This window comes from Salmo trutta, chromosome 37 (assembly GCF_901001165.1).
Source record: "Salmo trutta chromosome 37, fSalTru1.1, whole genome shotgun sequence".
Lineage (NCBI taxonomy): Eukaryota > Metazoa > Chordata > Actinopteri > Salmoniformes > Salmonidae > Salmo > Salmo trutta.
In genome coordinates this window covers 25,388,236-25,460,163 of record NC_042993.1, presented here as the reverse complement: position 1 = coordinate 25,460,163, position 71,928 = coordinate 25,388,236, and the positions used below count along the sequence as shown (strand labels likewise).

General features: G+C 43.9%; 3 protein-coding genes across 8 annotated transcripts; all 3 read right to left on the bottom strand.

The window, feature by feature from the left end:
• Positions 1-11,026: 11,026 nt before the first annotated feature.
• LOC115177062 (myelin-associated glycoprotein) lies at positions 11,027-28,881 on the bottom strand. 4 transcript variants are annotated; one of them, XM_029737531.1, is made up of 13 exons: positions 28,748-28,881; positions 22,478-22,619; positions 21,284-21,429; positions 20,938-21,013; positions 19,979-20,347; positions 19,409-19,705; positions 18,695-18,952; positions 16,430-16,690; positions 15,985-16,287; positions 15,596-15,695; positions 14,822-14,924; positions 14,393-14,446; positions 11,027-13,675 (listed from the first exon to the last, which is right to left on the bottom strand). In XM_029737531.1, the coding sequence occupies exons 4-13, from the start codon at positions 20,981-20,983 to the stop codon at positions 13,598-13,600; spliced, it is 1,869 nt and encodes a 622-aa protein (XP_029593391.1). In that variant the 5' UTR covers positions 20,984-21,013; positions 21,284-21,429; positions 22,478-22,619; positions 28,748-28,881; the 3' UTR covers positions 11,027-13,597. The 4 variants fall into 4 exon arrangements, with proteins under 4 accessions (XP_029593391.1, XP_029593392.1, XP_029593394.1 ...); XM_029737532.1 differs by lacking the exon at positions 14,393-14,446; XM_029737534.1 differs by lacking the exon at positions 14,822-14,924.
• Positions 28,882-43,939: 15,058 nt separating this feature from the next.
• Positions 43,940-52,912, bottom strand: LOC115177061 (lipolysis-stimulated lipoprotein receptor). Its single transcript, XM_029737529.1, has 10 exons — positions 52,662-52,912; positions 51,194-51,523; positions 50,880-50,999; positions 49,034-49,180; positions 48,220-48,423; positions 47,959-48,018; positions 47,502-47,630; positions 46,773-47,109; positions 46,167-46,641; positions 43,940-44,911 (listed from the first exon to the last, which is right to left on the bottom strand). The coding sequence occupies exons 1-10, from the start codon at positions 52,699-52,701 to the stop codon at positions 44,876-44,878; spliced, it is 1,878 nt and encodes a 625-aa protein (XP_029593389.1). The 5' UTR covers positions 52,702-52,912; the 3' UTR covers positions 43,940-44,875.
• Positions 52,913-63,307: 10,395 nt separating this feature from the next.
• Positions 63,308-68,150, bottom strand: LOC115177063 (uncharacterized). 3 transcript variants are annotated; one of them, XM_029737538.1, is made up of 9 exons: positions 68,086-68,150; positions 67,228-67,275; positions 66,650-66,733; positions 66,464-66,535; positions 66,221-66,256; positions 66,058-66,114; positions 64,385-64,454; positions 64,092-64,150; positions 63,308-64,011 (listed from the first exon to the last, which is right to left on the bottom strand). In XM_029737538.1, the coding sequence occupies exons 1-9, from the start codon at positions 68,105-68,107 to the stop codon at positions 63,944-63,946; spliced, it is 516 nt and encodes a 171-aa protein (XP_029593398.1). In that variant the 5' UTR covers positions 68,108-68,150; the 3' UTR covers positions 63,308-63,943. The 3 variants fall into 3 exon arrangements, with proteins under 3 accessions (XP_029593398.1, XP_029593396.1, XP_029593397.1); XM_029737536.1 differs by having other exon boundaries at positions 66,464-66,733; XM_029737537.1 differs by having other exon boundaries at positions 64,099-64,150; positions 66,464-66,733.
• Between the last annotated feature and the right edge of the window lie 3,778 nt (positions 68,151-71,928).

The window sequence follows — 71,928 nt, the reverse complement described above, 5'->3', positions numbered from 1 at the left end:
TTCTTTGTCAGATCAGTCTCCAGTAGAGACACTCTCTGTTTAAAACCCTCCTGAGCTTTAGAGGGAGTTTCAGAGTGGAAAATGATGTTTCTATCCTGATCACATCTGTCATTTGTAAGGCACTTGAACCATATTGCAGTGGTAGGCTTGATGTTATCAGGGTGAGTGAAAGTACATGAAAGAACAGCATATAGTCCCTTCTCTGCTGTTATTTCTGCTGGACTGAAGATGATGTTCCAGGGTGATGCTGTTGGTGGTGCTGCCAGTTCTGATGGAGGGAAATGAATACAGTCATGAGTAATACAGAAAGCACTTCACAATATTAACAATACTTTAATGATGAAAGGAATCCTACTTTCACATGTTGCTCTCTCTGTCAGAGAGAAGAGTAGAGCTGCCCAGATGAGGACCCACATCCTGCCTCCACTGCCTCAATGAATAAACCACAACACCAGGGTCTGTCCTCTTTCACCTCTTTCTCTGGTCCTCTTGTCTGTGTCCACAGGTCTGGAGCACAGAAAGATAATAACATGATAGAAAGTGTTATGATATAATCTACACATCCCATTACCAGCTGTGTTAGGAGAATACATAGTCATTCATAACATCTGACATGAACGTTTCATGACACGTTTAGGATTGTTTCAACCTTCCTAGCACCTTTTTTTTAACTGTAATTTAATGCACAGAGAGAATATGTCAAACTCCTATTAATGCTTTATTTTACCATAATTGTCTGGAATTTATTTAGAAACCACATGGTAACAGCGTAGTTACATAATTAGAAGACCTGGATATTCATTGTAACAAATATGAGAAAGTACCAATACTGTAACGATCGTCTGGAAGAGGGGACCACGATGCTGCGTGGTAAGTGGTCATAATTATATTTAATGAAACACTTTAAAACAAACAAGAAAATGAAAGCCAACAGTTCTGCCGGTTGAACAACACAAGACAGAAAACAACTACCCACAAAACCCCAAAGAAAAACAGGCTGCCTAAGTATGACTCCCAGTCAGCGACAACGGTGTACAGCTGTCCCTGATTGAGGCCAAAACAAAGAAATACAAAGCATAGAAAAAAGGACATAGAATGCCCACCCTAGTCACACCCTGGCCTAACCAAAATAGAGAATAAAATCCTCTCTATGGCCAGGGCATGACAGTACCCCCCCAAAGGTGTGGACTCCGGCCGCAAAACCTAAACCTCTAGGGAAGGGTCCGGGTGGGCATCTATCCGCGGTGGCGGCTCAGGGGCGGGACGCAGAAAATATTTGCTTATAATTCCGCCGCATTATTTTCTGTTATTTTATAGTATGAAGAATACAACTGAACAAAGCTGAATAAAATATAAATATTTCTCCAAACGATTTGAGGGAGTGTGCGCGGCGGCTATTCTATGTTGAGCGGTTAACCACCGCTGGCTCACCCCACTTTGGTGGCGCCTCTAGAGCGGGGTCCCTCGCCGCGGGCCCCGGACTGGAGGGCAACTCTGGCAGAGCCAGACAGGCGGGCGGCTCTGGCTGCGCCGGACAGGTGGGCGGCTCTGGCTGTGCCGGACAGGCGGGCGGCTCTGGCACAGGACTCACCAGGCTGGGGAGACTTGCAGGAGGCCTGGTTCTGGGAGCAGGCACAGGACTCACCAGGCTGGGGAGACTTGCAGGAAGCTTGGCTCTGGGCACAGGCACAGGACTCACCAGGCTGGGGAGACATGCAGGAGGCCTGGCTCTGGGAGCAGGCACAGGCTTCACCAGGCTGGGGAGACATGTTGGAAGCCTGGCTCTGGGCGCAGACACAGGACTCACCAGGCTGGGGAGACATGCAGGAGGCCTGGTTCTGGGTGCAGGCACAGGACTCACCAGGCTGGGGAGACATGCAGGAGGCCTGGCACTGGGAGCAGGCACAGGCTTCACCAGGCTGGGGAGACATGCAGGAAGCCTGGCTCTGGGCGCAGGCACAGGACTCACCAGGCTGGGGAGACATGCAGGAGGCCTGGTTCTGGGCGCAGGCACAGGATAGACCGAGTCCTGGAGACGCACTGGAGGTCTGGAGCGCACGGCCTGCACAACCCGTCCTGGCTCGATGCCCACTCTCACCCGGCAGATGTTAGAAGCTGGGATGTAGCGCACCGGTCACTCAACGCGTACTGGGGACACCGTGTGCTGACCAGTACCACGCTGCCTCCTGTAAGCACAGGAAGTTGGCTCAGAATTCCTTCCTGACTCAACTTCTCGTGTGCCCCCCCCCCAAAAAAATGTTGTGGCTGCCTCTCGTGCCTGCTGCACTCCCTTGCCTCATACCACCGCCTCTCAGCTTTCGCTGCCTCCAGTTCCTCTTTCAGGCGGCGATATTCCCCAGCTTGTCTCCATGGTCCCTTTCCGTCCAGAATTTCCTCCCAAGTCCACGAATCCTGAACCCTCTGCTACTTGTTCCCACGCTGCTTGGGCCTCTTATGGTGGGTAGATCTGTAACGGTCTTCGTCGTCCTCGGATGAAGGGGAAGAGAAATCAGACCAAAATGCAGCGAGATAAGTGTTCGTCATTTTAATGTACAACTGAACACTAAAGCAACAAGCAAAACAAAAGAACAACCGAACAGTTCCGTCAGGTGCAAAACACTAAACAGAAAATATCAACCCACAAAACCCAAAGGAAAAACAAGCTGCCTAAGTATGACTCTCAAACAGCAACAACAATATACAGCTGTTCCTGATTGAGAGCCATACCCGGCCGAAACAAAGAAATCCCAAACATAGAAACACGGACATAGAATGCCCACCCAAATCACACCCTGACCAAACCAAAATAGAGACATAAAAAGGCTCTCTCAGGTCAGGGCGTGACATATATTCATGTACTTACTACCTCAATTGGGCCGACCAACCAGTGCTCCCACACATTGGCTAACCAGGCTATCTGCACTGTGTCCCACCCACCACCCGCCAACCCCTATTTTACACTACACTACTCTCTGTTCATCATATATGCATAGTCACTTTAACCATATCTACATGTACATACTACCTCAATCAGCCTGACTACCTAACCAGCCTGACTAAGTAGCCTCGCTACTTTCATAGCCTCGCTACTGTATATAGCCTGTCTTTTTACTGTTGTTTTATTGCTTTACCTACTTATTGTCCACCTAATACATTTTTTGCACTATTGGTTAGAGCCTGTAAGTAAGCATTTCACTGTAAGGTCTACACCGTTGTATTCAGCCCACATGACAAATAAACTTTGATTTGATTTGTTGGAAAGGTGGCATTCTATGATGGTAACATGGTGAAAGTCACTTAGCTCTTCAGTACGGGCCATTCTACTGCCAATGTTTGTCTATGGAGATTGCATGGCTATGTGCTCAATTTTATACATCTTTCAGCAATGGGTGTGGCTGAAATAGCCACTAATTTCAGTTGGTGTCCATGTACTTTTGTATATATAGTGTATCACTTTTCTCAAATTACAATGTTCACGTTTGTCTTCCTAGGCATTACTAGTCTAGCTCCGCACAAGCAGACATCAATAGCGCACAGAGATGATCATATTATCACATTCACACGAAATATTAGAATATTACTTATGATTCTGTATTAATATCAGTGATGTAGTGGTAAAAAAATGGTGGATAATGGGTTAACTATAAATTCCAGTGGGCAATTGAGATAAGACGAACAACAACTGATATAAACGAAAACGTATGACATTTAAATGTAGGCCTATAGGGACGATAGGCCATGTGGAGATGTTCATATTGAAACATATCTTATTTTTTGAAGTTCCTAACTTGTTTGATAAGATTAGTACAGATTTTCTCATCTCTCTCTCTCTCTCTCTCTCTCTCTCTCTTTTTCTCTCTTTTTGTTTCTCTTTCTCTCTCTTTTTCTCTCTCTCTCTCTCTCTTTCTCTGCATAGCAGCCTGCCTCAACCTCACCACTGAGTGCAACATCACTGTCTGTCTCAGTAGTCTACTCTCTGTAAAGCAAAGTTAGTATGGGAACAAAACCCATTTTATTTTCTCCTGCTGAGGTAGGATGTGTTTTCCGTTAGCTTCTTGCTTCATCCTTCTAGCTGGATAAGCAATACCAGCCAGAGAGCCCTTCAACATTACTGCAATAGAAGTCCCTGCTGGCAACTAGCCACCTGACTGATTCAAATCAAATTTAAAATCAAATTTTATTAGTCACATGCGCCGAGTACAGACCTTACAGTGAAATGGTTACTTACGAGCTCCTAACCAACAATGCAGTTAAAAAATAAAATAAGGATAAGGATAAGAAATAAAAGTAACAAATAATTAAAGAGCAGCAGTAAAATAACAATAGAGATACTATATATATGGGAGGAACCGGTACAGAGTCACTGTGTGGGGGCACCAGTTAGTTGAGGTAATATGTACATGTGGGTAGAGTTATTAAAGTGACTATGAATAGATGATACCAGTAGAGAGTAGCAGCAGTGTAAAAGAGGGGGGGGGGGGGGGGCAATGCAAATAGTCTGGGTGGCCATTTGATGAGGTGTTCAGGAGTCTTATGGCTTGGGTGTGGAAGCTGTTTAGAAGCCTCTTGGAACTAGACTTGGCGCTCCGGTACCGCTTGCTGTGCGGTAGCAGAGAGAACAGTCTATGACTAGGGTGGCTGGAGTCTTTGACAATTTCAGGGCCTTCCTCTGACACCGCCTGGTATAGAGGTCCTGGATGGCAGGGAGCTTGGCCCCAGTGATGTACTGGGCCGTTCGCACTACGCTCTGTAGTGCGTTGCGGTCGGAGGCCGAGCAGTTGCCATACCAGGCAGTGATGCAACCAGTCAGGATGCTCTCAATGGTGCAGCTGTAGAACCTTTTGAGGATCTGAGGACCCATGCCAAATCTTTTCAGTTTCCTGAGGAGGAATAGGTTTTGTCATGCCCTCTTCACGACTGTCTTGGTGTGCTTGGACCATGTTAGTTTGTTGGTGATGTGGACACAAAGGAACTTGAAGCTTTCAACCTGCTCCACTGCAGCCCGGTCGATGAGAATGGGGGCGTGCTTGGTCCTCTTTTTCCTGTAGTCCACAATCATCTCCTTTGTCTTGATCACGTTGAGGGAGAGGTTGTTGTCCTGGCACCACACGGTCAGGTCTCTGACCTCCTCCCTGTAGGTTGTCTTGTCGTTGTCGGTGATCAGGCCTACCACTGTTGTGTCATCGGCAAACTTATTGATGGTGTTGGAGTCATGCCTGGCCGTGTAGTCATGAGTGAACAGGGAGTATAGGAGGGGACTGAGCACACACCCCTGAGGGGCCCCTGTGTTGAGGATCAGTGTGGCGGATGTATTGTTACCTACCCTTACCACCTGGGGGCAGCCCATCAGGAAGTCCAGGATCCAGTTGCAGAGGGAGGTGTTTAGTCCCAGGGTCCTTAGCTTAGTGATGAGCTATGAGGGCACTATGGTGTTGAACGCTGAGCTGTAGTCAATGAATAGCATTCTCACATAGGTGTTCCTTTTGTCCAGGTGTGAAATGGGAGTGTGGAGTGCAATAGAGATTGCATCATCTGTGGATCTGTTGGGGCGGTATGCAAATTGGAGTGGGTCTAGGGTTTCTGGGATAATGGTGTTGATGTGAACCATGACCAGCCTTTCAAAGCACTTCCTGGCCACAGAAATGAGTGCTACGGGTCAGTAGTCATTTAGGCAGGTTACCTTAGTGTTCTTGGGCACAGGCACTGTGATGGTCTGCTTAAAACTTGTTGGTATTACAGACTCGGACAGGGAGAGGTTGAAAATGTCAGTAAAGACACTTGCCTGTTGGTCCGCGCATGCTTTGAGTACTCGTCATGTTAATCCGTCTGGCCCAGCGGCTTTGTGAATGTTAACCTGTTTAAAGGGTTTGTTCACATCGGCTACCGAAAACGTTATCACACAGTCATCCAGAACAGCTGGTGCTCTCGTGCATGCTTCAGTGTTGCTTGCCTCAAAGCAAGCATAAAAGGCATTTATCTCGTCTGGTAGGTTCGCGTTACTGGGCAGCTCGTGTCTGGGTTTCCATTTGTAGTCCGTAATAGTTTTTAAGCCCGGCCACATCCGACGCACTAATTGATGAAGCCGATGACTGAGGTGGTGTATTCCTCAATGCCATTGGATGAATCCCGGAACATATTCTAGTCTGTGCAAGCAAAACAGTCCTGTAATGCAGCATCCGCGTCATCTGATCACTTCCGTATTGAGCAAGTCACTGGTACTTCCTGCTTTAGTTTTTGCTTGTAAGCTGGATTCAGGAGGATATAATTATGGTCATATTTACCAAATGGAGGGCGGGGGAGAGCTTTGTATGCATCTCTGTGTGTGGAGTAAAGGTGGAAAAGTGGTTTTGGATTTTTTTCCCCCTGGTTGCACATGTGACATGCTGGTAAAAATTTGGTTAAACTGATTTAAGTTTGCCTGCCAATAGTTCGAGACTTCCTTAGATATCATGCACCAGTTGTTGTTTACAAAAATACACAGTCTACCGCCCCTTGTCTTACCAGACGCCGCTGTTCTATCCTGTCGGTACAGCGTATAACCAGCCAGCTGTATGTTGATAGTGTCGTTGTTCAGCCACGACTCCGTGAAGCTTAAGATAATACAGTTTTGAATGTCCCGTTGGTAGCTTAATCTTGTGCGTAGGTCCTCAATTTAGCATAACATGACAGCAAGCTGTAGTCTGTGCATAAGTACAGTATAATGATATATGACTTGACAAAATAGTCAAGTAACATGTTTTGGAATGAGATTTTTATAAAATTAAGCTTTGACTGATCAAATGTAAATGTACTACTATAAAACATTTGTATAGAGACTAGTGAGACAGGGACAGAGTTCTCCATCTTAGTGACCCAAGATGTTACAGTAGAGGCTGGACGGTGTATTCCGATATCATGTAAATTCACGTACCAAGGCAATATTACTGAATATGTACGAAGAATCTGGTTCAAAGGAGATCCACTTACATCTCTATTTGAAAAAGATGCAGAGGTGAGCGGTGTTGATTGGCTGTTCCTGAGAGGTCCTGAAAGGTCTTGCAGCTTTTTCTAGAAGACCTGCAAGAAGGAGAAAGCGAGTATAGATTCAAGTTAACATGGGGAAATAATCAAATGTTTTTCCTGAGAGGGTGAGAGTCTCAGTGTCTGGTACATAAGAAACTACGTCAACAAATATACTACTTTCATTCTGTTAAATCACGCTGCAGATTATAATGAGTACTACAGTATTTTGTAACAGGTCTTTCTTTACCTTAAGTGAGAATAAATGTAGCGTACACACTCTGACTTCTAATATTGTTGAATTGCAGAATATTATGTAACTTTTTCAGAACTACCAAACCATAATACCATGTTCTTCACATAACAGCATAATCTGCATGAAAATGCTAGACAAATGAATGGTCAAAGTGATCAAACTTTGCCAAATTCTGTTTAGCTCTAACCCAGAAGAAGCCCACTGTGGAGACACCCCCTCTCAAAGAGAGAGAGAGGGCCACACTGACCTGCAAAGTCTATTCACTCAAACGAAATGACCTCTGCCCGCAAAGACTAGAGTAAGATTTTGTTGGAATAGACTGGAGAGGGACAGAGAGCCGAGGCATGTATTTGAGGATAATGGATCTATCAACAGCAGAGAATCGATTCAGTGTGAATGCATTGTCTTTCACTCCTAAATCTGAACATCACAACATTAACCTCACATGTATGGGCTTCTACAGGAAGGCCAACATTACTGTGGAGAAAACAGTGACTTAACAGTCAAATGTAAGTGCATTCACTTTTCAGAGCATTCCCTCATTATCAAAATACAGTACAGTACTAACTTATTCTTAAAGAGTCTCTGTTATGTAAAAAAGCCATATCTCATGAAGTTGAATGTAAAAACGATTTATTTGTCTTCCCTAGACCGTCCCAAGTTCCTGAATGGCTCTGAGTGTGTGGTCCAGTCAGGGGGTTCCCTTGCCAGTGATTGCTTGGCCAGTGTTAGGGGTCTATATTAGTTACAGTGTCATCGTCTCCAGTAGTGCCCAAACCATGAACAGCACCATCACCATGTCTGCCTCAGAATACAAGAACAGCAGCGTGGAGTGTGTCAGCAGAAATGTAGTTGGCCAGACCGAGATGGAGTTATCCATACTACACCAAGCTGAAGGGAGCCTGACACGTAAGTTCTGCAGTTTAACATCCTATGTATGTATGTATAGGACTAGTGTTACATTTTAATATTTGAGTGAAAAAGAATCCCCAATTCAAGTCTGCTCAAATTCAGCTCAAATCACAGACATCGAGAACAACATTGTCATAGTACGAAAGTTGTGTCAAGTGCAAAATTCACCATTAATCTCATTATAATCTGGCAATGTGATTTAATTTAAAACTTTTCTTCAACAATGTGTGTTATAAAGAGGCAACTATTTATTAAATATTGTTTATACTCAGTTTATGCACAGTTTACTGAACTATAGTTTCATAATCACCTCCTTATAAAGCACATTGTTGAAGAAAATTGTAAAATGAAATCACACCACGATATTATTATTGTCATGCCCTGTTCTGTTTCCTCTGTCCTTGTGATTGTCTCCAGCCCCTCCAGGTGTCGCCCATCTTTCCCATTATCGCCTGGGTACTTATACCTGTGTTCTCTGTTTGTCTGTTGCCAATTTGTCTTGTTTGTCAAGTCAACCAGTGTTTTTGTCTCAGCTCCTGCTTTTCCCAAGTCTCTCTTTTTCTTACCCTCCTGGTTTTGACCCTTGCCTATCCTGACTCTGAGCCCGCCTGCCTGACCACTCTGCCTGCCCCCCTGTACCTTTGCCTCTACTCTGGATTACCGACCTCTGCCTGCCTTGACCTGTCGTTTGCCTGCCCCTGTTGCTGTAATAAACATTGTTACTTCAACACAGTCTGCATGTGGGTCTTACCTGAAAGCATGACAGTACGAACTGGCCATGACTGACCCAGCAAACTTGGACCAGCTCTGCAACGCCATCTCCTTCAAAAGAGCCACCATTGGTAGGCACGAGGAGTTGCTTCGCGGTCTGATGGAAGTGTTCCAGGCTGTGGTCAAACATCATGACCTAGCATTGGATGCATTGCGGGAGCAATTCCGTGGGTTGCCTACTAGGCAGCCTACCATGATGATAACCTCCCAGCCCCAGCTGGTAGCAGCGCCGTCACCCCGGTTTCCTGGGATCCCTGCTTACCTCCCCTGGAGTGCTACGATGGAGATTCCAGAACCTGCCGGGCCTTTCTCTCCCAGTGCTCCCTCGTTTTCGAGCTGCAGCCTTCTTCATTCCCCTCGGACCGCACGAGGATAGCGTATATCATTATTCTGATGTCCAGGAGGGCACTCGCCTGGGCCACGCCGGTGTGGGAGCAACAATCTGTCGTCTGCCTCAGTCTGAAGGGATTCATGGCGGAGGTGAAACAAGTTTTCGAGGCCCTGACCCTGACTGCTGTCCTGTACATTTGCCTCTACTCTGGATTATCGACCTCTGCCTGACCTGAACCTGAGCCTGCCTGCAGTCCTGTACCTTCGTCCCACTACTCTGGATTATCGACCCCTGCCTGCCTTGACCTGTCGTTTGCCTGCCCCTGTTGCTGTAATAAACATTGTTACTTCAACACAGTCTACATTTGGGTCTTACCTGAAGCGTGACAATTAAGTTCATTGTATTTTTTTGTACTTCTTTTCCACTTTGAAAATGTCACCCAAAGTGTGAAAAGACAATTGATCAAGAAAAAGTATATCAGTAAACACATTTCCATCCAAAGTTTTTTGCTAGTAAAACCATACCGTATTAAAAAAATCATGACATCTGTGATGAAAACAGGAAGTTTTGGTACAATTTTATAAAAGGTAAAACTACAATCCCACAGTTTCACACATGGGGACGTATGGCATAAGGTTGGGGTGGCAGCGTAGCCTAGTGGTTAGAGCGTTGGACTAGTAACCGCAAGGTTGCAAGATCGAATCCCCGGGCTGACAAGGGACATATCTGTCGTTCTGCTCCTGAACAAGGCAGTTAACCCACTGTTCCTAGGCTGTCATTGAAAATAAGAATTTGTTCTTAACTGACTTGCCTAGGTAAATAAAGATAAAATTCTTATCCTTGTTATATTTAGCTTTTTTTAATCAATAAATTATGCAATGTAGGACTGTCTGAGCAAGGTAAATGATACTCAAGGAAAACCTTTTAGCTCTGTTATGTTAACTGAAATGTGCAACTAGAGACCGTAGCCTACCAGTTAGAGAGACGAGCCAGCAACCGGAGGCTTACCAGTTTCAATTCCGGGTCCGATGGGAAAAGTCTGGTGGGAAGTGAGCTGGCAACAGGAGGGTTTCTGGTATAAAATCCTACATGCCATTGCCTGCCGTTGTGCCCTTGAACAACCCTCCACAACAACAGCTTCCCGGGCACCAAGTCACAGGTTACTGTTTTTTGTAATGAATCTCATTCTGGAGGCAGCTCTGCAGAGTGTTCAATAGCTGACACAGCCACAAAGTTAAACCTAATTAACCCTTGCCTTAACCACACAGCTAAACCTAATGCCTAACCTTATTACATTTTCCATTGCTTTACGTTTTTTTTGTGTGTGGAAGCACAGAAACCATTTTTATGTGAATAAATTCAAACTTTTTTCTGAGTAATGTCTCTGGTTTTATGCAACAACAAAAAAAGCTCAATTTTAACCAAATTACGTTGTATTTTATGTAAAAGCACATAAGGAAGCTACAAGTTGTTGTTATCTTCCTCATGTTGAACTATGTTAATAAAGATGTTATGTAGATAATCTAGGTAACATATTTATGCACAGTATCAAGTTAAATGGTTTAAAGAAAAGCTTTGTGTGATGTAGCTACTGCAAACAATGAGGGGTGGGTTGGGAGGAATAACTGTTACATCCTGTATCAATAAAGTCATACTAATACATGGAGATATAGAATGTATTTGGGGTGTATTTTCCTTACTGTTTTGGGTATGAGAGAACAGATAACACACTATATAGATAAACTGAGCTGGTCACGTTCTCTGTTGTTTACTTTATTTATTTGTTGTTTGGAACCAAAGAAAGATGGCTTTGCTTGAGGCGGGACAGACTTGTAAAATAAAGAGAATGATCAAACATCATCGTAGAGCTCATATTGTCATTAAGTAATAACAGTGCTAATTTGCAGAAAGATTGCAGAATTCTGATCGGAATTATTGTGTCAAAGATATAAAAAAAATCATCACAATAACAATAATGAATACCACAAAGTAAAGGAAGTACAAATCTGCTTTCCAACACACTATGTGACAAACAAATTAGGTAAAACATGAACAGCGCTTCTCCATTTTGTTTCCAGGTTTAGAAAGAAATAAACCCCCATGAGGCGTTCAAGAGAACTGACGACAGTAAGTGTTACTAAACGGATGTCCATATTGGCCTGTCTCAATGTTGGGTAACACATCTTGAGCGCTCTGACATTCGGTCTAGTGACTAAACCATGTCAGAACAATACCATAAAATATGTTATTAACAGTCATGACAGCTGACATAAGCTTGACAGCTGACTTGACACTGTCATGGCACAAATCTTTGCTTCAGTCAGCTTATTGGCTTAGGATTCAGCTAGCCAACTCATTTACATAAATAACCATTTGTGTCATGACAGTGTAAAGGGTTGTCAGTATTTTGACATCAGTTTTCATGACCGAAAATGACATGTGTTATGTTATGACCGCATTACGTCACCCTTATGACAGAGAAGTCAGTTAAAGTGTTACCAAACCTGTATCCGACTTGCCTGTGTAAATCATTGTTGTAATACTGAGCATGTACTGTACATACCGTAGTATATTTACACATAGGGCTGACAGCATAATAGTCATGCAGGGTATTTATTTACATAATGTATACTGGTATCCTTTTACCCATTATTATATGCAGTTTATTAATATTGTATTAAGTCATTGTTATCTAGTGATGTCATTAGTGAGCTTGGAGATTACATTTACATGAGTTGATCAAGTATTTTTGAATAGCACAACCAACTGGTATATCAGCTTCAATGTTGTGCCACTCAAACGCCTCATCTGATACAACACTATAGGATTAGGCATCGATTTCACAATTCACAACCATTGAAGAATACATTTTGTGAGATGCAGTCTCAGGTAAAGTGATCATTTGAAACAGCCACAGTGATCAGTGTTCGCTGATCTTTCAGCACTGTTTGCACACACACACATTGTCTCAACGAGATACATTTTGACCTGTCCACTGTAAGCGCTGTGCGAGTGCTACAGTGGAGTCATGTATGCCAGATTGATCCAAAAATATATTCTAACCCATTGGTTCCCATTTAAGGATAAGTTAACACTTACCCTTAGCAAAACAGAGAAATCATCCCAAAATAATAGTAATTATATCATGGGCAACGGCATAAACAGAACATTCTGTGTTAGCCCAGCACAGTTCCCCAAGAGCAAACCACAACTCAACCAGTGCTTATAATGCATAAGAACTAAAAAATCAGGCCACTTCTTGGACGAACAGAAGAGTATCCATCTTCTCTCTTTATATAAAATCAAATAAATATTCATTTCTCATCATCATCAAAAGCCACTGAGTCACAGCACACATCACTATTGAACTATATGTGGGAACAGTATGTGAGATGAAGATGACTGGCTTCAATTGGATATGTATCAGGCCTGACGTTTGTTGAACACTGGTCAGTGTTGACAACCACTGGATCAGGAAGAGAGAAGAGATCCCTAATTTTCTCCAGATCCAGGGTCAGAAATAGAGATAAGAAAATAAAAAGCACAAAATACACCCCTTTCCCAGACACTTCGACTGGCAGCGGACACAGTGGAGAAGGACTATAATGGACAGATCTAGATAGTTAGCCTGGTATCCAAGCTGATTGCGTTGCCTTTCACTGGAAAACTGGTGAGCGCAGCGTTCAATCTGGTTTAACCAGGCTAGCTATAAGTATGATATAGGGTGACATACAGAAGGGGAGCCTCAGAAAATGTGTTACTGTGTCCCAAGCTTGATAGCAATGGCAACAATTAATGGTATAGAGATGGAAATAGCAACATTGAATCTAGATGATACAGTACAGCAACTAACACATTGCACCTGTTGTGAGGGAATTTTGTGAATATGACCAGTAGGGTAAGAGCTGGGAGACCGACAGCTGCTGATAACACAAAGATCTTTTTACATTGTCCACTGGGCCGTGTTTCGACCCTGCAAGTAGCTACCAGCAGTCCTGGGTGGCGAGGTGTGACAGGGGCTCCCCCTGGAGGCTTGGGGGTCGACTAACGGGGACGTCATTTGAGATGAGTCAGGGACGGGGGGAGACGATGGGGGATCTTGGTGTGATGGTGAAGGGTGGTGATGGTGTCCACGGGGGAGGGGGGAAGATGTTTGAAGAGGGGGTGAATGACGTGAGGAAGGGGGCGACAACATGGCTGCCACTGTGTCCCGCGGTGACGATGGGTCAGGGAAGGATCGCGATTCATTTGGCCTTGATCTCGGTGTAGTCGCTGCCGTCATCCCCCCTCCCTGAGGTTCCCCCATCCCTGGAGCGCCCCCCCAGAAACTACAGGGCGGCGTAGTTCAGCTTTTGCCTCTCCAGGTCTGCCATAGAGCCCACAGGTTGATAATCCCCGTCTTCTCCCTGTTGAAGGTATGGAAAGAGAGAAGGCCCATTCAGACTCACAGGTTATACCAGCGCAGTGCCACCAATGCCATTGACACCTCAGAACATATTGCGTATTAAGGGATAACATGACAGACATTGAGAGAGGAGAATGGCGGGTTAGAAGTTATTGGTGAGCAGAGGCATAAGACAAGGAGATTGAGGCAGTTTAGCATTTCCTGTTAGTATCGAGGCAGCCGTGCAACAACAGTCGTGGAAATGAACGGAGATACAGCACATGGAAGCGGATCTCAGACAGCAGACGACTGTGGGTCAGATCTGGTTGTTTGGTGACACATACAGTATAGCTCAGTTCTGGCAACACAACGCGTCATATGGCCCAGATCTGGTCCGAATGTAGGAGATGCGAACTGGGGGAGGGTTGGCACTTTGCTTATGGGCCATCTCTGGCTTGAGTTATGTGGCCCTAACAACTTCCCATAGTTACGGGGCTACTTTAGGTTTGAATGTGGGCCACATCCACCTTGCCAGGCAAGGTCTGACATTTCACGATACAGATCCACTTCAGGACCGTAACACCAAGTGGTTAACTCGGCCAAACGGTAAATCTTAATATTTTAGATTAGGGCCGAATTTGGGCCATCATATAATTTTGCTGTCTGGGATGTGTGAGGGATGCTGTCTACCACTGAGACTTGGAGTTGGGATTGGGGCGGGGTTGTTTAGGAACCTTACCGTGCTCTCCTCTAGAATGGAGTTAAACTTTGAGCCCAGAAGCTCTGTCTTAAGCTGTGCAAGAGTTAGGAAAGAGAAAAAGAGACAGAAGAACGCAGAGAAGCGATGAAGCAGAAAACAGTGGTTTGGAAAGGCTATGGTCGCAGCTACCCCAGTGGTACTGTGATTGATAACTATAGTGGGACTGGGATTCTCAGGCTAGGCCAGTAGTAGACTGGGGAAGTTTACATTTTCTCTTTAACATGAGAATTCTTATGAGTTTTATGAGTATCTCCACGGAATGAACCTTACTGTACATCAAAAATGGGACATGATTTGAACGAGTATAGTACCAGTATCAGCAACGGGAAAGCTATCATGTTCCCGTCTAAGACAGATCTGAGAATGTTCAGTATCTCCATTATAGTCATCATCATCAACATGTCTCACCACTTTCTTCCTCAAACATTGTTTGTCCTTCTTGACTGTGTTGTAGTACAAGGCTGGGTTCTCCAGTTTAGAGACCAGGTCCTGCCCAGGGTTGCCATTCTCTCTGGGGGGTGGAGTCACAAGATCAGACTCGGTCTCATGGCCACTAACTAACTCAGGGTGACACTCCAAGCCTGGGCATCCATTTTAAAACAAGGGCCTGTTTCCCAACATAGTTAATAATCTACAGGCCTATGGTTCATGGTTGTGGTCGACGTTCATGGTTGTGGTTATTGTTTCATGGGTTTAGTTGCGGTTGAGCCGACACGTTCTCTTAGAGCGACTTCCTGTAAAAGCTTTTGTCTGAATGTGATGTATTGCTATAATGCTGAAGCACCTTAGTTAAGTAGGCTACCGTAGCTGTATTTTTAGCATAGCAAGTCAAGGGTACAAAGCAGTATCAAAGCAGGGAATAGAGCCTGCAAACTATAGGCTACGGTTAGTCTGGCTTGCTAACCCCACTCCACTAGGCAGCCATTTTGGATCTCTGTCTCAGAGGATTTCAGAAAGGGAACTAGTGATGGCAAATTAATTGAACTCGCTCTGGCGTTAGCATAACTTATGACCATGATTCTCACGTCCGTCCATCGATCAATCATTCACTCATGAATACACAGAGGTGTTTTAGAATGGATGGCTAGGCTGAAGTGTTTCCTTATCGTCAATTCAAACAGGAAATGACTACCTGTAACTCGCATCGACCCCTGTCACAGTTAGTGAAGGGTGGATACTCACTTCTTGTTGTTATGGCCCACATATCTCACTGCTGCGATGATGAAGGCGATGACAGCCACTCCACCGATGGTGCCAACGATAACTGCCATCATGTACTTCTCTAACGTCAGACAAGAACATCATATTGAAGACAGTGTAGAAACAGAAAATACTGTTTTACTAGGTCATGGTACTATAACTTATTTACTTCAAGATAATGCCATTTCCATATCAAGCCAATGGGGTAGCCAGTTTGTGGTCATACTTATACAGTCAATCCACATATCATATAAAGGTACTACACGTCTCATTTCAGTTCAATCTCTCATGTATGCTAGGCTATACAATTTTTAGCATTTTAATGGTATGCAGTTCTGTGTACAACCATGAACCTGAACATGTGTACTCACTCTCCTGCTGTAACTCCAAATGAAAGCTCTCCGACCCGTATATGTTGCTAATGCTGCAGTGCACATTGACAGCGCCGTTGCCCAGGTGCTCGCCTTTCTCCCGTAGCTTGATCATGCCCGTGGACGTGTGGCCGTCCGTGTGCGTGTAGTAGTTGTAGCGGCCGTCCGTGTCGTTGATGGTGATGTTCTTGTCGGGGAGGTAGAACTCGATGGTGGGCTCAGGATTACCAGTAGCCATGCAAACACACTGGACTCCCTCCCTCACCACTGTGCACTTGGACTCGTCCAGAAGGACAGGGGCGTCTGAAGAGAGGGTGGAGGTAGGGGTATGACTGACATGTAGAGTGGGATGGGATGGTGTAGCGTAGTGTAATGTAGTGTGGTACAATACGGTATGATATGATACAATATGTTATGATACAACATGACATGATGACCCACTCACATTCCACAGTGATGTTGAGGGAGCTGCTGGCTCGTCCGTGTTCGTTCTCTGCCAGGCAGCGGTACTGTCCGTCTCCCTGAGGGGTGAGCTCCAGAAGCTCCAGCACAGACACCTCCTCGGCCGTGATGGTGCCCACCAGCTCTCCGTCCTTCAGCCAGGTGAGGGTGGGCGCGGGATTGCCTTGTGTGCTACATTGCAGGGAGATGGAGGAACCTTCCAAAATGGTCAGGGAGCCATTTACCACTGGCTCACTGGGAGGGTCTGCAGGGAGTATAGAGAGGTGATGAAAGGTAGAGTTAAATGAGGAGAAAGAAAGGAGTTGAACAAAGGAGTCAGTTAAAGAGGATGAAATGTTGTACTGTGTATCAACAAGAGCAGGAAGCTATGGGCCAGATTTATCACATAACTAATACATTGTTACATATATTGCGCACTACTACTTCACAGGAGAGACATATGAACGTAATTATTATTTTTTTATTCATAAAAAAAAGTTTTGGGGTAGAAATGCCTTTTGGATCATGTGAACTTTCATGTGCCTTAATAACAAACGTGTATGCCATCTGTAAATATGAATACAATTGTTAAATTACGAGCCTAGTTGGTTTAGCCACGGAAAAAGAGGGAAACTTCCCACTAGCCATGATTGGCTGAGATAATGGATGGGCTGGACAGGCTGAGATAATGGATGGGCTGAACAGGCTGAGATAATGGATGGGCTGAAGAGGCTGAGATGGGCTGAACAGGCTGAGATAATGGATGGGCTGAACAGGCTGAGATAATGGATGGGCTGAACAGGCTGAGATAATGGATGGGCTGGACATGCCGAGAGATGAGTTCGGATTGGTCTGCCATGTAGCTTGCTTCTGTCTATAATGAGTTGCTCAGTATGTCTAGGTCATCCTTTCTAATGCAGATATTTTTGAAAGATAGTTCTCCGCTTTCTGGAGGACTGAGTTTTGAAATCAGTGGAATTCCCGGTGGAAGCAGAGCATGATTGCTAAGGAGATGGAGAAAATGTAAGCATTTTATAGCAAATGTGGAGGGAGTCGAAAAGAAAACACGGAAGTCTGCTGTATAAAACACCTGTCTCCGGATTACATCTTCAGAAATAAGGGCAACCATGTCATCCGTGACAGAGAGGGAGAAGCGTTCATCCATGTACTGTATACGGGTAAGAGAGTATAGCTAGCTATATTTTCAGATATTATACATTTCTAATTTTGTCAGAAAGTTGTTTTCATTGCAAGTTAAAGCGTACTGTTAGCTAGCTAGCTAACGTTAGCAAGGCTGGCTGACTGGCTCGGTAGCTAACATTACGTGTATGATCTGTGTAGTAATATTATTCGTATCTCAGAGACATTTGCTAGTTTAGGTACCTGTAGATTCATGCAGGGTACTAATTCTATGAGTTGGGATAATGGTTCATTGTTTAGCTAGATATCTACATGTCTAAACAAAAGACTCCACTATGCAAGTAGCCATTTCACTGTACAGTTTACACCTTCTGTATCCTGTGCATGTGACAAATAAACTTTGATTTTATTTGATATAGTGTGTGTTTACCAGAGACTGTAATGTGCAGAACAGCATGACCTGCCCCAAAGTCAAATTAGGATATAACGTTAGGCCAACGAGACAGTGTCCAAATAAAAAAATTCAACCATAAGCTATTTTCTGTAATTAGCGAACCATTAACTTGTAAATAATGATCTTGTTGTGAGTTTATTTTCCTGTAATAATTAATTGACAGCTGTATACATACATGTTGATAGAAGTAGTATAAACCAGCCTTTAGTCTTAAAATCTTTGGTTGTTTAGTACATGACCATACTCACTGTTTAGCACATTGCCTCACATGTGAATCCTTACAGAGATGGGAGAGGCTATGTCTTAAGAGGGTGTGAACAATGCTGAATGGGTGTAGACAAAGAAGAGCTCTCCAGTAGGTCTACCAAAACATTAAAGTGCCATTTTCTTAAAAGTGGGGTAACAAGTTTATCAACTTTCAAAGCAGAATTACTTTCACATTGTTCCTCAACTGTAATGTTTGATATACCATTTTCTAGTCTCTACTTGTATCCACTGTAAAAAACACTGTTTCAAATTTTACTAAATAAGACCGAATCGAGCCGGTCGGTCACATATGTCACTGCAAGTGACAGAAACTAAAATGTCAGCTTGGTTGACATACTGTATAACTACAATGATTAAATGTAACTATTTTTGATTATTCCACAAACACCATGTTGCACAATGACTTACACAAGACGGCCAGGTACATGGATGTGTTCATGACGCCGTAGCCATTATCCCCCACGCAGGTGTAGATGCCCTCCTGAGAGGGGTTTAAGTCCTCCAGGGAGAGCGAGGCGTTGGAGGCTGTGTCCCACAGCAGCTCCTGGTCCCCAAACAGCCAGGAGATCCTGGGAGGAGGGTTACTGTCCACCTCGCAGTGCAGCGTTACCGAGCTGCCCTCCATCACCTCCGCGGACACGTTCACCCACACCGAGCGAGGGGCATCTGGGGTGAGAGGAAGGGGAAGGTGGGGTTAGACTTGTAAAAGTGACAAGTGTATAACCTGGTTAAACCAGACCCAACACTGTGCTCATCATTATTACAAAGAAAAACAAAGGTGAAACGTAGAAAAACAGGTTTGGATGCCAGGCTAACATACCCAGTGCGTACCATGTCACAATCATGCAATACATTGCTAAATCAAGTTGTTATCCTTCTACTGTAGATGGAGAATAATGGGTGACTGTAGATATTGACAATGGTTCTGCAATGTGTATATCAGAAATATGTGTAACACTGCTACTTTTACATTTGGCGTAGTCGGCAGGATTAGTTTTTCCATATTTATATAATCCCCCACATTACATAATGTCCCCTCTGTTGTGTCCAAATGACACGACTCTCACAGAGTTTGAGGATTCAAGCTACAGGTTCAGTGACAACAGTCAGTTGGTCACTTACACTTGACGTCCAGAGAGATGAGTCTCTCGTAGACCAGGGTGGTGTTGGGGTAGTAGACCCTGCAGCCCAGCAGCTGACCGTTGTGCATGGGCCTGGGGGTGAAGGTGAGCGTGCTGGACAGCACGGCTGTGTTGCTCTCTTCCACGTAGTCTGAGGTATACTCGGGTTCAGGCAGGTAGTCTGTGTACATCCATTGGATCTCTGGGCTATTCTCTGGACAGTTGTCTGGAGCATAGCATGTCAGCTCCAGATTCTCGTCAGCGACTATCTCCTCAGGGATGTCAATGTTCGGCTGGTCTGGGGGACAGAGAGGACATAAGTAAACGAGTGAAAATTCACCAATTCACAATATTTACCTATTCTCATTAAAACTACAATAATTATAATCACAGCTAGTGCAATCCTAGCCTTGTCCCAGATCTATTTGTGCTTGCCATCTCCTACTGTCAGTGTCCACAGTAGTTGACAAGATAGCACAACAGACATGGTACCAGGCCAGGGCAATGCAGCCCATAAATGTGACACATTCAAATGTAAACATGGCCGCTCAGGGTCTCTCAGCAGGCTTACCCAGCACCTTGAGCTCAGAGAAGTCTGGGTAGGTGTAGATGTTGGCACCGCCCAGGTCGGCACGGAAGTAGTACCTCCCCGAGTGCTCTGTACCGATATTACTGATGAGAAGAGTGCAGTTCCTCTGGTGCAGGTCCCCGATGAGCTTGGTACGCCCTTGGTAACTTTCATGTACGATTTCTGTGCGCGTTTTGAACACCACAGGTGGGAAGAGCTGGGGGTAGGGCTGGCCAAAGTACCAGATGCCGTGGATGCCGCGGTACGGCCGGACACCGGACGGGTACATGAATGTGCAGGGGATGACCACGCAGGAGTTGGTCATGGCCGAGATGTCCCTGGGTATCCATACGTTCCACTGGCCACTGACATCTGAGGGAGGGAAGGAGGGATATGGGACTAAGATTGGAAATGGGAATATTGAGAGCGAAACTGTATACTGTATCAATGAACAATCAATCTATAATACATCTACAGTTTCAAATGGAATCACTGAGAAAAGATGAACAGAGAGAGACAAAGAGAGAGAGAACAGAGGATGATATCATGATGTTATCCCTGCTTGAGATGGTAAGAGCAGAGACCCTATGTGGAGGAAGCATATGTCTCACTCTCACCACTGGCACCACTGTTTAAGTGAGAGGGACAAGGTTGAGCCAAGATGGACGCCAGCCAGCCATCACAAAGCACTGGAACAGTAGGCTGATTCCCTGCTGCCATGTGTGCCAGTTGGACCCTGTGACAACTCTGTACCCTTTTGTTTTAGTGTTGTTTGCTGTAAGTTTAACATACTCTAAAATGTCAACTGTCAATCAGTTTTACATTGCAATTGCATATCTAGATTACTGGATTTCTAGTATTACATCTGTAGTCTTCAAGGGAATTTACAGTCTGAGTTATTGTGATGTAATCGAGTAGTTATTCACACTGACAAGAGGGAATGAGAAACATACAAGTTTTACCTTTGATGATTAGCAACAGCGGCAGAAGCAGCTCCCAACACCACATGGTGTCTATTTAACCCTGAACCAGAGGCCTCTGCAACAGAAATCGGACCTCAATTACACATCCACAACTTCCCACTTTACCATTCTGTTCTGGACCAATGGAGCCCAATGCTATGTGATATATATTTAATATAATATTATAGTGACACATAAGTATGTGGTGACACATAACTGCAATGGTTAAATGTCTTTTTTTTTGTTTACATATTCTAATGAGCCTATGTTGCTTTTATCTCAGGTAACAATGACATATGTCAATATGATTGTGTGTAAAAAGACTGTAGACATTACTGACTATTACCTTGAATTGCTCAATGGGCGAAAAGTAGCCAAGACAAAAAATATCTGATTCCTCAGCTCGGTGGTCGCAGTAGTAGTAGTAGTAATGTTCCCTAGAGGGTGCCCAATCACACCCAGACACCTCAACAGCCCTCTCCCTTAACTTCTCTGTAAAAATAAAAAAACACACAACAAGTGACATCAGCATCAGGCGATGACATCAGCCTTAGATGGAAAGCAGGCTCTTCACTGGCACTGGCACATAGACATGGTGACGCACACTCTCGCTCTCAGACGGCACCTGTTCGGCAGCGCCGTAGTGGGAGTGCTAGTAGAGTCACTCATTAGGCTATTCATACGTAAGTCTCAGGTCTTCGACAGACAGTCACTGTTGGGCCCTGTTCAGAACCATGACTCACTACCCTAGTGCCTAGGCCCTTATCCACTACATTACATCATGGCGTCAACCATCATCATTTGGTCCGTTGGTTGTTTGGACCATTTACTCTGTATCTACCAGTCTGTGTCTCCCCCTATATGTCATCCATGATGCTATGGACGCAACGACTTGTCTTTAGCCCCCCTCCGAGCAGCTGGTGGCTGCAGATGGTGGGCCTAAGAGTGGATTGTGTTGGAGAGCTCCATGATTAACACATCGCTACGTCCCCAGATAGTCTGTAGGCTGATAAGCTGTGTTCCTACGGAAAATAAGGGCAAATTCTGTTGGTTTTAGGCAGTTTGGCAACAACAGCGAGAGGTTATTCTGGGCTGAGGCACACAAACATCCCATTCTCAAACATGCGATTATACGCACACATACAGCATGCTCGTGCCGTGCGTATTTTCAAACTGTGTCATAACACTTATACACACAGACATACACATTTGAAATCCAAAGTAAAAAGTACGGTCCACATACAGATCACTTATAAAGTTGACTTGGACCCCTTTAAATCAAACCATGAGGCTCTAGGTCATGGCAATCATAGCCAATGTCAGTAAAACATAACTAAAACATTGCATCAAGCTGTACCATCTGCATTAGAAAAAAACCCAAGAGAAGGGACTGTGTCTGAGCTGAGAGTCAATGCATCAGCAATGGCAGGGTGAACAGAATAGCCTGGAGAGCAGGGCACTGACACCACCAGCAACAACAACGAGAGCCATTGATTGGCAGACAAACGGCCAGCACAGAAACCAGCCACAGACCACTTGCCTCATACCAGCTTCAGCACCAGGCTCCGGCTCCCTCTCGGTTCCTTCCCTCGATTCTGTCGGTTCTACGTTCTCCCCGGGCGTGTGGTTCCCTTGTGCGTCTCCACAGGTTGTAAAATCCTGTCTGCCGGGTTCTATGGATTCTAGGACAGGGGATGGGGAGAGAAAGAGGGACAGAGGCAGAGAGAGAGAGGGAAAGAGGGGAAGAGAGCGACTGTGTGAGCTGCAGGCTGTGGTGAATGTGTGTGGTGGGTAGTTTTGAATATGAATTCAAACATTTCTCTGCCTTCTCCTAGACCCACTCCACGCATTCCTCTCCTCTACCTCCCTCTCTGCTATGGGCTGTCTGTCTCAGACCATGGACCAGGCCTTTGACTCTCACAACCAGGTCAAAGTAACACTGCTAGCATTAGGGTAACTTCCCCGCTAGAACCTACTGTATCCACAAAGAGCCAGTGACCTCAGGGTGAAGTTGAGTCATAATATCACTATAACTAGTGACTATGACTAGAGGAGCATGGCTGGGTGTATACCCATACAGATGAGAATATTCTCCATTGGGATCATACATCCCCTCAGCTAGAGGCTTTAGTTGTTGTACGGTGCCCTCGTTGACTACCGTTTGCAGCCAAAATGAGTAAATATGAAGAAAAAAACTACGCCAAAAGATGCAAACCTGGGATTTTGATCTAGAAATGAACAACAATGGTTCTTATTTTATTACAAAAAATAAGTATATTGGTGTTGTAAAATGTTTTGGGCATTCCCTTGGACGCACTACACACACCAAATATTTTCCCACATAAGGTATGTTTGTGGATGTGGGATGACAACAGGGTCCAGCCAGAAACTAGGAGGACCCCCTACTTTATATATCAACGCAACAAAGAATACTTCTATTTCATAGTGGAGCGTTGTTACAGTTTAAGTGGCGTGAGTCACTGTCTCCAAAAGCCATTAAGCCATAGGCCAAATGATGACATCCACCAAGCCATGGATGTTTTCAAGGGAATCCCGACATAAACACACTTGAGGATGGGCAGAGTAGGCCTGGGTGGGGGGAGGTTGGTAGAGTCAGAGTGAATACCTCATTCACAGACTGGAGCCTGTACAAACGAATGTGCAGCATGCCACAGACCCCTACACACACGCGCAGCACACGGCGTGCCAACACACTTCTCACTGTGGCCCTTACGGCGACACGACAGCTATGTGACCTTCCTCCCCACCCCCTCCTCTCCCCATCCTCCTCCACTCGCTGTTGTTCCATTGGGACAAAGCAGTGTTTCCCTGCGCCATGGTCATTTTGTGTGTGTGCCTGTGTGTGTGTGTGTGTGTGTGTGTGTGTGTGTGTGTGTGTCCACATGGGAAGGGTTCCTCCTAAGCCATGTCAAACATTTACAGAGCTGAGAGTGTATGCATGCTCATCTGCTAATCTGACCACTATCGCACTGTCATCGTTAGCACTGTTGGCACAGCAACACTTCCAAACTGCTATACTTTAGTTAATGGTATAGAGACAAAAATAACACGTTGATGAAATCATTTTATAAAGTTGTTTCTTACTCATGATTGTTGGTTTCTGTGTGTTATACAGTAATAACAACATTACACCGCTACAGATCACAGTTCTGTATTGTGGTACATACTGTAGTTGAAATGTACAGCATAAGCAATGACCTTAGTGTGGACTTTCACTCTTGAAACATTCACATTGTAAAAATGACTGCAACACAAATTCCCCTTTAGGAGTCTATGGGAGAATCTCGATTGGCTTTGCTCGCCTCCTGCATCCTCTCCTCTGTCCAGGGAATCTGGAAACAAATGTCCTTGTATGAAATGAGACTCTCCTCCACTCGAGCGTCAGCAGGCAAATGACGTTTCTAGGGGTGGAATCCCCAAATAAATGTGTAAAGTGATCAAAACAAAAGTAGCTAGTTGTGCAAGCCATTTTAAAAGGTAAAAGAATAAGTGGTGTATCGTTCTTAAATGTGTGCATGGTTTCCTCATTCGAGAAAACAACAGCTGATTCAAAGGGGGTGTGGCGGATGTCAAAACTCTTCCGCGCTAGCCGGAAGGGTCATCGAGTAGAGGAGGACACTCAACTAACGAATTGATGCTGTCCTCAACCTCTCGACCACTTATTGGTTTCCGGGTCACAGAGGAGAGGAGAACGGGGGAGTCGAGGAGAGGGCGTACTTTTGCTCAATTGAGAATCTCCCTAGGCGTACACTCAATCACTCCTCCTGTTCTTCATAACGTTTCACATAGCCTGTGGGGGCTGGATTATCCCAGCGCCAACACAGTAGTAAATAGACAGAATAATCACAGGCATCCTTATCCCTATAATTTCATTCTATCAATTATTATTCAAAGAGAAAATCACAGTGTACACTGCGCACATGCCCTAGTGTAGGCTATTTCCATGACGTATAGTGCAACAATGAGACTATCGACACAGAATCAGTAGGGCAGAAACAGGCCATGACACCTTGCCATATTACCATGATTCATATTCCAAATGATCAACCAATAATAAATGGCCCCACTGTCCTCAAGAGAAAGAGCCAGCTTAGCCAAGATAATTTATATCCTTAATATCATATACTTTATGTATGTAAGTGCTCGCTGGTGGCTCATAGGAATAAAGGAAACACTGTACGCGGAACACTGCCCATTGTGAGGAAGAAACTGGAGGAATTTTCTAGAACAGGCCTGCTCACAGCTTGCGTTGCTGTTTGCCTGTGACGAGCGCTGGTCCACAAGCTCTGGCCCCCACTAAAATACTCCATGGAGCAGATGGTCTTAAAGCACACCCCTCCCCCCTCCCACACACACAGCACTCGGAGCTGCCTGTGAGAAGCCCACCCCTCCACCATCACTCCATATGATACAGTCTGTGTGAGGTAGAGCATTGCTTATAAGGCCACAATTACAAACTTAAAATTATGACAAAATGTAGGTGCGACATGTTGTGTCGTGCCAAGGTAGGGGTGGTCTAGATAGCCCTATTTGGTAAAAGACCAAGTCCATATTTTGGCAAGAACAGCTCAAATTAGCAAAGAGGTCAGTCATTCTGGAAAATTTCAAGAACTTAAAAAGTTTCTTCAAGTGCAGTTGCAAAAACCATCAAGCGCTATGTTGAAACTGGCTCTCATGAGGACCACCACAGGAAAGAAAGACCCAGACTTACCTCTGCTGCAGAGGATAACTTCATTAGAGTTACCAGCCTCAGAAATTGCAGCCCAAATAAATGCTTCACAGAGTTCAAGTACCAGACACATCTCAACATCAACTGTTCAGAGGAGACTGCGTGAATCAGGCCTTCATGGTCGAATTGCTGTAAAGAAACCCCTACTAAAGGACACCAACAAGAAGAAGAGACTTGCTTGGGACAAGAAACACTTGCAATGGACATTAGAAAATCTGTCTTTTGGTCTGAGTCCAAATTTGAGATTTTTGGTTCCAACCGCCGTGTCTTTGTGAGACGCAAAGTAGGTGAACGGATGATCTCCGCATGTGTGGTTTCCACTGTGAAGCATGGAGGAGGTGGTGTGGGGGTGCTTTGCTGGTGACACTTTCTGTGATTTCTTTAGAATTCAAGGCATACTTAACCAGCATGGCTACCACAGCATTCTGCAGCGATAAGCCATCCCATCTGGTTTGAGCTTAGTGGGGCTATCATTTGTTTTTCAACAGGACAATGACCCAAAACATACCTCCAGGCTGTGTAAGGGCTATTTGACCACGGAGAGTGATGGAGTGCTGCATCAGATGACCTGGCCTCCACAATTACCCGACCTCAACCCACTGGAGATGGTTTGGGATGAGTTGGACCGCAGAGTGAAGGAAAAGCAGCCAACAAGTGCTCAGCACTTGTGGGAACTCCTTCAAGACTGTTGGAAAATCATTCCTCATGAAGCTGGTTGAGAGAATGCCAAGAGTGTGCAAAGCTGTCATCAAGGCAAACGGTGGATACTTTGAAGAAGAATCTCACATTTTTTGGTTACTACATGATTGCATATGTGTTATTTCATAGTGTTGATGTTTTCACTATTATTCTATAATTCTGAAAATAGTAAAAAAATAGACAAAACCCTTGAATTAGTAAGTGTGTCCAAACATTTGACTGGTACTGTATGTGTGCATCCAGGCATTTATTTTCTGAATGCATTTGTGTGTGTATGCACTTGCATGCATTCAAGAGTGTATTTGTGTGTGTCTATACTAATGTGTGTATCCTCTACCTGGCAGCCGTGTGTCTCTGGCCCAGTATCCAGTACAGTGCCTCCCAATGCAGTCCCAGCACAGTGGGCAGATGGTGAGCCACAGGCCTCCTCTCTCTCTCTCTTCCATCCTGCCCAGTAGGGGGCGGCAAACAGAGCAGTCACCTGCATAGCCCTAAAGGCAGGAGGCCAAGACCTACTACGGAAAGATATGTATCGCCATTTTCAATCCTCCCCCAAAGCTTCTCAATGTCCGAATCCCTTGCCTTCGCATAACCTTCTACATTGGCATTATTTCCTTTTGTACCACATATAGATTGAAGGAGTGTGTTGGTTTATTCCTCCCTATAAAGTATTTTCGCATCAGTGGTCACAAAGGAGAAGAGCCAGAGAAAGGAACCTATTTATTAAGACTACTTAGCCACAATGGTTCACATGAAGAAATACATCTCTTAATATAGTCTCCGTAAAAAGCTTTTGTGTTCAGCACACAGGGCCATTATGGCACAATAAGCTCAAAACAGTCCGTCCGAAATTGGATTTGGAATCTTCATTTACTGTAGTATCTGCTTTCAGAATTCTAAGTAATTGTGGTGAGACACTGGCAAAAGCTCTGGTAAAAGCAGGAACTGTTCATTTCTCTGTGGTACTCGGAGGAAAATCTGTCCTGTGATTATTGCATGGCTTTCACTAGCCCCCACTCACGCAAATACAAACACACACACACACACACACACACACACACACACACACACACACACACACACACACACACACACACACACACACACACACACACACACACACACACACACACACACTACTCAATCACTAGATCACTCACTTGCTCATTTGCCACTTCACTTACCCACTCACATTAGAAACAGATGTTGAAAGAGGTATTTTATATTTCTGTTTACTGCATATGAAAATCAAGAAGAGAAGCATTCTCGTTTTACTCGATGTCTTACCAATTTCACGTCATGCCGCTGAGTATTAAATGAAAAACAACTGAAATCCAATACATTTGCTATATCACTGTATTATTGAGGACACATTGAACCCTTATACAGACACTGCTCCTCATACCTTCAATATTACTGTAGAACAGCAAGAGTCGTTCAGGTGTAACAAATCATCCAAAGTCAACACCTAGACCAGTGGTTCCCAAATGTTTATGAACAGTGGTACACCTTGATGGGATAAACATTTCTGCAGAACACCTAACATTTCCCTATTAATGTATTTAGTGGTAATGACATCCATCTAATCTGATCCATACTACAAATCTTCTATTTTCTGTGACAAATGTTTTTTATAGATGAAATAGGGTTTATTTGAACTATTTTCATCGTTTTGCATAGTTCCTTACTCATTATGATTCATTTGAGCGTAGGCTACCCCTTTAAGAGCATCCAGGAATCCACGCCCCAAAAAAATAACAAATGTGCTCAGGTAGTTTTGAACGGTTTGAGCCAGACAGGAGCGGTTTTCTGCATTGTAAAGGTTCATCCACGGACACAAAGCCTTGGTCGGTTTGTTTCTATGGCAGAGGCTGTGGTACAGCTTAGCCTAATCAGACTTGCCTGTGCTAATGGTTCTTGTAGGCAAAGTAAAATTATTCAAATGACTTTGCTCTTGATGCCAGTCTGAGCACATTGGACTTGAAAAACAACGGTACAGATGTAACCATGTGCCAATGTCAATATGTTATTAATGTATTGTCAATGTATTATCTGAGCGCACTGGTGCCCCCAAGTGAAAATTCCATGTGCATTCCACAGGTCAGGTCACCTCTATAAGTAAGGGATCAAACAAATTCAGCAGAGCGGTTGAAAACCACTGACCTAGACATCTCTAACAAAATGTACGACACACAGAAGCACTGAGCAACCAAGTCAATAGCCACCATTAATCGAAGTAAATTATCAATCTTGGCCATAAAACCAACTAACTCCATGGACCAACTGACTCCAACTATCTCCATGGACCAATTAACTCCAACTAACTCCATGAAAAGGATATTGTCCAGAGCTTTTACTCACCTGTGCAGTCAGGTGAGTGTTGCAGCCGTTTCTCTCCCTCTCTTGGGCTTCTAGCCTCAGTGCCAACAAGCCTGTCCCCAACAACAAGCACATGTACTACTATACGCTAACCGTCACGCCACCACTCGCGCTGCCATGAAGAGACCTCTCGCCCCTCTCTGTACCATGCCCCATCGGGGGGGGGGGGGGGACTGCCCACCCTCCTCCTCTCCCATATGGAAATCAGTCTCCTCAGTGTACCAGCATTGTTCCGTGCCTTTGCCTCGAGGCCCAGCCATTCATAAATGCACACCCTGCACCGCCCTGGCCACAATGACTTCCACTGTTCCCACTCATCCCAACAGACGTGGGTGAGGCTTTGAGCTCCAAGACCCTTTCCATCCAACATGGCCATTAGTTTAACATTGGATGGGTCCGAGCATATTCGTTTGTTTTGGATTGATGGAGTGCCACGTCCTTGTTTGAGGTCACTACTATGCCGAAGGGGGATGGAAGAGGGGATGTGGAGAAGGAGGACAAACAGGGTAAAGCGATGGGAATTAAAATAACAATGTCATTGTATGGAAATGTTAGTTGTTTTGTGGTAGAAGACCTCTCAGAGGCTAATACAGTATATGCCACTCATGTCCATATGTAATCTATAGACCTATTTGAACTATAGTTACAGTATTTGTAGCTGCCACCTAACCTGACCAAAAGAGGGCTTGACCGATACATTTTCCACCACAATCTTCTAAACGGCTGGATATTGAGAATAATGAAAGTCACTAAACTTGACCATACTGAACTGGTCTTTGAGGGCACAAAGAGGAGCATGTGACCTCATATTGCATCAGTTCCTGTGTGACCAGCTCATAAACTCCCTTACAGGTCTCAAGCGGCCCTATCCTTCCCTCCAGCCCAATTTTCTATGACCTTGTCCAAGATTGAAGGTTAACAACTCAAATGTACTATATAAGAAGGAAGGGCAATATATTTACCAAACAAAAATATAAACGCAACACGTAAAGTGTTGGTCCCATGTTTCATGAGCTGAAATAAAAGATTTGCCAAGACATTCCATCCACCTGACAGGTGTAGCATATCAAGAATCTGATTAAACAGCATGATCATTACACAGGTGCACCTTGTGCTGGTGATAATAAAAGGCCACTCTAAAATGTGCGGTTTTGTCAGACAACACAATGCCACAGATGTCTCAAGTTTTGGGGGAGAGTGCAATTGGCATGCTGACTGCAAGAATGTCCACTAGAGCTGTTGCCAGAGAATTTGCCAGATCCACCTCCAACATCGTTTTAGAGAATTTGGTAATATGTCCAACCAGCCTCACAATCTCAGACCACGTGTAACCTCGCAGGATTGTCTGAGACCAGCCAACCGGACAACTGATGAAACACAGGTCCTGGCTCCCCAGTGGGTGGGCCTACCATGGCTGCGCCTCTGCTAGTCCTGTGAAATGTATTTATTTATTTATTTCAATTGACTGATTTCCTTATATGAACTGTAACTCAGTTAAAAAAAAAATGGAAATTGTTGTATGTTCACATTCATATTTTTGTTCAGTATATTTACAAACATTTATTTCATGATACAAACAATTATAACAATAACAATATGAAGAAATTGGACAAATCTATTGGGGCAAGTTCAGGTGGCACAGTCTCTACCTGAAAATGTTTGCTTCCATTTGGAGCCCTCTGAACATGACCCATTGACTACAGTGACTGTAACTGCAGTATGAGAACATTCACACGTGTTTTTAGGGCCAGAGGAAAAGTCTAAATGTGGTTAAATGCTGAAAACCAATGATATGCACATGGCATATGTCCATATCCTGATAATAATACTGAAATATTATTATGATATTGCGACATAAACTGAGTGTATACAGCATTAGGCACACCTTCCTAATATTGAGTTGCACACAGTTTTGCCTTCAGAACAGCCTCAATTTGTCGGAGAATGGACTCTACAAGGTGTCGAAAGCATTCCACAGACCATTTTTGATACACACAAACTGCTGAGCATGACCAACCCAGCAGCGTTACAGTTCTTGACACAAACCGGTGCACCCGGCACCCTACTACCATACCCCATTCAAAAGCACTTATGTTTTTTTGTCTTGGCCATTCACACTCTAAACGGCACACATACACAACTCAGTTGTCTCAAGGCTTAAAAATCCTTCTTTAAGGTTAACCTGTCTCCTCCCCTTCATCTATACTGGTTAAAGTGGATTTAACAATTGACATCAATAAGGGATCATATATTTCTCCTGGATTCACCTGGTCAGTCTATGTCATGGAAAGAGCAGGTGTTCCTAATGTTTTTCAGACTCAGTACATGTTACGCCCCTGAAAAAGGGGAGAAATAATCAAATCAAAATCAAATCAAATTTATTTATATAGCCCTTCGTACATCAGCTGATATCTCAAAGTGCTGTACAGAAACCCAGCCTAAAACCCCAAACAGCAAGCAATGCATGTGAAAGAAGCACGAGTGTGATACGGAATTGTTTCCTCACTGAGAACTTTTACTGCAATAAGGAAAAGACTGCGATTTCCCCGCGAACTTGGGTGGAGACCAGAGCAATCGATCTCAGGCTCATAGATTAAGAGCATTTAGTAGATCACAGATTAACACTTTTCCCCTTCAATTAGGCACCACAAAATAAAGTAATCAATATAACGTTTACACATTCCTTTTACAATTCTTACCCTTTGTACGCTTGATGGATTTGAACTTTTTAACACAATTATATGAATGTTATCAATCTCTATCAACTAATACAGAATGCATGATCTTTTTAACCTTAGATGTTTTAAGATCCTCACATACTATGAACTTACTAATGTTAGGGTTTGACCAACTATTTGTGTGCATATCCTATATAACAATCTGTTTGCATAACCTATATAATATAACACAGATGCTATAATGATAAGTTTATTAACTATAAGATAATTGAATACTGCTATATGTTAGAGGAAGTGGCTCATGTGGACAGAATGCTGATGCTGTAGAAACAGGGTTTTGCAAGAGCTTTTCTGTAGAATTTCTGTAGAAGATAATTGTGTAGTTTAGAGTAATTATCGAGGTTAGCTAGCCAGCTATTTTCGTCGCCGCGCCACCGTTCTCCTACCTAGTCAACAACTGCTAGCTAGCTAGTCAACTTCTACCGACTAGCAGCACTGTAGAAACTAATAATACATTACAACGGAACGATTTGATTAGTGTAGTGTTAGCTAGCTACATAGTTGTCTTTGCTGTCTTTGTATCTAAGATAATTGTGTAGTTTAGAGTAATTATCGAGGTTAGCTAGCCAGCTATTTTCGTCGCCGCGCCGCGCCACCGTTCTCCTACCTAGTCAACAACTGCTAGCTAGCTAGTCAACTTCTACCGACTAGCAGCACTGTAGAAACTAATAATACATCACAACGGAACGATTTGATTATTGTAGTGTTAGCTAGCTACATAGTTGTCTTCGCTGTCTTTGTATCTAAGATAATTGTGTAGTTTAGAGTGATTATCGAGGTTACCTAGCCAGCTACACTTTCAAACAAAGTCAACAACGCAGCCACAGCTAGCTAGCCTACTTCACCAGCCAGCAGTACTGTATCATTTTAATAATTTTAGTCAATAAGATTTTTGCAACGTAAGCTTAACTTTCTGAACATTCGAGACGTGTAGTCCACTTGTCATTCCAATCTCCTTTGCATTAGCGTAGCCTCTTCTGTAGCTTGTCAACTATGTGTCTGTCTATCCCTGTTCTCTCCTCTCTGCACAGGCCATACAAATGCTTCACACCGCGTGGCCGCTGCCACTCTAACCTGGTGGTCCCAGCGCGCACGACCCACGTGGAGTTCCAGGTCTCCGGCAGCCTCTGGAACTGCCGATCTGCGGCCAACAAGGCAGAGTTCATCTCAACCTATGCTTCCCTCCAGTCCCTCGACTTCTTGGCACTGACGGAAACATGGATTACCACAGATAGAACTGCTACTCCTACTGCTCTCTCCTCGTCTGCCCACGTGTTCTCGCACACCCCGAGAGCTTCTGGTCAGCGGGGTGGTGGCACTGGGATCCTCATCTCTCCCAAGTGGACATTCTCTCTTTCTCCCCTGACCCATCTGTCTATCGCCTCCTTTGAATTCCATGCTGTCACAGTTACCAGCCCTTTCAAGCTTAACATCCTTATCATTTATCGCCCTCCAGGTTCCCCTGGAGAGTTCATCAATGAGCTTGTCGCCTTGATAAGTTCCTTTCCTGAGGATGGCTCACCTCTCACAGTTCTGGGTGACTTTAACCTCCCCACGTCTACCTTTGACTCATTCCTCTCTGCCTCCTTCTTTCCACTCCTCTCCTCTTTTGACCTCACCCTCTCACCTTCCCCCCCTACTCACAAGGCAGGCAATACGCTTGACCTCATCTTTACTAGATGCTGTTCTTCCACTAATCTCATTGCAACTCCCCTCCAAGTCTCCGACCACTACCTTGTATCCTTTTCCCTCTCGCTCTCATCCAACACTTCTCACTCTGCCCCTACTCGGATGGTATCGCGTCGTCCCAACCTTCGCTCTCTCTCCCCCGCTACTCTCTCCTCTTCCATCCTATCATCTCTTCCCTCTGCTCAAACCTTCTCCAACCTATCTCCTGATTCTGCCTCCTCAACCCTCCTCTCCTCCCTTTCTGCATCCTTTGACTCTCTATGTCCCCTATCCTCCAGGCCGGCTCGGTCCTCCCCTCCTGCTCCGTGGCTCGACGACTCATTGCGAGCTCACAGAACAGGGCTCCTGGCAGCCGAGCGGAAATGGAGGAAAACTCGCCTCCCTGCGGACCTGGCATCCTTTCACTCCCTCCTCTCTACATTTTCCTCTTCTGGCTCTGCTGCTAAAGCCACTTTCTACCACTCTAAATTCCAAGCATCTGCCTCTAACCCTAGGAAGCTCTTTGCCACCTTCTCCTCCCTCCTGAATCCTCCCCCCCTCCCTCTCTGCGGATGACTTCGTCAACCATTTTGAAAAGAAGGTCGACGACATCCGATCCTCGTTTGCTAAGTCAAACGACACCGCTGGTCCTGCTCACACTGCCCTACCCTGTGCTTTGACCTCTTTCTCCCCTCTCTCTCCAGATGAAATCTCGCGTCTTGTGACGGCTGGCCGCCCAACAACCTGCCCGCTTGACCCTATCCCCTCCTCTCTTCTCCAGACCATTTCCGGAGACCTTCTCCCTTACCTCACCTCGCTCATCAACTCATCCTTGACCGCTGGCTACGTCCCTTCCGTCTTCAAGAGAGCGAGAGTTGCACCCCTTCTGAAAAAACCTACACTTGATCCCTCCGATGTCAACAACTACAGACCAGTATCCCTTCTTTCTTTTCTCTCCAAAACTCTTGAACGTGCCGTCCTTGGCCAGCTCTCCTGCTATCTCTCTCAGAATGACCTTCTTGATCCAAATCAGTCAAGTTTCAAGACTAGTCATTCAACTGAGACTGCTCTTCTCTGTGTCACGGAGGCGCTCCGCACTGCTAAAGCTAACTCTCTCTCCTCTGCTCTCATCCTTCTAGACCTATCGGCTGCCTTTGATACTGTGAACCATCAGATCCTCCTCTCCACCCTCTCCGAGTTGGGCATCTCCGGCGCGGCCCACGCTTGGATTGCGTCCTACCTGACAGGTCGCTCCTACCAGGTGGCGTGGCGAGAATCTGTCTCCGCACCACGTGCTCTCACCACTGGTGTCCCCCAGGGCTCTGTTCTAGGCCCTCTCATATTCTCGCTATACACCAAGTCACTTGGCTCTGTCATATCCTCACATGGTCTCTCCTATCATTGCTATGCAGACGGCACACAATTAATCTTCTCCTTTCCCCCTTCTGATAACCAGGTGGCGAATCGCATCTCTGCATGTCTGGCAGACATATCAGTGTGGATGACGGATCACCACCTCAAGCTGAACCTCGGCAAGACGGAGCTGCTCTTCCTCCCGGGGAAGGACTGCCCGTTCCATGATCTCGCCATCACGGTTGACAACTCCATTGTGTCCTCCTCCCAGAGTGCTAAGAACCTTGGCGTGATCCTGGACAACACCCTGTCGTTCTCAACTAACATCAAGGCGGTGACCCGTTCCTGTAGGTTCATGCTCTACAACATTCGCAGAGTACGACCCTGCCTCACACAGGAAGCGGCGCAGGTCCTAATCCAGGCACTTGTCATCTCCCGTCTGGATTACTGCAACTCGCTGTTGGCTGGGCTCCCTGCCTGTGCCATTAAACCCCTACAACTCATCCAGAACGCCGCAGCCCATCTGGTGTTCAACCTTCCCAAGTTCTCTCACGTCACCCCGCTCCTCCGCTCTCTCCACTGGCTTCCAGTTGAAGCTCGCATCCGCTACAAGACCATGGTGCTTGCCTACGGAGCTGTGAGGGGAACGGCACCTCCGTACCTTCAGGCTCTGATCAGGCCCTACACCCAAACAAGGGCACTGCGTTCATCCACTTCTGGCCTGCTCGCCTCCCTACCTCTGAGGAAGTACAGTTCCCGCTCAGCCCAGTCAAAACTGTTCGCTGCTCTGGCACCCCAATGGTGGAACAAACTCCCTCACGACGCCAGGACAGCGGAGTCAATCACCACCTTCCGGAGACACCTGAAACCCCACCTCTTTAAGGAATACCTAGGATAGGATAAAGTAATCCTTCTAACCCCCCCCCCCCTTAAAAGATTTAGATGCACTATTGTAAAGTGGTTGTTCCACTGGATATCATAAGGTGAATGCACCAATTTGTAAGTCGTTCTCGGGGACGTGTGTTTCACAAAAAGTCATGACAACTTTGTAGAACTGATAATTATGATGGAGTTAAAGTTCTTAGACACAATTGATAATTTGAACCAATGAGAAGACAGAATGACGATAAGGGTAGAATATTTTTTTTTTGTGGAGAAGTTCAGATTAGTCATTTTGATCTGATTATGGTATGTGAAAATCGTTTGATAATTAGGGGTACTTTTTAAATTATCTAGATAAGTTTATTTTCCCTTAGGAAGTCAGATGTGGTTGTATTCAGTGTAAGAGATTTAACACAACAAGTCTGTGGAATTGACATAATAGTATTATTATATTTTGTTGTTGAATAAGTTTAATAATGGTAGACTTAGGTCAACAGGACAGGGATATGTGACATCTGTAGGTGATCCAGGATCATTGAGGGTATCGAGATACATTTAAGTAGCTATGGAATAAGATAGTGAGACATTTAGTACTCCCCTGCACTGCTGAGACCTTGATGGGTTGGAAGTAGCAGGAGGAGAGCATAAGCCAGGAAGAGAAGATAAAAGTGACACAGAAGAATTAGATAACGGTTAGTGAGTGGAGATCAGCATAGTTAAATTATAAACAGGTGAGGACAGAAATAATACTGGGACAGACAGAAAAGACATAATAAGAATAAAAGATAGGAAGATAATTTAGTTTAGTTTGCTTAGCTTTAGGATATTAATTCATGGAGAGACTATCGGCTCCATAGGCATGTATTTTAGTTTTGATTTTAAGTTATGTTTGGTAAAATTCGCTAAGAAAAGATATGATAATTTTGCTGAAAGTAGTAGTTAAATCTTAAAGAAGATAAGACACTTGACAGAGAATTGTTACAGGGAAGCTAAGGATGAATGCCCAAGGGAGAATTGGACATGTGGAAAATGAAAGGGGGCAATCCTACAAGAGAAGGGCTGACATAAGGATAAATTACTAACCTTACCAAATACATTTTTTAGATATGCAGCAAAATTGATACATGGGTTGAGCCATGTATAAATAGGGGGAGTATGGTAGAGAGTATGGTAGAGCAGGCGATAGAACAGGTTAGGATACTACTCAAACCAAAACATTTTTTGTAGAATATCCATTCCAACATTTGGAAATTGACTTATTGAACTATTCCGAATTGAGGGGAAGAAGGGGTGTTTAACAATAACAGATAAGTATAGCAAATGGGTAGAAGCTTTCCCAACTTACTTGGTGGACATGATTATGGTAGCTAGAATATTAGGTCAAGATATTATCCCTAGAGTTGGTTTACTGGGATCTATCTCTTTAAAGAATGAATGACAGTTTAGCTAATCAGGTAGAGCCTATAGAATGCCAGAGTTAGGGAGGCCAGAACAGGTAGACATAGAAGTTGAAGATATACTAACAGAACACATGAAAAGACTGTTTGTTAACCAAACCCGTATGTCCAAGATTTAGTGTCCAACAGGTGAATTACAGGAGAAGGTGATTCACTCAATCCAACCAGGAGACTGGGTGTGGATCCAGTCCCTGAGGAGAAAAGAACTGGAAGCAGCCACAGTGGGAGGAGCCATACCAAGTGCTCCTGAAAGAGCTACCTGGGTCCATGTCACACATTGCGGGAGGGTAAGACACACTGACACTGTCGAACAATCACAGAGTTAGGAGAAGAACCGAATACCAATAAGGTTCGGGGGTTACCTCTCTAACGAACATTCCCTAACCCGCCCGATCCTCACTGTGTGCGTTCATAGAAGTGAAAGTGTGGGTTGGCCTCTAGCCAGTGATATGTTCTCCGGGAGGGGGTGGGGAGTTACAGAGGTACTGGTCAGTCTGAGCTGTCTGATTGTGGGAGCCATATTCCTAATACACCATGAACCACTCGAGAAGTCAGAAAGTGGTAACTTGACCCATAGTGTAGAAGATGAGGAGTTTTTATGCCCTAGGTACAAAAGGTTACTCGAGCTGGATAAAAAGGAAGTGAAAGTAGAGTTAGGGAAGGATGTCTCAATAGAGTTATATGCAGACCAAATGGGGTCCCTAACCTCCTGGCAGTCTAGGACTCTGACTTCATGGGGAAGATATCTGTGTAGATCCCTGTGTAACTCATGGAATCAGGTCACAGCTCACATAGAGAGAGAAGGCTATGTCAATCCACACACCCAATATAGAAACAGATGTATAGTGAAAGCCAGGGTTTTTGACTGCAATCCAGAGCAAGGGAAGTATTGCTTAAAGGTATGAATTACCATTAAAAGCGTGAAGAAAGAGGATTTAGGGTTATGGTATGTTGACCTTGACCAGACCAGTGTCGACACTACGGTACCATTCCGAGTAGTAGAGGTTAGGACAGGATACCAGTTGTACCCCTGATAAAACGGACATTACTCGTGTAGTCATCCAGAGCCAAGGACCGGTGAGGATAGTTCAGACGAAAGATCTTAAGGAAGTGATTGAGGTGGAGACTTGGTTTGGGGATTCCAACCTATGGCTGGAATGGATTCAGTATACAGCTAGATCAGTAGCTAAAGACAGATACACTGATCTGCATTATCTGTATCTTATGTGCCCATTAGATCCAGACTTCCCCTTTCACAGTCGCAGGAGGAGACTATTATTGTATGGCTTGACACAATATACACGGACGGGATGTGGGGGAAGTGAGAACACGCAATAGAACAGAGAGAGAAGGAGTGTTCCGTGTGGGTCCTTAGACGATAGAGCTTACATTGATAGCATTGGGGTTCCAAGGGGGGTGCCTAATGAGTTTAAAGCTAGGAATCAGATATTGGCTGGATTGGAATCAAGCATCTTCTGGTGGTCAACCCTCAATAAAAATGTAGATTGGATAAATTATATTTATTATAATCAACAGCAGTTCATCAACTATACTAGAGATGCGATAAAAGGATTAGCAGAACAGACAGAGGCAACTAGTTTGATGGCTTGGCAGAATAGAATAGCATTGGATATGTTACTGGTGGAGAAGGGTGGTGTGTGTGTGATATTCGGATCAATGTGCTGTACTTTCATCCCAAATAACACAGCTCCAGATGGATCAGTGACCAAGGCCCTGGCAGGTTTAACCACATTGGCTAACGAGTTAGTAGAGAACTCTGGGGTGGATATCTCACTGACTGGGTGATGCGATAGTATGTTTGGAAAAATGGAACATTTTTTATAATCACTGTGTTGTGGGCTGCTTTCACCTGTATGAGTGTGTTTGTGTTGTGTGGTTGTTGTTTGGTCCCGTGTGCGAGAGGTCTCATTTCCAGGGTTCTGGAGAGATTGATAACGGAGTAGATGGGCAACCGGAATGATGCCTGTGATAGAAGTGACCCCGGAAGAGGGGTCTGTCTGAGGACGATCCTTGGTTTGCTGTTGAGGAAGTGGTTGAATAAAGCATATCCAAAATGTTCTTATATGTGTTGAATGTAGTGGCAGGTGGATGAGAAGGTTTTAAGTTCTGAGACAAAGAGTCTGTCCCACACATGTTAGGTGTAGCCACTGCCGCAAGAAGGTCTTCTTTTTATACGTTTTTAAATAATATGTTCTGAATATATCCTGTGTACTATTTGTCTTTCCTGATGTGAGGGTTTGAAGTTCCTGGGTGACTGGTAGTCAACCTAGTACAGGTTAGGTGTAGCCGGAAGGACGTGAGGGTTTTTAACTAATCATCAAATCGAAAATTTACAATTGTGTTGAGTGACACCCTAAGGGGTGTCAAAAGGGGGAATTTCAAAATTTCACCACTTATGTATTCACACCTATCAGGTGTGAAAAGGGGGATTGTTAGGGTTTGACCAACTATTTGTGTGCATATCCTATGTAATATAACAATTTGTTTGCATAACCTATATAATATAACACAGAAGCTATAATACACTATTAAGTTTATTAACTATAAGATAATTGAATACTGCTATATGTTAGAGGAAGTGGCTCATGTGATGGTGGGTCATGTGGAAAGAATGCTGATGCTGTAGAAACAGGATTTTCTGTAGAATAATAGCAATAACAGGATATGAGTGAAAGGTATATGCAGGGGGGTGTAAGGGTTTTAGAGAACTGTGCATTTTGCAGTCACAAGATGAGACATCCGCCAGAGACAATAGCTACGCCAGGAAACAGGAGTGCGTCTAGAGGTTGGGACCAACCTGCACGCCAACGATAGGCTGGAATAAGTCTAAACCATATTCTAGCCTCTACTATGACAGGCCCTCAGGGAGAGGGAACTAAGTCTGTCCAGTATTTAAAGAAGAACTTGTGATGTCATACCAGTTCTCTGTCTGCCCTGCGTGGTGTTTCAGTGAGCCCGTATATACGAACCACACATTTACCATTCAAGTGTTTGCATTAATTAAAGTACAAAGAAATCAGAAGTTGCTATGTGCTGACTATTTTGTCCTGATACCAGATTCGAATTGACGCAACTTAACACTAATACTTTTTAATGTATAACAGGCTATGAGTATTTCCTTTAACCTGTCACATACACACTCTGTATTGCTCAGGCCTTTATTAGAAAATAGAGCATGAAAACACAATGTTAAGGGGAGCTGCTCCCTGTGCCCCTTGACTGAACTTCTCTCCACCCAAGACTCCTCCACCCCCCCACCCACCCACCCTGCTACCACCCCCCCTGTCCTGACACAGTAGCCATTGTCTCCCAGGTCCTGCTGGGAGAAAAGAACAGCACAGCTCGAGCCTGACACCGCACAACACTGGGAAGTCGATGTGCACAGATAATTGTCTTTTAATCACAACAATCCCCTTTTCTCTCTGCTCTCGCTCCTCTCTCTCTTGTTGGATTTTTCTCTCTTCTGGTGGCATTAGCTAATTCAACCCACCACCCTTCTTATTCTACGATTTCTCACATTAGTCTTCCATTGTTTGGTCATGGCAGCATTCAAGTGAATCATGTTTCTTCTTCTGCTTCTTCTAGTTCACCATCATCATCACCCACTACCATCGCCAAACACACAAATACACACTTACTCACTTACTCTCTCTCACACACACACACACACACACACACACACACACACACACACACACACACACACACACACACACACACGCACACACACACACACACACACGCGCACACACACACACATACTCTCTCTCTTACACACACACACACAGACACTTACTCTCACTCACATGCACACACCATCCCCTATTTGTAGTGTATTATGTAGGCGTGTTTGGGGGGGTTGGGCTCTTGTTGGACAGAGATGGCCAGGCCAGAGTGAGAGGGGGAGAGAGCAGAGCACACACTGAGAAAGGATCCATACCTACCCAGCCATCTTTGGTGGACAGGAGAGATGGATGTATGTCATTTGTGACCTCCCAAGTGGAGCAGCAGTCTAAGGCACTGCTTCGCAGTGCTAGAGGCGTCACTAAAGACCTGGGTTCGATCCGGGCTGTATCACAGCCGGCCGTGATCGTAAGTCCCATAGGGTGGCACACAATTGGCCCAGCGTTGTCCGGGTTAGGGGAGGGTTTGGCCGGGGGGCTATACAATTAGGCTATCATTGTAAATAAGAATTGCCTAGTTAAATAAAGGTTCAATTTAAAAAATGGTGAGTTATTGGTACGCTTAGACACAGGGTGTCAGTAGAGAGACAATCAATCAATCAAATGTATTTATAAAGCCCTTTCTACATCAGCCGATGTCACAAAGTGCTATACAGAAACCCAGCCTAAAACCACAAACAGCAAGCAATGAAGCATGGTGGCTAGGAAAAACTCCCTAGAAAGGCAGGATCCTAGGAAGAAACGTAGAGAGGAACCAGGCTCTGAGGGGTGGCCAGTCCTCTTCTGGCTGTGCCGGGTGGAGATTATAACAGAACAACAGTGAAATACCTAAGTTCTTAGGGTACTACTCTCACTGATATATATATTTTTTAAAGAACCGTAAACTCATTATTTTCTCTCTCATTGATTAACACTCATCATCATCTGATGCTACTAGCTTGCTATCTTGGTACATTCCAGACCTGGGTTCAAATACTATTTGAAATCAAGTACTTTATCTGGTGCTTTATTGAAGTTGTCTGGCTTAATGGATCAATAGAATAATCAAAACAAGGTAAACCCCATCTGGCACGTTATGCAGGCTAGAGCAAACTCTCAACGTATTTGAAAGATTTCAAATAGTATTTGAACCCAGGTCTGGTACCTTCTGCTACATTCTGCCATCATTGAAGTCTCATGACATTATGATGACATAGAACGATCATGTTGTCATTATGTCCATCTGTTCCAGCCATTGTTGGGTCCAAAGAAATCGGGTCACTAGATTAGTGGATGTGTCTGTGGTACACCCACTGTCACTACTGGCTTGTGTCCCTGTGGAACGGAGGATTTGCTCCCCAATCTGTGCCCCACTTGGCCTCATACCCAATTCTGGCTCTATCTTGGGAATTAAGTCAACTATACTGAGATATAAAGCCAAGATCAACTGAATTGGTTTAAACTGGTTGTCCCTATACTGAGATATAATGCCATGATCAACTGAATTGAATTTGTTTAAACTGGTTGTCCCAATGGACCCTTCCCCCGAGGCACCTCATCTTATTATCTAAAAGCTCAAATGGGATCACCCTCTCGAATAAGAAGAGAATAAGCGTACAAAACTCTGACGGGATATGAAACAGCACTCTACCCATCTAGCTATCCTAGTTGTTCTGTTACACTGCTGCGTATAGACCCAAGACAACATACTGTACACCCCTTGGCATTAATGAATTGGTGTGAGTCATGCTGTTGTTTTCAGCCTTAAAAAAAGACCACGGATGAGGAGAGAAATTCTGTTTTGCTATATCAAGGCTTCTAAAGCCTTACTGGTCCCAAACCTCCACAGCTTTGACATGAAAACAACTGTTATGTTATAAAAGGTCACCAACTCACTCTCACAATGCCACACTCACCCTGTCACCAAAGCCTGAATGTGGCTGCCAACAACCAGGTGCTAACACATTTGAAAGACACGAGGCTGAACTCACAAACCACACCTTGTGAACTGGTTTGTGATAACCAATGAATTGTAATGGTACCCTGATACAGAGCATGCAGTACAGTGTGAGGTATTAAAGGCAAACAATGGAACACAATGGAAGCATTTCAGCAGACTATCAAATAAAGTAGTATTACGCAACAAGACCAATATTGCTCTCAATAGGTATTACAGCCCTGAAAAGACTGATGCAATTAAAATAGTGATCAAAATCAATAAAAGTCAATGAACATAATTGCAATAAAATCAAGATTAGTAATGTAAAGCTAAAAGCAAACATAAGAACACAAGTCCCATACATGTGGTATGGCTCTTACCTCATCAGTTGATATGCACCCAGTGAAGAGCCCTAATGCCCAGCAGATAGAAACCAGCAAGTCGTCCTCTCCTATGGCATCTGCCTTCTCTCCTACTCCCTCCCTCTCTCATGTTCTCCTTCTCTCTCACTCTCTCTCTCTCTCTCTCTATTGTTGAATCAATCAAAGAAATCTAAGGAAAAACACAATTCTGTATCAGTTGTATTACTTTTAATATGTATTCACACCCTGAGGATAAATCTGTCAAACATAAACCACTGTCTTTATATAGGCAACAACATTTAATTGAGGTGTCAGGCAGGTTGTAGTGAGTGAATAACATTGATTAAAAGATAGTTGGGCCCTCTTTGTGAAACATTTCAATATATAGCACGGCTTTCAGCCAATCAGCATAAAGGGCTCGAACCACACGGTTTCTAATTATCTATATAACTCTTAGCTTGCATATTTGCTTTCATATCATTAGATCTATCCAAAAGCAGGGTGACACAGCAAAATCTGGTGTGCTGGCAGAGCTGATGTACCAAGCAGGTGGCAGCTGGGCTCTTACCTTGTACAGTACCAATCCTCATGACTTGCCATAGCAAAATTTGGCAACAATTAAATTCCTGAACACATTTCAATAACAGGTATAAACAGAAGCCACAATTCAGTCAGACCCAGTGTTACACCACATCCATGTCTACATATTGGCAGACATTGAACATGGAGATTGAACAAGCAGCGGGAAAGGCCTTTAGAGTAAAATCTATGGAAATAGGAAAGAAAGTATGGTTATGATGTTCATGTGGTCAAATAGTAGATACCCATAAAGACAAAAACAAATACTGAAATACTAATGTGCCTTCTGTATGTCATACAGCATTCCCTGCATGATACTCCCTCAGTGAACAGCTCTTCTTCATGCCAAAGAAACAAGACAGTGACATCCGGTGGTACCTCCTAGAACAGCATGTCAGAGCCTATTAGAATTTTCACTCGGTTTCCAATTAACATCAATGCATACCTAAGTGAATATTTGACTTCAGTAGAAGTTTGCCCCATAGACTGTATTTTTATATAGAAAAACCCAGAGCATTTTGAAAAAGCTTTATTGTAAAATTACGTTTGTTGTAAATTAGTCAACACAGTACGGACAGTGGGTATGACAAGTAGACTGTACAACAATGCAGTAAGTACATTTTCATAGCAATAAAAAAAATATGAACAAATATAATCTGCCTATGGCTGACATTATTCATGAGAAATACGTGCTGGACAGACAGTTAAAACTAATCGTAAAAATAAAATGGCTATTATTTGATTTTAGTCATTTAGTAGAGGCTCTTATCCAGAGCAATTAGGGTTAAGTGCCTTGCTCAAGGGCACACCGGCAGATCTTTTACTTAGTTGGCTTGGCGATTCGAACCAGTGACCTTTCGGTTAGTGGCCCAACGCTCTTAACCGCTAGGCTACCTCCCGCCCTAATAAAATCTAACCCATTTCAAATGTACAGCATGATCTAATTTTCATTTTAAAAATCCATGACTTCTCACAGTAAATAATTAAAAGTTCAAATGAATACTTGCTTTACAATCTTAAAGCTCCAGGTTACTCACATTGACTGTAAGATGACTGTAAGGTGAAAATGAATGGTTAAAAAGAGTGAATGAAAACCATTTTTGGTTTACTTTGGCTACTGCCATTCCAGTGTAGGCTACTTTAATTAAGCATTGGTATGTTCAACCACACACTACACTTAGTGCTTCAGTTAGAGCTATTCTGTACATTAAAAATAATTGAGAGGACATAAGGCTGACAATGTTTTCAGTAAATATAAAGCACACAATTACTAGATTACCCCCAATAAGGTCATTTGTACATAAATATCCAGCATCAAATTTTGATATCTGAGTTTAGGTATTGAATATAAAATCACTGTAGCAAGTTTGCAACATTAGTACTATTGACATAGACGACTAGTCATTGTGTTAAGGAACAGATCAGTTACGCTGAGGGATATTGAACGTCTCACACCACCAGACTCTCCCGACTCACGGCTCCATTCTGTCAGAAAAGAAAGAGAGTTGAAACAAACAGAATGATGAGTTGGCCTAGTACTGTACTATAAGCATTACTATCAGTCTAGAAACAACAAGCATACATATGTAAAAACCTGCTAAAACATACCACCACAATTCTGGCAAAACTAGGATCTGGATATATTTTTTTTCCTGCTAAATATGATTATACAATTTGTTGTAACTAGCATTAAAGGGATACTTCGGGATTTTGGCAATGAAGCCCTTTATCTACTTCCCAAGAGTCAGAGGAACTCGTTGTAGCCTCTACGAATCCGAGAGTGGAACACTCTTCTCTCGTCTCTAACATATAGGCTCCCTTTTTGTGAACAGTCCCTTCACAAGTCAGAATGCTGAATAAACTTCATTTGAACGTACTTTACCTTAATCTGACACAAAATATCTAGAGTATTGTTATTAACCCGATTTTCAACATGCTGGTCTGTATATCCGTTTGTAGTTTCAATAAAGATGCAATTCGCACGCTACTTGCACAATATGTCAACAATGGCCGATCTTAACCGAAGCTGGAAAATTTCAGAAGCACTTCCAGCTGATTGTGAGGGAATGCACTCCGGTCGACAACGTTCGGTTACATTCGGCTGTTCTTTACATATTGTGCATCACGTGAAATGCATCAAGAGATGGAAAAATACATGCAACATAAAACTACCAGTGCCGCAAAAAGTTGGGTAAACAACACTTCACTGTGGACATTTGATCTCCACTACCTTCCGGCAAAAGGACCAATAGCACGGACTTCCATTTTAGTCAACATTCTGGCTTGTAGAGATTATTGCGTCTTTTTTACAGCATCTTCTTTGACTGATTGTTACCATGGTTATTCCATGGATAGTCTGATGTTTAGGTAAAACTTGTGGATACCCTTTTTATGTCTCGGCATCCTGTATGAACAAAGTTAGGTGGTATTTTCACGAGCAAATGCTAACTAGCATTAGCGCAATGACTGGAATGCTATGGGGAACAGCATGCTAGCTTTTGCTTCAAGCAAGACGCAGACATAAAAAGGGCATCCACTAGTTCATCGGACACTGGGGAAGTAGATAAAGGGCTTCATTGCCAAAATCCTGAAGTATCCCTTTAACTATGTTGATGAAAGTAGTTCTATGAATGAAACAATCAATGAGGCATTTTGGCAATGCAGTAAATAACGTTGTGGCCTTGAGTGGCATCCTGAATGCTCAATGGCCATATGCAGAACCCTGTGATGACTGACTGACCTTGCGTAGGTTGCTTTTCTTGGAGGACGTCAAGCTCTCGTCATCGCTAATGTAGGGAGGTGGGAGAGGGGCTGGGTAGTTGTCGTCGTAGCGACGGTCGGGGTAGTTGGAAGGCGGGGACATGGGAAGTGGAGGGGGTCCGCGGGGGGTCCTGCCTCGGTCCGAGCGTTCGCTGTCGCTGTCCAGGCGCTCGCGGCTCCTTGCCCTCTGCTGCTCGCCTAGACGCTTCTTCTCCATGGCTTCCCGCAGAAAGCTATCATCGTAGGCGTCCCGCCCACCACCACGGCCGCCACCGCGCTCCCGATCACGTTCGATGGCCATCAGGTCGTCACGGCTACGGCTGCGTCTCCCTTGGAGACCGCTGACCGGGCTGCCTCCGCGGCGTCGGTTGTCAGGGGAGGGTTCGCGCCGTCTGCGGTCGTCAAAGTCACGGCCGCGGTCGTAGCCGCCGCGGCTGCTAAAGTCATCATCCGAGCTGAGGGGAGAAAAAAAACAGTGGGTAAACAACTGGGTAGAGTCATTATCTTCCCTGAGTTGACCTCGGAGAAGTAAGGCTCATGCACTAGAAGGAGAAAGAGTGAGAGAGGCACCAAATAAGAACCTCACCCTCTCCTGTCTCTGGCTCCTCCACCGTCGCGGCGGTGGGGAGGGTAGTCGTCGCGGGGATCCCGGGGGTCTCTGGGGTAGCGGTCTCGGCGGGCGATGTCATCCAGGTTGTCCATGGAGCGGGCACGTCCATGGGCCCCCATGTGGGGGGAGGGCCCACCTCCTCGCCGCGGGTAGTCGTCACGCCCCCGCTGGCCGTGCGTGGACACGCTGCTGATGGTGCTCATGGCCTCGTCCTGGTCGTACACGGTGGCGAGGGGCGGGGCCTGGGAGCGGCCGCCGCCACGGCCATGTGGGTCATCGTGTAGAGAGCTCACCTCGCTCATCCCCCCATCCACTGAGTGAGAGAGAGAGAAAGATGGGGGGAGAAGGAAAAAGGAAGAGGATGGGGAAACGCACAAGAAGGACAGTGAGAGAGATATCAAGTGCAAGTCAGAGTTAAAAAAGCCCTATCACATTAAAGTTGATGAAGCCAGTTGAAGGCTCCGTGTGAAATGAACAAACACTTCCCCCTTTCACTTGAGCAACACCCACAAAACACAACATTGAACTGATGGATGAGCCTAGGGCCCATACTCAAAAAGCACCTCAGAGGTCCAGCCTGGCTATTAGATAAAACTGATCCTAGAACAGCACTCCTACTCTGAGGCTCTTTGTGATTACAAGCCCCGAACTCTGCAGTACAGTACAGTTGACATGGCTGTGTTTATGTGTAGGTGTAAGACTCACGGCGGTTGTACTTCCCAGCAGCGTCACCAGACCGGGTGGGGTCCAGGTTGGCTAGCTGTCTCTCCATGTAGTAGATGGCCCGCGTTGCATTCCCATCTGGGTCCACCTGGATACGGTAGCCGCTCCGAGCTGAGGAGGAAGTTAATCATGAGAGATTGTGACAAGCAGGGTTGGTCTCAATTACATTTCAAGTAAACAAAAAAAAATAGTTTGCTTCGTAAACTAAAATTCCTTTGAAAAGCAATGTGGAAAATTTGAATGGGAATTTCAGTTTAATTTGTGAATTGACTGAATGGAAATGGTAATGAGCCCAACCCTGGTGACAAGATGAAATATGCTGACATTTTTCAGCCCCCGAGATGATTCGGCAGCTGAGCTATAGCTCTGGTTAGACTTATGTATTATCACAAATAATCAAACAGACTGAGAATTTGTAGTAAGCATTTTAACCACTCACTTGGGTCTCCTGCGCCACTGTCCTGGTCATGCAGCAAAGGCACCTGGGAGCTATGTCCAACTACAAACAGAAAACAAAAACAGAGATTTATTAAAAGGTTCCTCACACCAGCGTTGAAAACCACATTGCTGCAAAAATGTGCAGTACTGACATCAAGACGAGCATTAGTCCACACAAAACGGAGAAAAAAAAGTCACTCATCAAGTCCTTGCTTTTATCAAGCTAATTGTCATGTTAAAACTGGAGAGGGGCTGTAGTTACCTGAGCTGGCTCCGTCGTAGTCCCGTCCGTAGCCGTTGGGGTGTAGTGGGGGGCCGCCCATCCCCTGGGGTAGGGGCAGCATGGGTATGCCGGGCTGTTGCATGACCCCTCCGTAGGGTGGCTGGGCGTACATGCTGGGAGCGTAGAGCGTGGGGGCGTAGTGGCTGGGGATGCCTGACTTCACCGCCTTGCCTGCTTCGTACACTGAATTGAGAGGGGTCAGTTCAAAGTGTTACGACACATTAACAATGTAGTTAGGTGGCATACTGTAAATACATATTCTGGAGGAATACTTCATTTGCCAGTGTGTTGTGCATGAGCAAAACCTTATGTCTTTTTATGAATTGTATTTTATTTATTTTTATTTAATCTTTATTTAACTAGGCAAGTCAGTTAAGAACAAATTGTTATTTACAATGGCGGCCTACCCCGGCCAAACCCTAACCCGGACGACACTGGGCCAATTGTGCGCCGCTCTATGGGACTCCCAATCATGGCTGGTTGTGATACTGCCTGGAATCGAACCAGGGTCTGTAGTGACTCCTCTAGCACTGAGATGCAGTGCCTTAGACCACTACGCCACTCGGGCCCCAAGAAGATAAGAGTAGCAGCACATACTGTATAAATAATATGTACATGAGAATGGCAAATGAAAGGTAAACAGTGCCAGGGTCACAAACTTCCAAAGTGAAACTAAATGAGAAAAAGGAGTTTGGTTGAATGGAATGGGCATACTAATGTGAAGGTGGCATCGAAGCAGGATGCTCTGTGCCCAGTGGAAAAGGAACAAGTAGGGGTGGCGAGTGGTACTTACGTGCCCGAGGGCAGCAGCATTTCTCAGGGCAGCAGGGGCAGCGGATGTAGCAGCAGCAGGTGTGGGGGCAGCACTGGCACCAACAGATCGCTATGAGGAGCAACAGCAGCAGGAAGCCAAACACTACCAGTACTACCAACAACCAGTCTGTATACAGAGAAAGAGTAGAGGGGGAAGAGAGAAAGAGTAGAGGGGGGAGAGAGAGAGTGCGAGACAGAGAGATTATAATGCATAATTATGCATGTATAGGCAAGCTAATGTGTGTGCCATTCAGTCAAAATGAAACATCTCCTCTACGTTCTCTGGGTGACTATCAGCGTGGTTGAATATTAACATTTCTGTATTTACATAGCACTTGTTCATGCAGTTCTAGGTTTCTCTTGGCTCTGTTTAAACCAGAGAAGTGGAGGACTTCTATTGTTCAAAAAGCCAACTTGACAAAGCTAATTTCTTCAAAAATGTGGACAAGAAAGTGACAATTTACAAGTCATTCAAGAACACTGGAGAACAGAGCCCTAGTATAGAAAAATAAACATTTGTATTAGAACCTGCAGCTTGGCTAGTCCAATGGTCAGTCTAGTATGCAAGGCTACAGTATGTGTAGTGTGAAAAGTCACAAGGACAAGCAGTAAACAATGGCGCATCTACACGAGAGGTTCATTTCAGACATCAGAGAAACCAGATAAGACAGGTTTCGGTTTTCCTTTTTTTCAAACAATGGGTTCAGTGAGTCATTCTGTCAGATGAGGGAGCTAGCTGCACAGGAAAGAAAAACAATACATGCCAATATACCGAAAGAGGACATATTCAACCACACATGTCCTATAAATGTCATAGGCTGCAGTCTGACTGAAGAGTTCATTTGTGGTTTGAGTCAACACAAAACAGACCAGAGCTATGTGCTGAGTGGCCTCATATTGCAATAATGTCACAGCCTTTAGGGCTATCAATATGTTCTGCTGAGAGTTTTGTGGTCTCGACCATGAAGGAGAGAAAAAAATTGTTACAGTTGAATAGAACTTTTTAATCAATGCAACCAACTCATTTTATATTTCAAGGGTTAATAATCCCTTTTTTAAGTTGTTGTGAGGGGACTTCCCTAAAAAAAACTAACAACACTGACCACATGTTGTCTCATTCAAAGCTGTGAGGTATTTGCAAGAGGGTTCAGGCCAAATGTCATTCTGCTGAAACGGAACCTAAACAGTGACCTAGTTTACTAAAATACGTGCTCTTAGGCTAGGCATAACCAGTAAGTCAATCTCAGGCAGGAGATCAGTGGTATTTGACTTTCTCTCTGTGAAAGAAAGAATGCCACAATTATTTTAAAAAGCCCCAACTATCTCTCTAATAAATGACTACTACACCTTTGCCCTCTTGAGTCTCCCTCACAACAACTTGTCCTTCTTGGAAGTCCCTGCTAAGTGGTTCATGATTCATGAATCACTTCAAAATAGAAGTCATGGATCCTTCCGGAGAAACTTCACTGAGCCTTGAGGGGTGCAGTCTCATTAAACAGAATCCGGAGTCAAATAGCACATTTGGAAATTGTGGAACTGCCTGAAAATTGGATTCGGCTTTTCAAGATCTTTTACATTTGATTGCTACTGCTATCAGATTTTGTGTTGCTCCACATGGTGTACAGCTAACTCAACAAATAAACCCAAGAGAACTAAGGGGAAACTAGCACAGAGAAAACAAGTGATTGTTCCTCATAGGACAGCAGTTCTGTGAAGAGCAGTGGTATAGGACTTGGTGGAGATGGAGGGGTGGTGGTGGACAGGTGGAAGATGACAGCAGGTCAGGGGAGCTCTAAAAAGGGTCTGTGAGGATAGGAGCCACTCACCCAGCACTATGAGCTCAGTGTAGTCCTCGCTGTTCCCTGTCAGGTCCTGAGAAGACACCACAGAGCACACGTACACGCCGCTGTCTCCCCACGCCGTCTGGGCAAGGTTCAGGTCTGCGTCTAAAGAGAGGTTGGGTTTGAGGAGGGGACACTGGCAACAGACAAGACTCACTCTGATATAGGAGCCTTGTAATGGAAGTAACACGCAGACAGAGAGAGACAGGCACACATACACGCACACACCGGTGCGCTTCCCCCCCCCCCCACACACACACACACACATCACATTTGAAATCACTAAAAGCCAAACTCACTGTTCAAGATGCTGACTTTTCGCCCCTGGTACGTCTCGCCCAGAGTGACAGCACTGCCCTGCTTGGAGGCCACGATGCGCACTGTCCGCATGTTGTCGGCACACTCAATGTTGGCGTTGTAGTTAGGGTTGTTCTGGGACAGGATGTTGTCAGCGCTGCTGGGGTTCAGGGCTGCCTGGATGGGGTCCCTGCAGTAGGACTTGTACCTCCAAGTGATGACAGGCGGCTGCGTGGAAGACGTCTGGAAGTTGCAGGTGAGCGTGACCGGCTGGAACAGGATGACCACGTACTGCTTGACAGGACACTGGACAGAGATGGCCATGGTGGAGCCTGGAGAGAGAATAAGAGTGTTTAAAGAGGATAGTTTGTCTCAATGCATGCAGGTAGAGATAGATATCGTCACCACCCATAACAGTGTGCAAGAAAGTGTTTGTTGTTAACTGAAGGCAGCTTACTTTTCTCGTGAGTACATTATTTGCTACATTTTCTAATTTGTAATTCAGCAGCTCTGTGAGAGTGAAGGTACTCTGGGTGTGGCAGGAAGCTGACCAGTCTGTAAGTGACAGTCACAAAGATATGTCATAACTAAAGACTGGTATCATAGAGAATAGATGCAATGAGTCAAGAAGACCTTAAGCTGGGCATGTTCCATCAACAAAACTCTACATTTGAGTAATAGCCTAGCCCTAGATGCTGACCCCATGGTTAAAACTCAGTGAGATGATGTAATAGTTCAGCTTTGACTGAATTATACATTTCATAGGGGGTAAAATGGTATCAAATGTATAAGGCAGAGATAGGCATTTGGCATGAACATATTAGATGTTGTTACTTGGCTCCATCAGAAACTTCAATTTGCTAAGATTGCTTCACCGCTCTTCAATTGTCAAAAAGGTAGCATCAGTGTGGAATTCCTGCTAGATAGACTAGACTAATCTGTTGAACTACAGTTTGATATCATATTTGGAGTAGGGAGGTAGTCTGACTAGTATCATTGATGTGATGTTATCAAAATCACACCCCTTCACCTTATTCCAGGCCATGTGTGTGCACAAATAAATGTCAGGAGTCAAAAATATTATGATATGATGAATGCTTGATCTGAAAGTAAAAAAGAAAAGAAAAGGCTTTGACTATGATTCAGGCATTAAAATGAAAGTGTCTAGTAAACCTTAGTTTATTGTATTCGGACATGTAAATATAGATTGTTGTCCACCACTGGAGAACTGGAAATCTGTGATTTAACTAATGATCCAGATCCAGGTTACCTCTAACGATAAAAAAAATACAATTGAGCACAAGGCGACTTTTCCCTACGAATTCGACATCAAAATAAGTTAACATTAGATAATATAAACTGTTTAAAAGAGGAGGTTTATTAATAAATACACAAACCAGTAACTAACTTATTGATTAAATTGTGCCCTGACCCTCCCTTCTTGAAAAACATTGCATTTCCTCTCCCTACCTGTTGCCATAAGGACGGTCACGACGAAAATCAGGAACATCTTTCGATCCGAAGTGAGTATATTTTAAAGAAGTCTCAATTTAAAACCTCAATGTAAAAACCATGTATAGTAATGAATTCAAGGCCTGCAGAAATGCCATTAGAAACCTTGTAGAACCCCAACCATGTATTGTTTTTTTCTTAACTAGATAGGCCTTCTTCCGACATTTTGTCTCACGGCGTAGGTATGCGAGTAGGAGGCGGACCAGACAGGTGAGATTGTCAAGCGTCTGGCACAATAGGGGGACGTTTGATGCGAATCCTAGGGGTGGCCATTGTAAACTAATATTCGTTTCCAATGGCCAGCCCTAGGATTTGAATGTGAAATATGTTGGAAAAAAACATTAATACATAAAAAAAAATATATATATATATACGTAGTTTTAGTTTATCGCCCTCTGCATTGATAATCTACATTTGAACGTGACCTGGGATACACCCATTCCACCTCAAACTACCGGGAGCGATAGTTGGTATGGCCTAGCTCGAAACTAGTTTTTTTGTTTTTGCTTCTATGCTAAGCAGCAGCAATGTGGTGATCTCAAGCTCATGGCCTAGAAAAACAATGTTTTATGAGGATGGTTTGTTTATAAGCAATGTATCCCATGCGTGAAATGCCAGTATTGCCCGGGCTTTCAATTGTGGGTTTCAATTTCTATTTGAGTTTGATTTGTGGACTTCAACTGTTTTACATACAGTTTTCACTCTGAATATCGTATCCTACACGTTTCACATTGTTTTGATACCGAGGTAAAGACAGTTTCAGGTTGGATAATCGCGCTTTCAAACCACTTTAGACACACTCCAGATAAGTGTCATGATGTTAGAAAAATTGCACACAACATTGCAGAGGTCTTATTTTCACGATTTGGACATTAATTTGCTTTGCAAAGCTAATACACGTGGAAATGTGAGCACCATTTTGTATTCCTAGTTTAATTGTTGGTCACGTGACCACCTGACCTCAAACAAGGTCCAGAACGTACACTCAGTGGGCCTACACATTGCACACCCTTTAGTTTGTCTATTTTCATCTAGCACGATTTTACATTTTCGAACTTTTATAATTTCAATAGCTCCTTGGTCATGTGACCTACTGGACTCAAACAAGGCGCAGAATGTCCACTGACTACCCTTCTATATTGCACACCCTTTAGTTTGTCCATTTTCATCTCACACGACTTTACATTAATTTCTCAAACATGCACATTTCAATAGCTCCTTGGTCATGTGACCTACTGAATCCAAACACGATTCAGAATGTACAGTCCTGGCCAAAAGTTTTGAGAATGACACAAATATTAATTTTCAAAGTTTGCTGCTTTAAGTGTTTAGATATTTTTGTCAGATGTTAATATGGAATACTGAAGTATAATTACAAGCATTTCATAAGTGTCAAAGACTTTTATTGACATGAAGTTGATGCAAACAGTCAATATTTGCAGTTCTTGACCCTTCTTTTTCAAGGCCTCTGCAATCCGCCCTGGCATGCTGTCAATAAAATTCTGGGCCACATCCTGACTGATGGCAGCCCATTCTTGCATAATCAATGCTTGGAGTTTGTCAGAATTTGTGGGGTTTTGTTTGTCCACCTGCCTCTTGAGGATTGACCACAAGTTCTCAATGGGATTAAGGTCTGGGGAGTTTCCTGGCCATGGACCCAAAATATCGATGTTTTGTTCCCCGAGCCACTTAGTTATCACTTTTGCCTTATGGCAAGGTGCTCCATCATGCTGGAAAAGGCATTCTTTGTCACCAAACTGTTCCTGGATGGTTGGGAAAAGTTGGAGGATGTGTTGGTACCATTCTTTATTCATGGCTGAGTTCTTAGGCTAAATTGTGAGTGAGCCCACTCCCTTGGCTGAGAAGCAACCCCACACATGAATGGTCTCAGGATGCTTTACTGTTGGTATGACACGGGACTGATGGTAGCGCTGATGGTAGCGCTCACCTTGTCTTCTCCGGAAAAAAGCTTCTCCGGATGCCCCAAACAATTGGAAAGGGGATTCATCAGAGAAAATGACTTTACCCCAGTCCTCAGCAGTCCAATCCCTGTACCTTTTGCAGAATATCAGTCTGTCCCTGATGTTTTTCCTGGAGAGAAGGGGCTTCTTTGCTGCCCTTCTTGACACCAGGCCATCCTCCAAAAGTCTTCACCTCATTGTGCGTGCAGATGCACTCACACATGCCTGCTGCCATTCCTGAGCAAGCTCTGTACTGGTGGTGCCCCGATCCCGCAGCTGAATCAACTTTAGGAGACAGTCCTGGCGCTTGCTGGACTTTCTTGGGCGCCCTGAAGCCTTCTTCACAACAACTGAACCGCTCTCCTTGAAGTTCTTGATGATCCGATAAATGGTTGATTTAGGTGCAATCTTACTGGCAGCAATATCCTTGCCTGTGAAGCCCTTTTTGTGCAAAGCAATGATGACGGAACGTGTTTCCTTGCAGGTAACCATGATTTACAGAGGAAGAACAATGATTCCAAGCACCACCCTCCTTTTGAAGCTTCCAGTCTGTTATTTGAACTCAATCAGCATGACAGAGTGATCTCCAGCCTTGTCCTCGTCAACACTCACACCTGTGTTAATGAGAGAATCACTGACATGATGTCAGCTGGTCCTTTTGTGGCAGGGCTGACATGCAGTGGAAATGTTTTTTGGGGCATTCAGTTCATTTGCATGGCAAAGAGGGACTTTGCAATTAATTGTAATTCATCTGATCACTCTTCATAACATTCTGGAGTATATGCAAATTCCCATCATACAAACTGAGGCAGCAGACTTCGTGAAAATGAATATTTGTGTCATTCTCAACTTTGGCCACGACTGTACACTCAGTGGGCCTGCACATGCTTTAGTTTGTCCATTTTCATCTCACGCAATTTTACATGAATTTTCAATGACACTAATTTTAATAGCTCCTTGGTCATGTGACCTACTGACCTCAAACAAGGTTCAGAATGTCCACTGACTACCATTTTTATATTGCACACCCTTTAGTTTGTCAATTTTCATCTCACACGACAGTGTCACTCACACACCTATTCACTTGGGCCTTCTCTCTGGGGCCTTCCTGACCTCCCGGCAGGCCCCCGTTGACCTGGTGACCTCTAACTCCTGGCCTCTAGGCCTACACTCCCTGCCCGCCCACCTGCCTGCCCTCTCCCTGGACCTGAGTGTATAGCTTACTCCCTGGAACTACAGACCTTCAGGCCTCCACACCTACTCTCCCTACCCGGTCAACACCCCTCTCCCTTGGCCTTAGAGTATAGCTTACTCCCTGGAATTACTAAGACGTCTATAGTCCTGCTGTCAGGAACCATGTGCACCTGGTAACCTGAAACAGGCTCTGTGCACCTGATGACCCACCCGCTTTTATCCGCTCAGAGACTAAGTCCCCAAATCAACCTCCACAGGCTGAGTGCTGCCCCCAGCCCCTGAATCTGGCCGCCCCTGCTCGGACTCTGAGTGCCCCCCACCTTTGGGGAGACCTCCTCGTGCACCTGGTGACCATTAGATCCCAACCTCATCACGGACGGCTCTACTCACCTGCCAAAAGAGGCAGGCTATCCCGGGCCAAACGAAGATCCGCGGCGCTATGGTATCGTTACGTTTAAGGGGATTCTGACTTAGAGGCATTCAGTCATAATCCCACAGATGGTAGCTTCGCACCATTGGCTTCTCAGCCAAGCAAATACACCAAATGTAATTAGTCATGCCCTGTGGTATCATCAGAGGCTTTTCTGTCTTACAAACTGGACATCAGTTGCCGCTACTAACCTTCAGCGGACTTTTACTGTGTTTTTACACCCAATCGACATCAAGTGCCAGCGCAATACTTATAGGCTTGAGAACCAAATACCCATTGCAGTATCTAGCGGCACTACCCACATCAGATGTAGGCCTCCCTCCCCAGACAAGCTGGAGATACCTCTCCCCACTTCGTAGGGCATGAGCCAGATCCATCCCTATCATTGTGGGACCAATGGGTTTAGTCTCCGCCTCAAGTCTAGTGAGCGTAGAGGAGACCTCCCCACCTACAATGTGTGGGGCCGGCGAGCGCCGTAGCTGAGGAGATCCACGAGAAGGGCGCATCCAGAGTTGCCGCCGCCAACTGCTGGACCCAACCCCCCAAAGGTCCGCCTTCGGCCCTCCGATGAAACCCCGCACGCAGCCCATTGCAAGACCACGCACGAGAGACCGCGAGATGTGCCGCACAACGAACTTCCAATAGTGACAAGAGGAGGACGACAGAGCAACTGCTCCCACAGTCGCAGCTCGAGCCCAGCCCTGCTTCGCACCCCAGCCCGACCGACCCAGCCCTTAGAGCCAATCCGTATCGAGGATCTTTTTTGCCAACTTTCCTTACCTACATTGTTATAACATGCCAGAGGCTGTTCACCTTGGAGACCTGCTGTGAATATGGGTACGGCCCAGTGTGAGATTTACACCCTCTCCCCCGGATTTTCAAGGGCCAAGGAGAGCTCACCGGACGCAGCCGAAACTTCAAGGCTTTCCAGGGCTTGGACCCCTCTTGGGGCGAACCAATTCCAGGGCGCCCTGCCCTTCACAAAGAAAAGAGAAAAGAGATTAACGCGACCGATCCCAGCTTCTCCGGGATCGGTCGCGTTACTGCATTGGATGCCTCGCGGCACCCGTCTCTACCAGTCCGTGTACATTCTGAAAGTAGTTTGAGGTCAGTAGGTCACATTACCAAGGAGCTATTGATATTATGAAGTTTGAAAAATGTATGTAAAATCGTGTGAGATGAAAATGGACAAACTAAAAGGGTGTGTAATGTGTAGGCCTACTGAGTGTACATTCTGAACCTTGTTTGAAGTCAGTAGGTCACATGACCAAGGAGCTATTTTAAATCATTTCAAATAGTGCAAGATGTAAATCGACAAAAAAAGTGTGTGCAATGTGTGTCTTTGCCATTGGGTTAGCTACAACCAGTTTTGAACATTTTAGGAGTAACGGTTATAGAGCTATTGAAATTTGATAAATTAAATTTGTCTCTATGTTGACGGTCCCTAACTGCTGTTGGTGGACGTAAGGAAAACTACAGCCAAATATCCAACTCTGAATCTAGCTTTACCTCGGGATTCCTCAATCCCCTTCATACAGATGCTTACCCGTAAAGTACCTTTTTATTTTAGCTGGTTCAGGTTTTTCACATCACTATCAGATATAAAAGATAAGTGATCCCTTTCAATGCAATGAACATAATGTAATCCAGATGCATAACATAGGAGACAATTATTCTGGTTTCAAACTATGATGTTTTCTCAGTAGGCCTGGCTACATAGATGGTGACAATATTGGCACTCCAATCATTTGTTTTACTTTTGTCAGATTTGATTCAATAGTAAATCAATTCACAACCTTAATATAGGATACATATTTGGGGTTAGAAAGCACCTCACCAAATGAATGTCAGTATACATGTATGTCTCAGGGTGTAAAGCAACAGGTTATTTTGGATCTGGGTTGAGCATGCAGTGTGAAGCAGAGACCGAACACAAAGGACAGCTTTCATAGATTTATTGTGGAAGACGGAATTCACCTGGATGGAAGACGGAATTCACCTGGGTGAAAATGGCTCCCGGCTGTTGTCATCAAACATTGGGAAGGTTGTTGGTCAACTAAATAGGAGGACAATATTAGCATTACATGTAAGTCAGTTTTTACCATCTCCTCATTGGTCACTGTGAGAGTTCCACATGTTGTATCTGAAAGTGGTGACATGCCAAATGGTGCTAACTGGAGAAATGTCATTGCTATTCCTGCTTTGTTTTCTGATCCTAATTGGATTATACCTATCTTTGAGTATCCTGTTGTTCTGAAATCTCAAAGTATTGAAACTCCGTATGATTTTAAATGCAGAAAAGGTTTGACATTTTTCCATGTTAATATTTGTAGTTTATTACCTAAAATTGATAATGTCAAGATCTGGGCCTCACAGACAGACCCTGATATTTGTATTGTATCTGAGACCTGGTTAACTGATAAAACCCTGGACTCTGAGATTGCTATGGATGGTTACAATGTGTTTAGGGCTGATAGGAAAGGCAAAGGTGGTGGTGTTGCTATTTCCACAAATAATCTTTCTGTGTCTCTGTTAAAGGCTACTTCCAGTCTTAAACTATTTGAATTGTTGGCTTTGTCTTCAGTTGTGTTCAAACTCAAGAATAACAGTTATAGGAATCTATCGTCCACCTTCTGCCAAGAAGTGTGTACTAAACGAACTCCCTGATTTAATTGCCATTTTCATTACCCCAGAGGTGTTGATACCTGTAGATTTTAATCTTGCATGGGGAACGCAGGATGCTGATTGTCTAAATGATTTTTGTACTAATCTAAATTTGACCCAGCTGATTACAATGCCCACATGTCCAAACTTAAAGGACCCTACGAAATCGACGTTGATTGACCTCATATTTACAAATACTCCAGAGAAATATGCACGGAGTGGGGTATTTGCTTTGGATATTAGTGACCACTGTCCCATTGCATGTGTCAGGGATATACGGATGATTCGATCCAAACCTCGTTTTATCAACAAGATACATTTCTATGAACAGGCCTCTTTGTTATTTTGGTGACTTTGATTGTATTGCATCTATACCTGACCCAGAGTTGGCTCTGAACCCCTTCTCAAATGTTTTCAATTGTATTGTAGATAAACATGCTCCCTTTAAAAAAAAATGTAAATAAAAAATCTATCTTGCCCTTGGTTCAGTCCAGAGCTATCCGAAGTCATATAAAACAGAGATGCTGCCTGGGCCAAAGCTAGATTCACAGACTCGGTGCCCAGACTGGCAGTCTTTTAGGCGGTTGAGAAATCTGTGTGTAAAACTAGTTTTTAAAAAAGAAGCAAAATCTGATTATTATGTTAATACACTATCTGAATGTACAGTGAACCCAGCTACATTTTGGTAAGCTGTTAATTCACTGAAGGGTTGTATCTCCTCTTCTCTCCCCCAATAAATTAATTTAGATTTGGGCCCTATTACTGACAAAATTGATATCATTAATGCATTTAATCACAATTTTATCTCTGCAGGCTTTATATTTGAATGTATTTCAATGTCAGCTCTTGAAAATAGTAGTTTGGATGTAGATGGTGAAAATCTATTGCATGATACTGAAAATGCTGATAAAGAAGTCCTGGATGCTTTGTTAACATTACACCCAAAAAAATCCACAGGGGCTGATCATTTGGATCCTGGTCTGCTTAAGTGTGCAGCACTTTTTTAGCCTGGGCATAGTACTACCACAGCAACCACACAGTTGTTAATGATCTTGTCAATGCCTTGGATGCTAAAAAGAGCTGTGCTGCCTTGTTTATTGATCTGTCAAAGGCGTTCGACACTGTTGATCATTCTGTTTTGCTGAAGAAATTATCAAGAGTAGGCCTGGGATATAGAGCCTGTTAATGGTTTTAGAATTATCTTAGCGACAAAACTCAGGCCATCTTGATAGATGTGGTTAAATCAGAATTTCTTGATTCAAAAACGTGTTCCTAAGGGTTCGATTTTGGGTCCGTTATTGTTCACTTAGTATATTAATGAATAGGAAACACTGTTAATTCTTTTAGCATTCATCTCTATGCAGATCACACAGTTTTGTATTCCTGTGCCACCTAAGTGCAGCAGGCCATTTATGAACTTCAACATGACTTTGATTCAATTCAGAAATCACTTACAGATCTTAAATTAGTGTTAAAACCTCTTACATCTAGACGTTCCGCTAGCGGAACACCTGCTCCAATATCCAATGATGGGCGTGGCGCGAAATACAAACTCCTCAAAAATCCAAAAACTTCAATTTTTCAAACATATGACTATTTTACACCATTTTAAAGACAAGACTCTCCTTTATCTAACCACACTGTCCGATTTCAAAAAGGCTTTACAGCGAAAGCAAAACATTAGATTATGTCAGCAGAGTACCCAGCCAGAAATAATCAGACACCCATTTTTCAAGCTAGCATATAATGTCACAAAAAACAAAACCACAGCTAAATGCAGCACTAACCTTTGATCTTCATCAGATGACAACCCTAGGACATTGTTATACAATACATGCATGTTTTGTTCAATCAAGTTCATTTTTATATCAAAAAACAGCTTTTTTACATTAGCATGTGACGTTCAGAACTAGCATACCCCTTGCAAACTTCCGGTGAATTTACTATATTACTCATTATAAACGTTCACAAAAAACACAATTATTTTAAGAATTATAGATACAGAACTCCTCTATGCACTCGCCATGTCCGATTTTAAAATAGCTTTTCGGTGAAAGCACATTTTGCAATACGGGCTAGCCTATTTAGACACCCACCAAGTTTAGCACTCACCAAAGTCAGATTTACTATAAGAAAAATGTTATTACCTTTGCTGTCTTCGTCAGAATGCACTCCCAGGACTTCTACTTCAATAACAAATGTTGGTTTGGTTCAAAATAATCCATAGTTATATCCAAATAGCGGCGTTTTGTTCGTGCGTTCAAGACACTATCCGAATGGTAAAGAAGGGTTACGCGCACGACACATTTCGTGACAAAAAAAATCTAAATATTCCATTACCGTACTTCGAAGCATGTCAACCGCTGTTTAAAATCAATTTTTATGCTATTTTTCTCGTAAAAAAAGCGATAATATTCCGACCGGGAGTCGTTGTATCCGTTCAAGGACGAAAGAATAAAAACATGGGGTCGTCTCATGCACGAGCCTCAGTCCCATTGTCCGCTGATAGACCACTTAGCAAATGCGCTAATGCTTTTCAGCCAGGGCCTGGAATTACGTCATTCAGCTTTTTCCCGGGTTCTGAGAGCCTATGGGAGCCGTAGGAAGTGTCACGTCATGCCAGAGATCCCCTGTTTTGGTTAGAGATGATCACGAAGGACAAGATATGGTCAGAGAGGGCGCTTCCTGTTTGGAATCTTCTCAGGTTTTGGCCTGCCAAATGAGTTCTGTTATACTCACAGACACCATTCAAACAGTTTTAGAAACTTTGGAGTGTTTTCTATCCAAAGCTAATAATTATATGCATATTCTAGTTTCTGGGCAGGAGTAATAATCAGATTAAATCGGGTACGTTTTTTATCCGGCCGTGAAAATACTGCCCCCTAGCCATAAGAGGTTAAATACAAGTAAAACCAAGCTCATGCAGTTCTCTAGGTCACGAAATGTTGACCCTGAGGACCTGCATATTTGCGCTATAAATGGAGCGAGCCCAAATTGAGCTTGTTTCTCAATATAAGTACCTGCGTGTCTGGATTGATGACAAGTTATCCTTCGTAACGCATATAAAAATCTGACTAAGAAGCTAAGATCCAATATTGTTTTTTTATATCGAAATAAATCATTGTCACGAGAATTTTTATCCCAATGTTGTGAACTCAACTATCACTTAAGCTTGGGATAATTCCAGGGGTTGTAAATCCTTGGTTAATGAAGAGTTAGACAAAGTCCCAGTCTGCAATAGGTCCGAAATCTATTCAGAGAACGTTCTGAAAATCATACTATGCACATAGCCTTTTATACCTCACATTTGGTCATACCATACCCCTTATAAATGCCCCTCTTCTCTAACACTGTCAATGCTATTTACAAGAATTTTCCAACAAATACATTGCTTCAATATGTTTCATATTCTACTGCAAGGCTAACGGTTTCTCCTCTCTCTGGGTGGGGAGACCTTCTTCCTGTTATCAGTTTCACAGTTGCCTGTCACAGGTTGTCTGTCGACAGTTACTCTTCTCCTTAAATGTCTCACTTACATTGCTAAATAGTAAAGTCTTAACTTGTCCTATGCACACACATTAAGGAATTAATCTTATAATCACTCAGTTATACATTTTCAGGGTGGAATCATTTAGTCAAAACCTTAAACCTATAAATTCCATTATCAATCATGCCTTAGTATTCAAAATAAGAGAAAGATTGTTCAAGCAACGCCTCTCCCTGTATTGGATTTTGGTGAAATGGTTTACATGCATGTGGCAACCTGTTTTAAAACCCTTCCGCAATATGTTTTATCACAGGGGACAATTTTAGGACTCACCATTGTAGTCTGTATAAAATGTGTGATGGACCTCTCTGTCTGTAAGAAGAGATCTCTCTTTTAGTTATTTACAAAGTAATCTTAAAGAAACTCCCTCCATATATAACTTCATTAATTAAGATAAGAATAATAAGTTACCAAACCCGTTCACAGGAATGGATAGCACTACAGATCCCTTCGGTCTCCACAGATTTAGGAAAATCGTGTTTAGTTTTTGCCCCTAATTTGTGGAACAATCTGCAGAGTTCACTGCAGCTAGATGTGCTGGTGCCACTCAGGCAGTTTAAATTATTGATTGAGGACCTCTATGTAGTTGAATGTGATTGCTTTTATTAAATGTTTATTTTTGTTAATTGTGTGCTGAATTATATTGTTTTAATATTCTGTTTTTATTGTAATGTGTACAGGGCTCTCTTGTAAAATAGATTTTTAATCTCAATGTGACTCCCTGTTAAAATAAAGGTTACATTTTTTTTAAATGACACAAGCATGGTTTTATCCACAAAAACAGTTTGCAATGACAAGTTCCAGAATATTCTCTATTCTTTTGTGATTTATTTACTATTCTTCTTATCAATCAGTTTTTACTTTTAAAAACCATAGTTAAAATTGGAAAAACAAAACAAAGAAACAGGAAGCAGTGCAGCACAAAAGGCAGGCGTCCGTCTTTAGAATTAAAACCATTACAGCTCCCAAACTTTATTAGCCATGTGCTCTCATCAAACAGCAACCATACTCTGAGCAAACAGGATCCACCATGCCTCTAGACTGCATCTCTCCCTGTGGGCAGCTGTCTAGAACTACAAATGACAGGGTTTAAAATACACTGAGCTCAATTTACATGATCAGTTTATTCTTCATTCATCAGCATCATTCTTAAAATAAAGTGGTGATCCTAACTGACCCAAGACAGGGAATTTTTACTAGGATTAAATGTCAGGAATTGTGAAAAACGGAGTTTAAATATATTTGGATAAGGTGTATGTCAACTTCCGACTTCAACTGTAGGTAAGCATATGGAAAACCTATATAGGAAAGAAAATATAAGTTTCTAAAGGCATGCACTATCATTGTAACTTTTTTCCCTTAGTTTCCAGCACAAACAATACAATTGTAGTTTCTACTAGTGTTACCAACTCATAAGACATGTTTGTTTGAAAATTAGAACACTTCACTGTTCCTCTCCCAAATGCTCCACTGCATGTTCCTCATACTTTTGACATCTACAGAGATTCAGGCCTATAGAAAGAAATGAAAATGGATCAAAACCCTTACTTAGGCCAATAAGAATACAGTTTTGTTGTTAATAGCCATCTTACCCATCACCTGAGGGATAGGTTTGGTCAAATTTGTCCCCCATCTCCTCTCTTGACGATCGCTGTAAAAACACAAAAGGGAGAGAGAAAATAACATTGAGCCATAAAAGTTTAGCAATTTTATTGGTTGTAGCTGTTTTAATAAATACATTAGCATTTTATTGTATAGAATGTTGTGGTTAGATTATGATATAAAATAGAGAATAGCCTTCCTAATTATAACTTGATATTTTAAAGAGGTCATAAAATCTGGATAAGAGGACCCTTAAACTATTAATCTTAAATTGTGTACATACCGTTCAATCTTGCGATAACAGAAACAGATTCCCAACACAACCACGAGGCCAATCACAGCACAGGAGACCACTATGGATAAACATAAACTCAGCAAAAAAAAGAAACGACCCTGTCTTTCAAAGATAATTTATAAAAATCAAAATAACTTCACAGATCTTCATTGTAAGGGGTTTAAACACTGTTTCCCGTGCTTGTTCAATGAACCATAAACAATTAATGAACATGCACCTGTGGAACGGTCGTTAAGACTCTAACCGCTTACAGACGGTAGGCAATTAAGGTCACAGTTATGAAAACTTAGGACACTGAAGAGGCCTTTCTACTGACTCTGAAAAACACCAAAAGAAAGATGCCCAGGGTCCCTGCTCATCTGCGTGAACGTGCCTTAGGCATGCTGCAAGGAGGCATGAGGACTGCAGATGTGGCCAGGGCAATAAATTGCTATGTCCGTACTGTGAGACACCAAAGACAGCACTTCAAGGAGACAGGACAGACAGCTGATCGTCCTCGCAGTGGCAGACCATGTGTAACAACACCTGCACAGGATCGGTACATCCGAACATCACACCTGCGGGGCAGGTACAGGATTGCGGCAACAACTGCCCGAGTTACACCAGGAACGCACAATCCCTCCATCAGTGCTCAGACTGTCCGCAATAGGTTGAGAGATGCTGGACTGAGGGCTTGCAGGCCTGTTTCTAAGGCAGGTCCTCACCAGACATCACCGACAACAACGTCGCTCATCTATGGGCACAAACCCACCGTCGCTGGACCAGACAGGACTGGCAAAATGTGCTCTTCACTGACGAGTCGTGGTTTTGTCTGACCAGAGGTGATGGTCGGATTCGCGTTTATCGTCAAAGGAATGAGCGTTACACTGAGGCCTGTACTCTGGAGCAGGATCGATTTGGAGGTGGAGGGTCCGTCATGGTTTGGGGTGGCGTGTCACAGCATCATCGGACTGCGCTTGTTGTCATTGCAGGCAATCTCAACGCTGTGCGTTACAGGGAAGACATCCTCCTCCTTCATGTGGTATCCTTCCTGCAGGCTCATCCTGACATGACAATGTCACCAGCCATACTGCGCGTTCTGTGCGTGATTTCCTGCAAGACAGGAATGTCAGTGTTCTGCCATGGCCAGCAAAGAGCCCGGATCTCAATCCCATTGAGCACATCTGGATCGGAGAGTGAGGGCTAGGGCCATTCCCCCCAGAAATGTCTGGGAAATTGCAGGTGCCTTAGTGGAAGAGTGGGGTAACATCTCACAGCAAGAACTGGCACATCTGGTGCAGTCCACGAGGAGGAGATGCACTGCAGTACTTAATGCAGTGGGTGGCCACACCAAATACTGACTGTTACTTTTGATTTTGACCCTCCCTTTGTTCAGGGACACATTATTCCATTTCTGTTAGTCACATGTCTGTGGAACTTGTTCAGTTTGTCTCCGTTGTTGAATCATTATGTTCATACAAATATTTACACATAAATAAACGCAGTTGACAGTGAGGACGGTTCTTTTTTTGCTGACTTTATTTTCATACTTTAAAAAAACTACAAAATATATTTTGGTCTTGACATTCCCAACTCTAGTATCAAAAAAAAAGAAGGTAATTTGTGTTTATTCAAGTTACACAAAACACCAAACAAAACACTACTGGTACATAGATACATACCAATACCGGCAATCCCACCAGGGTTGAGGGTACCAGAAATCTCACCAGGGATAAGGTCTTAGGGGATACAAAATCATATTTGATTTAGAAATATGGTATTGATCTTTATAGGTGAATATATCACTTTGTATTTTCTAACATCAATGTTTTAACAGATGTTTACCTGTTACACGATCAACAGTCTTCATGGCTGGGCAGTCTGTCATTTAAACAGTTCATGATTATAAACATCAATTGAGGGAAGGGTATTTAAATTACTTATTTATAGAATAAGAAATCACATTTAAAAAAAACTAAAGACAATATACAACTGTGAAGATACATTTCCCATCCTGAATAGTTGAATAGTAATGTTATATCAAAATCTGTCACATTGAGTCCTATTTTAGCCATATGTTATACTTACCAACCATAAAGATGTTTCTCAATCGGATGCCATCAACCTCCCAGTCGAGCAGCCCGGCTGCTTCCCAGCTGTCTGAGCAAAAGAGGATTATATCTCTGATATCAGCAAGACACACAACGCATCTCTGACTCTGAGGAGGTGGTGCAGAGGTGGTGGAACAACTTGTGAGGTTTTCAATGGGGTTACTTCTCTGATACACTATGGTGTCATTCGATCCATATATTGTCTGCACTTTTGCACATCTGTCGTCACTGCAGGCTGAACAGCTTCCTGAGATGACGCGAAAAGGAGCCATGGATGAACACAAAGGCAGCAAGTAGGAACATTAAAATGAACACATTTTGAATATTACATTTTCCTCAGAAGGTTGATCATATAGATGGATTTAACTTTAAAATCTCCATTACATTTTTCTTGATGGATTTGAAAATAATAGTAAAATGCCACACAACTAAAAATCTGTGGTTGCTTTAGTTGTTTAAAGCAGTACATATCTCATACAGGGTGGGAAAGAAAAATAGGGAGAGGGTGAAACGGGGGGAGTGAGAGAATGCCTCTACTAGTATAAACTGATCACACAGCCTCACTTACAGGAGTGTTCCTGAGAGTGTGTTCCACTTCCTGCATGTGTGTCAGTCAAGTTGAGTTCATTACATGACTGGCTGCTCTATCAATCTAAACACACATCAGAATGTATAGAGCTTTTCATTGCAAAATCATCTCAAAACATTTAAAGAGAAAACGGATAAAAAGGCAAAGCTCACCATCAGAGTGTTGAATTAGTGCAGTGATGATTAAGAACTGAAGAAACACTGGAAACACAGGACATTATGGTTATTTTGTTTTTGTTTTCATTGTTGTAACAATCACCAAAAGCACCTATTTTGTTCAACGTTATTGATTCCAACACAAGCTGGAATAGAACATGAATGAATTGAAAAAGTAGCAGAAGTACTGCAAACACAGTGTACTGTTTGACAGCGTGATAGACTGTTTCATCAACGTGAAAGAGAGGATGGCATTGGTGTTTCTCTACAAGTAGGGCGAGTCAACATGTCTTTTTCTACTTGCACGAGCACACAGAAATCCGAACTATTGACAGCCACATGACATTTAGTTTACGTTAATTGGACTAAATTGTTTTTGATATCTTTTAGTTGTCACTGTATTAGACTAAACAGAGGTGATTTGATGATGTTGAAATGGTGCTGGAATAGTGGAGGCAGCTCCTGTTTTCTTCGACTTGCGGTAACTCTCCGTGGTTCTAAATCAATATTATAGTGGTCAGACAATTTCGGAAACATTAACTTGCTTGACCATGCTGAAGCTCATGTAACGGTTTGTTAAATGAAATGTGCTTGCTTTGTGGACTTCACTGCACTGAGGTTGCTCTCTGGTTTTGTGATGAAACAAAGGTGTGTTTTAAAAACAATTCTGCCACTGTGTCTTCTTATTGTCTCGGCCTTAGGCCTAAATATCACGGTCGCATGGCATATGAACTAACAGGTTATAGAGTAAACAACGCAAGTATCACAACACATGGCTTGGCTTCCCCAGTGATGTTTACCCACGCACCACTACTGCAAACACGTAACAATGCAAGTGAAAGGAAAAATAAATACCATTATATTTCACATGCTCCATCCCAGCCACTCATGCTCCATCCCAGCCACTCTACAGACACTGAGTAACAGGAAGTTGCTGGGTGACAGGAAGTGGGAGGCCTTTCGACTCCTGACTTTGAGCCATGGTTAATTTAAGATTTGGGGCCTCTTCATCTCTTCTGTAGGTAGCAATGTTCCATTATGGACTCTCCAGGAAAGGCACTACTCCCAATATAAGTGAACCTCAAATCAATGTAATTCTCATCATATTTGCGCCTCTTCGATGGTCCAACGTTCCGGTCTGTTCGGTGCTTTCCCAGGTAAGGGGGCAGTAGCTCTTCGGCTGCATCAGATTCACAACTGTCAGTGTCCATGCTTGCTGGGCTAACAACTAATGTAGAATTAATGATGCTAGTGTTGGATGTGGTCGTGGAAGCAGAACAACTTGTGTCATCGACAGGTGCAGGTGTAGTACTGCTGGTAGTAGTAGTACTACCAGTAGAGCTGATATGTGTATCTATGGACGCGGGCCTTACTTTAAAAAATATATATATAGATTCATTTTCAAACAAACGGAATGAGCAGCAGCTACGTTTGCCTACATACGGACGGTTAGTGGAATTCCAGCGAGAGAGTTACGGTTAATGTGATTGGATGATAATTATTTGACTAGGCTACCTGTATTTCACATTGTGTTGTTATTATTTCGCTGAACACTAGATAGTTTCATTTTATTTTTGGGTAGTGAAACGAGGATACTCAGGCAAGAAAAAAAACACCCGTTGGAAAATATAAATGGACTGTTTGAAAATGTGATGTGAAATATATATATATATATATATATATATATATATATATATATATATATATATATATATATATATATATATATATATATATATATATATATATATATATACTGCTCAAAAAAATAAAGGGAACACTTAAACAACACATCCTAGATCTGAATGAAAGAAATAATCTTATGAAATACTTTTTTCTTTACATAGTTGAATGTGCTGACAACAAAATCACACAAAAATAATCAATGGAAATCCAATTTATCAACCCATGGAGGGCTGGATTTGGAGTCACACTCAAAATTAAAGTGGAAAACCACACTACAGACTGATCCAACTTTGATGTAATGTCCTTAAAACAAGTCAAAATGAGGCACAGTAGTGTGTGTGGCCTCCACGTGCCTGTATGACCTCCCTACAACGCCTGGGCATGCTCCTGATGAGGTGGCGGATGGTCTCCTGAGGGATCTCCTCCCAGACCTGGACTAAAGCATCCGCCAACTCCTGGACAGTCTGTGGTGCAACGTGGCGTTGGTGGATGGAGCGAGACATGATGTCCCAGATGTGCTCAATTGGATTCAGGTCTGGGGAACGGGCGGGCCAGTCCATAGCATCAATGCCTTCCTCTTGCAGGAACTGCTGACACACTCCAGCCACATGAGGTCTAGCATTGTCTTGCATTAGGAGGAACCCAGGGCCAACCGCACCAGCATATGGTCTCACAAGGGGTCTGAGGATCTCATCTCGGTACCTAATGGCAGTCAGGCTACCTCTGGCGAGCACATGGAGGGCTGGGCGGCCCCCCAAAGAAATGCCACCGCACATGACTGACCCACCGCCAAACCGGTCATGCTGGAGGATGTTGCAGGCAGCAGAACGTTCTCCACGGCGTCTCCGGACTCTGTCATGTCTGTCACGTGCTCAGTGAGAACCTGCTTTCATCTGTGAAGAGCACAGGGCGCCAGTGGCGAATTTGCCAATCTTGGTGTTCTCTGGCAAATGCCAAACGTCCTGCACGGTGTTGGGCTGTAAGCACAACCCCCACCTGTGGACGTCGGGCCCTCATACCACCCTCATGGAGTCTGTTTCTGACCTTTTGAGCAGACACATGCACATTTGGGGCCTGCTGGAGGTCATTTTGCAGTGCTCTGGCAGTGCTTCTCCTGCTCCTCCTTGCACAAAGGCGGAGGTAGCGGTCCTGCTGCTGGGTTGTTGCCCTCCTACGGCCTCCTCCACGTCTCCTGATATACTGGCCTGTCTCCTGGTAGCGCCTCCATGCTCTGGACACTACGCTGACAGACCCAGCAAACCTTCTTGCCACAGCTCGCATTGATGTGCCATCCTGGATGAGCTGCACTACCTGAGCCACTTGTGTGGGTTGTAGACTCCGTCTCATGCTACCACTAGAGTGAAAGCACCGCCAGCATTCAAAAGTGACCAAAACATCAGCCAGGAAGCATAGGAACTGAGAAGTGGTCTGTGGTCCCCACCTGCAGAACCACTCCTTTATTGGGGGTGTCTTGCTAATTGCCTAGAATTTCCACCTGTTGTCTATTCCATTTGCACAACAGCATATGACATTTATTGTCAATCAGTGTTGCTTCCTAAGTGGACAGTTTGATTTCACAGAAGTGTGATTGACTTGGAGTTACATTGTGTTGTTTAAGTGTTCCCTTTATTTTTTTGAGCAGTATATATATATATATATATATATATATATATATATAATATTCCCAGTTTGGGAATACCTGACCTAGAACAATAAAGGGTCCTTCAGCTTGTCCATGTAGAAGAACCCTTTATGGTAAAGCAGCACACTGTCGTAAACCATAACAACGTACAGTATGACGTACAGCACGTCGTACCATACATAACATTTCCCCCCCCCTTTCCAAAACCAGGGACTGGTACCATATATAAAATGTCCATAGGGCAAGAACCTAGAGTGATACCTGTAAGAAATAAACATTAACCCTTAAACGGAAGGACTCTCCAAACTAGCCAGTTCAGTCCATTAACCTGGAGGTTGACTAAGACACCTACCGGAGCCTAAGAATGAAAAGAGGTTAAGTAGTCCCCCAGATGAGCAGGGCGAGTTCGTGTCCGCATAGGCCTTTCTTCAACCGCCACCGCTTGTGGCTCTGGCCCTTGGGGAGCCCACAGAGGCTGGGGTTCGGGTGGTAGTGGTGGGGGAGGTCCATCCGGTGGCGTCTCTGGCCTGCATGTCTGTTCTGTGTGCATTCGTATTCCTCGAGGGGCAGGGACTTTTCTGAGGCGGCTGGCGTGCCAGCGTGATCCATTGCTCAACATGAATGTGGCCATTTTGTTGCATCGCTGAGGCCGTCGGGCTCGGACCCAGTCAGACACTTGGATGATCGACTTCTTCACCCTGTGTGCCTTGACAAAACGTTGTTTCATTGCTCTTTCGTGCCTGGTCACTGCCTGCTGTTCTTGTGTGCACCTAGTCGCCGGTTATGCTACTCTCTGTGTTCTGAGTCTGTCCAGTGGCAGTTCCATCTCACGACCTAGCATGAGGGATGCCGGGGAGACCTGTGTTGTTGTGTTTGCTTGCTCTGTAGTGCATTAGCATTTGATTCAAAGCAGTTTGGAACGTGCACCCCTGGGCCAGGTGCGCTCTGATGCCGTTCTTCAGCGTTTGGTTGAAGCGTTCCACCCCTCCAATAGCTTGTGGGTTGTAGTAGGCCGTGCGGATGTGTTTGATTCCCTTGTTGCTGAGATATGAGGAGAACTCGGCAGAGGTTAGCTGGGGCCCATTGTCCGTGGTAAGGGTGAGGGGTAGGCCTCACCTTGTGAACAGACTGTCTAGGATGTCCACGATGGCCTGTGCTGTGACAGTTCCATTTTTCCATTTTAGTCATTTAGCAGACGCTCTTATCCAGAGCGACTTACAGTAGTGAATGCATACATTTTCTTTGCCGTACTGGTCCCCCGTGGGAATCGAAACCACAACCCTGCCGTTGCAAACACCATGCTCTACCAACTGAGCCACACGGGACCATACAGGAACCGACAGGAACCACTTCTGGCCACTTAGAGTGGA

Excerpts from the sequence above, each read along its gene's own strand:
- LOC115177062 (XM_029737531.1), bottom strand. The coding sequence starts at position 20,983 with ATGTGGTGTTGGGAGCTGCTTCTGCCGCTGTTGCTAATCATCAAAG. Across the intron at positions 16,288-16,429 it reads CCTCAACATCACTGTGGAAT|ACGCCCCTGTCCTTCTGGAC; the intron begins GTGAGTGGGTCA and ends CCCTCTCTTCAG. Across the intron at positions 13,676-14,392 it reads CCATTCTAGAGGAGAGCACG|GGAGAAGACGGGGATTATCA; the intron begins GTAAGGTTCCTA and ends TACCTTCAACAG.
- LOC115177061 (XM_029737529.1), bottom strand. The coding sequence starts at position 52,701 with ATGTTCCTGATTTTCGTCGTGACCGTCCTTATGGCAACAG. Across the intron at positions 51,000-51,193 it reads AAAAGTCAGCATCTTGAACA|ACGCAGACCTGAACCTTGCC; the intron begins GTGAGTTTGGCT and ends ACCTCTCTTTAG. Across the intron at positions 44,912-46,166 it reads AGAAAAGCAACCTACGCAAG|AATGGAGCCGTGAGTCGGGA; the intron begins GTCAGTCAGTCA and ends CTTTTCTGACAG.
- LOC115177063 (XM_029737536.1), bottom strand. The coding sequence starts at position 68,107 with ATGGAGCATGTGAAATATAATG. Across the intron at positions 64,455-66,057 it reads TGGTGGGATTGCCGGTATTG|TGGTCTCCTGTGCTGTGATT; the intron begins GTATGTATCTAT and ends GTTTATCCATAG. Across the intron at positions 64,151-64,384 it reads TGTTATCGCAAGATTGAACG|CGATCGTCAAGAGAGGAGAT; the intron begins GTATGTACACAA and ends GTGTTTTTACAG.